Below are 71089 nucleotides of genomic sequence, written 5' to 3' on the forward strand. Positions count from 1 at the left end.
CATCCTCCCGAAATATATAAGTGGCACAGGCCACCCTCTCATTACCAGATACCCTCATAAAATCAAGGATAGTGGTAATCATACTTATCCATTATTCAGCCTTGGCAGGATCTGCACTCCCCTCAAATACTGGAGGTTGTTACTTCCTGAACCTTTCATAAAGAGGCTCCCATTTATTTCCAACCTCAGGCAGCTGCCCAGCTGCTGGCACCGACACAGGAGGTGCCTCTGATACGCTGGCCACTGAAGGCCCTTGCTGTTGCTTCAAGAGACGAAGCTCTTCCCCCTGTTTCAATATTGTAGCCTGTAGATTACTGACTATCTGCTGCTAGTTTACAGGAGCTGGCTGTGGAATCTGTGACTGGTCATTTTCCTGACCCTGGCTATTATTATTATTCTGGCCCTGATCACTCTGGCCAGCTGAAGTGTCTGTCTGCCTTGGATTCATAATTCTGTCACTGATACCTTGCTGAAATAATGATCAATACGGCCAGTCAGGTAGTAATAACTAAACCTCTTGCTGCCTTATGGTCCAAGAACAAGCAGACAATTATCACATTCCACAGTCATACAGATATACAAGCAGATACATGTTTATAGCATTTAGCACTCAGCATGTATCACATAATTGTTCACAATCAATCATACTTATAAGTATGTTCCAGCAATTCCCAATACTAATAAGCACACAGTTGCTGAGGGTATAATATTTCAGGGCACGGGTTTAACATAGTGCTTCATGCATATAGGTAAAGCATATATGCTGTATTTAAGCAGTCATGCATATAAGTAAATAAATAGTTACCAAACCATGAGTCGAGCTTGACTTCAGTGATGTGTGTACATGCCCAGCCAGTCTACAGGAACCCTAACCTTGGCATTGCTCTGATACCAAGTTGTAACGCCCTGGTTACCCCAGAACAGTTACGGTGAACCGGAAATTTGACCCAATACCCGAGTCCTTTGGTTAAAAACGTGCTCTAAGTGTGATTAACAGGTTAAGGTGGAAAAACTAATAAAAAGGAATGGATATTTTCATTACAAATTGCTCTACAGTGCTAATCAAAACATTTACAAGTTGTTCTCAGTACAAAACGGTCATTACTGTCTCAAATTTAAACCCCGCCGACCTAAGCGGCAAAAATAGGGTAACCCCCTAGTTCCTCTGAGAACACCTTGGCCGTGGTGGTCAAGCGACTGCATATGTACACATCACCACCTAAGCTCTCCACTCAAGGCTGGGTGAGCTTTTCTTTTCCTTTACCTGCACCACATAGCACCCATGAGCCAAGGCCCAGCAAGAAAACACAATAAAGCATGATATAATATCAAAAATGATCGTAATAATCATTCAGGACCATCAGTCCAAATAAATAGGTGACAGTCACAACAGTCACAAAAGTGGGTACAGCCCCCCCCCCCTATAGCCATGTGACGATAGGGTCACTTGGGCTTAACTGATTAGTGAACCTTTCATGAGTTTAAACAGGATAGGTGTATGGTTACTGGTCACCAATATAACCTTCCTCATGACTTAAAGTTATAACCCTGGAACAACGTTCCTTAGCCATGTGACAAACAGTCACCGGGGCCATATGCCCTGGCTCTAAATAACTGGTCTTAGACCAGACAAGTGCTTATAAGTTCATCAACCTTAGGGTCGGTCCAGCATTAATACCCCATATGAGTCATTCAACACTAATATCGATTAGATCTAATCTTCATTTGGCTCGACATTCATGACGCTATGCCATTTCTGACTCTTTAGGTCAGTGTTCCTGACTAGTTAGTACATATACAAGTATTCAACATTCGCTAGCATTTAATAGGCAATCCATGTCCACATTTATCAATCAACATGCCTCAATAATAATCATGCATGTCACATATACACAGGGTGCAGTTTTCTTACCTCAGATTCGAGCTAGAAATATTAAAAGAACGACCCGTGAGAACGATCAACCTTTAGTCCTTTAGCGGTCACCTAATCATAACCAAACACGGGACATCATCAACAATAATGGTCAACATAGGTTCCCAAACCAATATCTAGCCTCTGGGAGATCAATCCCAACTAATCCAAGTAGTAGGAACACTCCCGAGGCCTATAGCTAAGTTCCCGGGGTCACAACGAACCAACTAATTCGGGGCATTACACTTTCTACCAGCGAGGATGACTTATATAGTTGACCAGTATGCAGATCTCTATGTAAATGAGATAGTATGTCTTCATGGGGCTCTGAAGTCGATTGTGTCAAATCGGGACCCCACATTTACTTCCACGTTTAGGGGAAGTCTGCCGAAAGTTATGGGTACACGGTTGAAATTTGGTACAACTTATCATCCTTAGACAGATGGTCAATTAGAGAGGATGATTCAGATACTGAAAGACATGCTTCAGGCATGTGTTTTGGACTTTGAAGGGTCCTGGAGTAAATATTTTCCTCTAATAGAGTTTTCCTACAACAATTGCTATCAGGCGACCATTGGAGTGGCTCCTTCTGAAATGTTGTATGGTAGGTGTTTACCGAGATTTTCGGAAACCACACAAATAGATATTAGCCAGGATTCAGACCCTTATAAATACCCCACAGATGCTCGTTTGACATTTTTACACTCTCGAGCCATCTTAAGAATTTATTCGCTTTGTCCAAGCTTTTTGCATGTCCGATATCGCCGGTGACATCCACCATCATCTACTAATTCTGCACCATCATTTATTCCCTATCGCCCCAGCGTCTACTCATCCGCCTGTGAACTCGTCTTGTGCCTGTCCTATTGACGAATTGCTGAGCCGGCTTCACCATTTCAAGAACGAAGTTCTGCCGTTCCTACCGTCGGACAACCACCATCTTCTACGGCCAAGAACTCACAGTAAGTCCTTCTGACCTTCTTGGTGAACATGTGAACTTAGGCTATTCTTTTAATTCGCACGTTTAGGTTGCTAGAATCTGATTACGTTTAGGAGTTGTTAGGAAGGCCACCTGGTTCGGGTTGCTCCATATTCGGATGTTTCCCAAATAGAGGGCGGAGCCTCAGTAGCTCTTCTTCCCTTCCCGACTGGGGTCTCGGGATTCCTCGATGATCCCAGGCCATATCCGAAGGGGCTCCAAGCAGTCTTTAGGAGACCCCCCGTACCTCAACCGACTCTTCTGGGTTCAGGTACTAACTGCTTGGCTTTCTTTCTTTGATCCCAGATCATCGACTATGGCAACAGGCGTCACCCTCCACTCCGAAAAATAAGTCAACAGGGCCACTGTCGCCATCTCTGGGTCCCGGACATCCAAAGGTAACAGGTGGGAAATGGACATGGTGCCCAACCTGTTCCAGAATTACTAGATGATGTACCTCCTGGAGAAGCGTTTGGGCATCGAATCCACTCCCGGACTCTTCCACAACCGCATGGCCAGGATCGAGGAGCGAGCGCACACGTCCCTTGAGGGATTCGGGGCATGGAGCGCCGGCCACATCAGCGCGGGGGCCACGCTCCCGCTCCATGACTACTTCGTGCGATTCCTGACGTATGTGGGGATCGCGCCGTTCCAGCTTCTGTCGTAAGCGTACCGACTACTCACGGGATGGCGAGTGTTCTGTATCGCAAAGGAGATCGAGGATCCGACTCCTGCAGAAATCTTGTACTTCTACAAGCTGGAGCCACAGGTCAATGTCAAGGACAAGACCTTGGATGGCTTCTACAGACTGAAGCCGCGAAGTGGCTACCCCGCTCCCACTAGCTCTTGGAAACATCCCCTGGACGTCCATCATTACTGGTTTATGACGTCCGGGTTCCTCGTGGAGAAGAACCCCACGCTGTTGTTGGACTTCCAACGAGTGGGTAAGTGCTTCCCCGATCCTTTTTCTCTTCGTTTTTATTCTATTTTTCTCCGTCTCTCATCATGTTCTTCCGGGTGGCAGGACCTTTCGCTCAAACTCCTCTCACCAAATTCATCATGGAGAGGAGGAAGTTTTACTCTGGGCTGAGCGCGGAAGACCTGGACGTAGGCGGCTACGTTACGGATGACAACCTCCGACTGGTCGAGATGCTCGCGGCCACCCAAACCATCATCATCCCGAACCTTCAGGGCATCATCTGCGAGAAGATCATCGCCATCCGGGAACAACTGACCTTGGAACACATCGCGGAAGTGGAGAAGGCGGCGCGAGACGACGCGACCCAACAAAAGAAAGACCAGGCCTAGCCGGAGATGGCCTCTTCGGAGGAGCTGGAGGAGCGCTTCGAGGACGCCCTACCGAACACGGGGACTCCTGGGGCTAGCGTATCGGGGCGAGGTAACTCCCCTTTAATCTTGACTTACGCTCCCCAAGTTTGGGACTTAGCTAGGGATAGGCTAGTACTCCAAAGCCTCGCGTTCGGGGCTGACGGGGAAACGAGACCTTCGACTCCCGTTCCCGTAGGCTCGAAGGTCCTTATGTTTTTGTCTGGGTTCCTTCAGTACGGGAATTTCTTGAACTCAGATGACATGGGGGATCGAGTCCATTCCTTTGCTTTAGAGGAGTTGAGTCACGCCCGGGGCATAGATGAGGGTTCGTCCTGGGTCACTATTAGTTATGATTATTTCCCTTTTGTTTTGCCATACTAACTCCCTTTTCTGTGCTTTTACAAGAGACTTCGGTATGTCTACTCCTGCCAGCGAAATGAGGCGGGTCCTCAAGGATAGGGCGGCTAGGAAAGCTGCCAGGAAAGCATGTGGGGTGACGGGCCCAGAACCCAGCCTCAACAAAGAAGTACCCGGGACAGAACTTCTTCCCGGTGGGGGGGGCCCTTATCGCGGTCCCTATTCAAGTCGTGGAGCCGGCTACAGTCTCCGGCCCCACCCAAAACTCTGTGATAGACTTAGAGGCGGTGCAGCGGCTAGCCAAAGTTCCGAAAAAAGGGGCTTGGATGCCGGCTCTGAGGAGGCAAACACCGGGAAGAGGCCCCGGACTAGGCGGGCTGGCTCGGTCGATGAGTCACACGGCGAGAGTCGGCTCACCGCGAAAGAGGTCCCCGTCCTGCCTGTCCTCCCCATACGTCCGACTCTTCTCGAGGAGGGGGAGTCCGCTGCGCGGGATGAGCAGTCCCGGCTGATCAACCGGACCTGGGAACACGGTCGAAGTTGGAGGGACGAAACATACCGGGCCCTGACGATCCGTCGTCAGGTAGAATTCGCAGAGCGTCCGGCAGCGTTCAGCATTCCTCAGCCGATCGTGGATTGTTAGTCGCCGAGACGGGCTTCCGTCCTAAGCTCAAGCAGGACACGGCCCCCCTGGCAGCAAACCTGCTGGACCTGGTGGGGAACACCATGTCCAATCTCCAGCTCAAACGGTACGCCACAATTGCCAACCCGGACGTGCTGTTCATTTCCCAGGCGCTCCACCACCAGGCCACTGTGGTAGGTTCTTCTTTTCTTTCTTCCCCCTTCTTACTTGTTAACAAGAATCTCTAACTTTTCTTTGCTCCAGGTTGATCTACTGTCCCACCGTAGTGCTGATCTGGTGGCCGAACTGGCCATGAAGATGGAGACGGCCAAGCTGGAGCTGGAGGCGGCCGTGAATCAGAGGGAGGCCGCTAAGGAGGCCCTTGCCAGGGGGACAGCCCAGGCCCAGGCGAATCACGAGGAGTTCGACCGCGTCAAGGCCGGACTAGAAAAAGATTTGTCCCGGAAGACAAAGGAGGCCGATGAGCGGGTAACACTCTTGGAGGCGGCCGCGACTCAATCCATCCTGGACAAGGAGGAGATCTAGACCCTGAAGGCCCGGGTCTGCGAACTGGGCGATTCTCTTCTCGAGGAGAAGGCAGTTCACGAAGCATCCCGCCGCGAGAAGGAGGAGGTCGAGGGCATGCTGGAGGTCACCTTTGATGAGGCCATTTACATGGCCTAGCGCAAGGACAAGAGTATGAACCTCCTGGTCTTCCCTAATCCGGAATCAAAGCGGGCCGAATTCGAGGCCAAGGAGAAGGAAGACGCAGAGCTCGTAGCGGACGAAGCATGAGCCCAGATCCTCACCTTGTCTCTCTTGTTTTTGTAATTTTATAACTTTTCCAGACGTGCGCGTGTCCAAAACACTTTATGTTGCTTTCTCCAGTTTTTATATATATATATTATTTTTTGTTATTCCCTGAGTAGAAACTTCATTTTATTGCTGTGCTTGATTGATTATGAGGGTTTGGTTCTGGTTCCAACGGCCTGGACTAAACCAACTGACTAATTTGTCAAGTTTTTAATTTTTGGAACCTTGTCCTCCCTTTGCCAATCGTAGGCCACGGCTTTGCACTGGGGCATACCGGATGCTTCTCACTCCCGGACATCACCCGTCCGGAGTGGGACTAGCCTTGGGCTTGGTCCTCTTAATTTATACCCCCGGACATCGCTCGTCCGGGAGGGACTAGCCTTGGGCTCGGTCCCTTTAATTTGCACCCCCAGACGCCGCTCGTCCGGGGTGGGACCAGCCTTGGGCTCGGTCCTCTTTAATTTATGCCCCTGGACATCGTTCGTCCGAGCAGGACCAGCCTTGGGCTCGGTCCCTTTAATTTATACCCCCGGACATCGTTCGTCCGGGCGGGACCAGCCTTGGGCTCGGTCCCTTTAATTTATACCCCCGGACATCATTCGTCCGGGCAGGACCAACCTTGGGCTCGTTCCCTATAATTTATACCCCCGGACATCGTTCGTCCGGGCGGGACCGCTCGATCCCTTTAATTTATACCCCCGAACATCGTTCGTCTGGGCGGGACCAGCCTTGGGCTCGATCCCTTTAATTTATACCCCTGGACATCGTTCGTCTGGGCGGGACCGGCCTTGGGCTCGGTCTTCTTTAATTTATGCCCCTAGACATCGTTCGTCCGAGCGAGACCAGCCTTGGGCTCGGTCCCTTTAATTTATACCCCCAGACATTGTCCGTCCGGGCGGGACCAGCCTTGGGCTCGGTCCCTTTAATTTATACCCCCGGACATTTTTCGTCCGGGTAGGACCAGCCTTGGGCTCAGTCCCTTTCTTTTGTACCCCCGGACGTCGCTCGTCTGGGGTGGGACCGGCCTTGGGCTCGGTCCTCTTTAATTTATGCCCCCGGACATCGTTCGTCCAGAGGGACCAGCCTTGGGCTCGGTCCCTTTAATTTATACCCCCGAACATCGTTCATTCGGGCGGGACCAGCCTTGGGCTCGATCCCTTTAATTTATACCCCTGGACATCGTTCGTCTAGGCGGGACCTACCTTGGGCTCGGTCCTCTTTAATTTATGCCCCCGGACATCGTTCGTCAGGGCAGGACCAGCCTTGGGCTCGGTCCCTTTAATTTATACCCCCAGACATCGTCCATCCGGGTGGGACCAGCCTTGGGCTCGGTCCCTTTAATTTATACCCCCGGTCATCGTTCGTCCGGGCGGAACCAGCCTTGGGCTCGGTCCCTTTAATTTGTACCCCCGGACATCGTTCGTCCGGGGTGGGACCGGCCTTGGGCTCGGTCCTCTTTAATTTATGCCCCCGGACATCGTTCATCTGGAGGGACCAGCCTTGGGCTCGATCCCTTTAATTTATACCCCCGGACATCATTCGTCCGAGCGAGACCAGCCTTGGGCTCGCGGGGTTCGTGTCACTCGGACCTCATTGGTCCGAACCGGGACTAGCTTGAGCTTGCGCCTCACCGGGTATTTTCTTATACCCGGGATACCCCCCACAAGTGAGCGGAGACTGGTCTGGGGTCACTTGGGAAAGGTTCTCATTGTTTTACAATATTTCTTTATGACGTTTTGTACACGCCATTTTTATTATTAGAAAAGGGGTCGCCCTGAGGCGTACATCGTTTGCAACAAAAATATTAAATTGGGACATGTTTTCCCGACTATTGATAGTATTTACGGAGATGCTCCGCATTCCATGCTCGTGGGACTTCAGAGCCATCGAGTCGCTTCAAGCGGTATGTCCCGGGGCACACTTCGTGTTGGATCTCATACGGCCCCTCCCAATTCAGGCCCAAAACCCCCACTCCCGGATCTTGAGTAGCAGGGAAGACTCTCCGCAAGACTAAGTCGCCGGCTTCGAACTTTCAGCTCTTGACTTTCGAGTTGAAGTGTCGCACGATCTTGCCTTGGTACATCTTCAGCTGTACCTGCGATTCCTCCCGGATTTCCTCGATGAGATCTAGTGGCTCTTGGAGAAAGGCGTGGTTCTGGACGGGATCATATGTGTCTCGTCGGTGAGATGGGACGGTCGTTTCGATGGGGATGACGGCTTCGCATCCATAAACCATGGAGTAAGGAGTGTGGCCGGTTGATGTCCTCTCGGTCGTCCGGTAAGCCCATAGTACGCGGGGCAGTTCCTTGAGCCATTTGCTCTTGCAGGCCTAGAGCTTTTTCTTCAGCGTCCCCTTTAGGATTTTGTTAACGGCTTCTGCCTGCTCGTTTTCTTGGGGCCTAGCGACCGCGGAGAAGCTCTTGACGATATCGTGCCTTTCGCAAAAATCCGTGAAGTGGGCGCTGTCGAACTGCTTCCCATTGTCAGATACAATTTTGTAAGGGAGGCCATAACGACACACTATGTTGTTGATGACAAAATCCAAGGCCTTCTTGGAAGTGATTGTGTTCATGGGCTCCGCCTCAACCCACTTGGTGTAGTATTCCATGGCCACGATGGCATACTTCACCCCTCCCTTCCCGGTTGGGAGCGATCCTACGAGATCGATCCCCCACACTGCGAAGGGCCAGGGGATAGTCATCAAGGTTATTTCTGTCGGGGGGGCCCGCGAAACCTTTGCGTACCTCTGGCACTGTTCGTACCTGTGGACGTATTCAATATAATCTTTCTTCATAGTCGACCAGAAGTATCCTTGGCGCAGGATCTTATTGGAAAGACTGGGCCCGGCTGTGTGATCTCCGCAAAAGCCTTCATGCATGATGGCGCTTAGTTCAGTCCCGGACACACATCTGAGATAGGGCATGGACAACCCCCGGCGATAGAGTTTCCCGTCCATCATGACATATCGGTGGACTTGGTAGTGGAGCTTCTTGGCTGCGACCTTGTCAGCTGGAACCTCCATGGCTGTCAGGTAGCGGATAAGCGGTCCCATCCAAGACGTGGAGTGATCGACGATGTGGACCGAGGGGGCCCTGATGCTTGGGACAGGAAGATGGTTGACGGGGGCCAGCCCGGCCAGCTCCGCCTCGGCGTTGGTGGCCAGCTTCGCTAGTGTGTCCGCGAAGACATTTTGCTCTCGGGGCATCTGGCGGATGGAGTGCTTTGTGAATGCCTATAGCATCTCTCTCGTACGGGTCACATAGTCCGCCATTCGCTCTCCTTTAGTTTGATATTCCCCTGAGATTTTCCTGACAACTAGCTAGGAATCACTGTAGATTTCCAGGTTTGTTGCCCCGACCTCCCGGGCCAAACGCAGCCCGGCTAGGACAACTTCATGCTCTGCTTCGTTATTAGACGCTTTAAACTGGAAATGAAGAGCATTTTGTAACTGGTTCCCCTGCGGTGACACCAAGATGATCCCGGCCCCGTTCTCGTTCGAGGCTCCGTCCATGAAGACTTTCCATACAGGTGCCGCGGGGGCCCCGGGGTCATTGTCTTCCTGAGAAACCCCGGAACACTCAACGATGAAATCAGCCAAGGCTTGCCCCTTGATAGATACTCTAGGGACGTAGGATATGTCGAAATGACTCAGCTCCATGGCCCACTTCAGGAGCCTTCCCGATGACTCGGGCTTCTGTAACACTTGCCGCAGGGGGTGGTTGGTCAACACCTTTATGGCGTGGGCCTGGAAGTATGGCCGGAGCTTCCAGGATGCCATTAGCAGGCAAAAGGTAAGCTTCTCGATCAGTGGATACCGAGACTCGGCGTCCAACAATCGCTTACTTACATAATACACCGGGAGCTGCGTCATCTCCTCTTCCCGCACTAGCACTGCACTGATCGTGTGTTCTGTCACTGCCAGATAGAGGTACAAAGGTTCTCCATCCACCTGTTTAGCCAGAATCGGAGCTTGGGCCAGGTGTTCTTTCAGTTTATGAAAAGCTTCTTTGCACTCAACTGACCATTCGAAACGTTGGCTCCCCCGAAGGACGTTGAAGAACGGGATGCACTTGTCTGTGGCTTTGGAAATGAAATGGCTCAAGGCGGTTATCCGCCCTGTCAGGCTTTGTACGTCCTTATGCTTCCGGGGGGAGGCCATATCAACTAGCGCCTTGATCTTATCTGGATTGGCCTTTATTCCCCGGAAACTCACTATGAAGCCCAGGAACTTCCCGGAGGCCACGCCGAAAGTGCACATTTTGGGATTCAGCTTCATCCCGTACTTTCGAATGACTGCGAAAGCTTCGGCCAGATCGTCTGATTGCTTCCCGGAAGTCTTGGACTTGACCAGCATGTCATCGATGTAGACTTCCATGTTTCGCCCTAGCTGCGCCCAGAACATCCGATTGACAAGCCTTTGGTAGGTTGCCCCGGCGTTTTTCAATCCAAAAGGCATGACTATGTAGCAGTATATCCCCTTCTCGGTCTGGAAACTGGTGTGCTCCTGGTCTGCCACATGCATAGAGATCTGATTGTAGCCGGAGTAAGCATCCATGAAGCTCAAGGTCTCATACCCGGACGTAGCATCCACCATTTGGTCGATCCGGGGAAGCAGGAAACAGTCCTTCAGACAGACTTTGTTGAGATCCATGAAGTCGATGCATGTTCTCCTTGTCCCATTTGGTTTCAGCACCAAGACGGGATTGGCTAGCCACACGGGGTACACAACCTCGCGTATGAAGTTGATAGAAGACAGCTTCTCAACTTCCAGCTTAAAGGCCTCGGCCCTCTCCGTCCCCAAAGGCCTGCGTTTCTGGCGAACCAGGGTCGCGTTTGGGTCAATACTTAACGCATGGCAGATGATGTTGCAGTCGATTCCAGTCATGTCTGAGTGAGACCATGCCAGGATATCCTGGTTTTCCTTAACTTGGGCGATGATGGCGGCCCAAACATCTGCCGGCAGACTCTTTCCGACTTGGATGATCCGGGTTAGATTAGTGTCACTGATGCATACCTCCTTTATCTCGTCCATTGGTTCCAGGATGCGATCTTCCCCTATCCTCGAGTCCAGGTCATCTTCCTCTCAGACGACCCTCCCAGCCAGCGGGGGAGGAATCGGGTCGACAAAGACCCCTACGGGTTCTTCCCGGACCATATATATTGGCCAAGCTGACACGTGGTAGCACTTCCGGGCGCTCTTCTGGTCTCCCTGGACAGTCCCCACCCCTTCGTTGTCGCATGGGAACTTCATGCAAAGATGATGGATGGAGGTGATGGCCCTGAACTCGACTAATGCGGGCCGGCCAAAAATGACGTTGTAAGCGGTGGGGCAGTCCACCACAACAAAGGTGCAGAACTTGAATGAGTGTTGCAATTCACTGCCCAGCGTAACGGGCAGCTGGATCTTTCCCATGGGGAGAAGTGCGTCCTCGTTGAAGCCGTAAATCTAGGTAGGGAATGATGCCAGATCCGCTTCAGTAAAGCCAATGGTGATGAAAGCGGGTTTGAACAAGAGGTTGACGGAGCTCCCGTCGTCCACCAACACGTGGGACACCAACTTGTTGGCGATTTGAGCACTATGACCAGCGGGTCGTGATGCGAAAAATGGACATTGTGGGCGTCGTCCTCCGTGAAGGTTATGGGGAGGATCATCAACTTAGGGCGCTGAGCTGGGGCCTAGACAAGGGCGCATACCTCTTGATCGTGGTCTAGCTCGCTTAGGTAGCGCTTTTGGTCGTTCCTGGATGGTCCTCCCAGGTGAGGTCCGCCTGAGATGGTGGCCACATGTCCGTCAAATCGAGGGGGTGCAGCCCCTGAGGGGTAAGGCATGCCAGGGTCAGGGTCCTTGTGCATACCCTCCCTAAGGCGGGTACGCCCGGGGCGTTCCCGGGACAGTGGGCTGTCCGGGGCCCGCTGACAGGCCCGAGACTCCCACGGGCATCCTAACCCACTGGTGGAGGTGCCCCAGCTTGATGATATTTTCGATCTCATCCTTGAGCTGCCGGCATTCTTTGGTGGTGTGGCCCACATCCTTATGATAGGCGCACCTTTTGCTGGTATCCCTTGGATTCCTTCCCCCTTTGAACATGGGGCTGGGCTTCCGGTAGTGAACTGCTATTTTTGTGGCCAGGTAGATGTTCTCCCTGGTGTCCACCAGATTGGTGTATTCTGAATATTGGGGCTCATAGACCCTCCTTCCCTTCTTGACAGACTCGGGCCGATTCTGGCCTTTGCCAAATCACTTCCCCCGGGAAGGGTTTACGCTCGCTTCAGTCACTCCTGCCTGTGAGTGCTGGGCCCCGACAGGGGCGACGCTGTGCCCTGCCTGTGTGACTCCATATCCGGAGTAATGGGTGGATTGGGCCGGGGCATACCCCGAAGTGGCAGGGCCATACACCGTAGGGGTGTAGCTTATTCCAGGCGCGACGGCTGGTCCCGGAGCGACGGGGGGCACGGTATAGGACTATGCCGGGTACTACGCCCCGTACCCCGAGAACGCCTGGGTGCTGGGTTATGGAGCCGAAGGCCACCCAAAAGCCTGAATCTGAGCTTCTTCCCAGTTGATGAATCTCTGGGCCCTCCGGATGAATTCTTCCAGGGTAGCGGCCTTGCTATGCTGTATGTCATCCCAGAGGGGGGACCCGGCCCGGATCCCGGACTGTAGTGCCACCAAGCGCTGCCCGTCATCCACTTTCTTCTTGGAGGCTTCTTCAGTGAAGCGCTGGATGTAGGCCCTCAAGGTCTCCGTGGGGAGCTGTTTGATATTTGCGAGGGCGCTAATCTTCATGTCCTTCCTCATGGCAGCCACGAACTGCTTGCGAAATGCAGACTGCAGCCCGGACCAGGATTGGATGGTTCCCGGCTTAAGTCTCTTCCACCACTCTTCAGCAAGACCACCCAAAGTGATCGAGAAACAGAGGCACTTGCCGTCGTCACTGACGTGGGCCACTGTCATGAGCCGGTTGTATCGGGACAGATGGTCCCTGGGGTCGGTGTTTCCAATATAGGCGGTGAGGCTTGGCATCTTGAACCCCTTGGGGAGTACAGCGTCCAGGATGTGCCTTGCGCAGGGCTCTTTATCCTCCTCATCGGAGTCGGTGTCCGCGCCTTCTTGCTTGCGGACCAAGCGGTTCGTCACCTTTTTCAAAGCGGCTAGCTGCTCCATGAGCTTCTTGGCAGTGCCGTCTTCCAGGGGGATTCTTTTGTTCCTCCTATCGTTGATGTTGTTTCTGAAGTCGCCACCTCAAGGGAGGATCTTTTCCTTACGGGTCCGCTCTTTCCGAGCGTTCAATCCGTCGCATAAGTCTATCCGGGACGTATCGTCCCCTAAACTAAGGGTGTGACGCTCCTCGCTGCGAGTTCGCTCCCAACAGTTCTTGATAACCGAGGCACTTGGGTGCAAAGATCTATCCCGCCCGTCTCGCCCTGGGGCGTGTCGGGGCTGTGCGTTCCGCGGCCGCGTCCCCTGCGGATTGATCGGGTGGCCTCATCCTGGGACGGGGAGCACCTTCTCTTTCCTAGGGAGCGGCCGGGAACGGGTCCCAGCCTTTGCGACGGGGGTGGTCTTTTCTCGGGTCTTTCCACCGGCCTTATTTTTCTCCCTGTCCGGGTTTCCTGGAGCTGGCTCAGGAAACGGCTCCGGGGGAGGGGCTGGGCTTGCTCCTTCTGGGACCCCAGCTCGTGCTTGTGGAGCTGGTTGCTACGCTCCTGGAAGTGGGCCAGTCGCGGGATTGGTTTTCGGACCTTGCGCGACTATGAATGCTTGTAGGGCTTGGAGAGACTCTTGCATCCGTCGATGCGCCTCCGCTTGCTCAGCGATCCTGACCTCCTGGTTTAGGTTTTGCTGCCTCAGTCTGATCACCTCCAGGTCCTACTGGTTGGGCTCTCCTTCGAGGATCTCGGGATCCGCAGCTTCGTCATGGTATTCCCCCTCATTTTCCTCTTCATAATATTCCTCCTCGTTTTCCTCTTCGTATTCAGTCCCACCCTCGTAGTCTTGTGACTCATCATGGTGAGATGTTTGAGGAGGCGCGTTCTCGGGCAGATCCTGAGGGAGATGTTGTGAAGGCAGCGGGTCTCTATTGCCCTGCTCTGGATTGCTAGGGTCGAAGGTCTTGTGTCATGTGTTCACCATTGTAGTAAAGGCTTGACGTTAGCACTAGCTTCCTTCAGCTCTCAATGAAAGCACCAAAATGTTTACCGAGATTTTCAAAAACCACACTAATAGATATTAGCCAAGAATAAAGATATAGAATGTAGAAGATTAATACAAGGTTTTTACGTGGTTGGGGCGTTAATGAGCCTTAGTCCACGAGTCAGTTGTATTAGAGCTTAGAAAGTCTTTTACAATGGAGTTTCTCTCTATGTTTTGGCAGAGTAATTGTATACTAGTTGAAGAGAGATCCTTCTTCCAGTGTTCTATAGCCTGTATTTATAGACTCATGGGAACACTGGGTCTGGGCCGGGTATAACCTGGGCCCATCAGAGATATGGATACTCTTGGCTTCTCTAGTGGAAGCCCAATATAAAAGATAAAACATATATAAATTCAAGACTAATCAAGGCCCAATAAGGTGGCCCAAGAGCTATACTTCGCCCGAAAAAACGGTGCTTTTGGTCTGGGCACTTCGAGTTACGAGGCAGATTCAGGGGACAAGATCAATCAGAGCACTTGGCAGCGCAGATCAGAAACAGCGGCGTGCAATCCCGAGGTGACCTTTTCTGCAGACGAAAAGTGGGGACAACCCCCACGCGGAGTGGGGCGACTTCAGAGTCACGGACGCTTTCCCTTACCAACCGGAGTCGACCTAATCCGGGTACGTTTACCTTTGTCCCTCTTTGTTTACCACAGGCCCAGACCGAACCAGGCTCTGGGAACGTTCACGAGTACTTCAACGGGGCTTGAGCTCTGTATGTCTCCTGGACAACCATCCTAGATCACCATCAGGGCCCTGAAGAGCACTAGGGCCATGCCCCCCTCGGATATTCCTGTACCAAGCGGTCTTGGGCCGGGCCCACATTCGAGCGCCCAGTCCATGGGCCTGAACCGCCGTCCCGAGCCCACGTCAAGAAATGGGGATAACAGTAGGAAATGTAGATCGCCCATTCACTGGGATAAGATGGGTGAACAGAAATACTTAGGTCCTGAAGCAGTTCAGAGGACTAATGAAGCTATTGAAAAGATTAAAGCTCGGATGCTCGCATCGCAGAGTAGACAGAAATGTTATTCAAATCTGAAGCGCAGGAATGTGGAGTTCCAAGTGGGAGACTATGTGTTCCTTAGAGTTTCACCATTGAAATGGGTGAAAAGATTTGGGAAAAAGGGCAAGTAGAGCCCTAGATTTGTGGGACCTTTTGAGATCCCAAAGAGGATTGGTCAGGTGGCCTATAGATTGGCCTTACCTTCAGCATTGTCAGCCGTGCACAATGTATTTCATATTTCGATGCTGCGGAAGTATGTGTCTAATGAGACTCATGTACTAAGTTATGAAGATCTGGAATATTGACCCTTAATTTGGTCAATGACACATAGTCAAATAAACGACAAAGAACAAAAAGGAAATCCATAAGAGAATCAAATGGGAAGAAATTTACACAAGTGATTTATAGTGGTTCGGCCCCAACTAGATGGTAATGACCTACGTCCTCTTAGTGTTCTTATTGATATTGAATCTCAACACTGTGATCAAAGAACTAGGGTTCTTGAGTTTCACAAGCCTTGAGAGTATTACAATTTTCGATGGATAATCACACTATGATTTTCTCTCTAAATCCAAAGATTAAAAGTTCAAAAGTCCCTTCCTTGAGCCCTCTCATTCTTATTTATAGGCTTGAGGAGGTTACATGGGCCGATGGGCCTTAATTATCCTTAATATCAGCGTATCAAGGCAATAAAAAGAAAATATATTGAATGTAGTTATTACAAGATTGCGTATCTTAAAGGAAGTAAATAGAATCATGCGACCAGATTGATCGCATCTAAACACAAGATTTGATGAATCAATAATCATTTGGTCGATAGGCGAACAGCATCCCTTCACTTCAGAACTGCCACGTGCCAACCACATGTAAGAAATTATTGCCACGTCATTAGGAGCCATTTTTGGGTAAACATTTGACCCCAAGTTTATTTTACTGCGACCAGCATAAAGTAAACTTAGGAGACTGACCCTTCGCATACCCCACTAAATCTGTCAGAGCCGTCCACGCCTTCTCGAAAAAGGCAACTAATCATGTCTTTTCAGTTTCCCAAAAGTTTTCTGATGGCTATCGTGCTTCCTCGTGCCTTGAAAAGTTAATCCCATCATTACCTCTTTTACAGCGCCACGACCAATATAAATAATCCATTCTTTTTACTTTTTACCAATCCTCTTTTCCTCAAGAACTCTGAAGAACAAAGCAAAACAGACTCAGACAAATTCGCTGATCCAAGGTGCGCCTGTCCAATCGTTTGAATCAACGCTCGAATCCTCACACCAATCTTTCATCCAAGTAAGTTTTCTGATCGATTCATTTTTGTTATGTTGTACTGTTACTATTTTCCCTTTATTTTAGGTTCTAAGTTCTTGACCATTTCTGTCTGTTCTTGCAAAATGGTTTTGGGGTAAATGGGTATGTTGATCTGCGCTAAATATGGTAGGAAAATAACACCTTGCTGGGGTTAGGAATTAGTTTGGTAGTCATGATAATCAATTTAGGGCGTAAAATCGAAGTAAAAATTCGATTTTTAAGCTTGTAGAAAAACTAGGTTTTTTCCCCCCCTTCAGAATCGAAAAAGTTTCTCCTGGAAAAACTTTTTACTTCTGCTTTTTGATCCATTTTTCAAATTGTTTGCATAAGATTTAGTGTTTTTGTAAGAATGTTGCTGGTCGTATAAAAGCTTAACTTTTATACATGGGGAGGTGAGAGGCCAATTGATGACGACCTGCTCGCTCAGCTGCTCATGGACGAAGAACAGTCGTCACTACTCATCCCGGAGATTCTTTTTTCTCGTACTCCAACCAACATACCTCCATCCAGTCCATCAAATATGGGTAGAGTAAAATCCACTGCCCAGAAAAAGAAACCAACCAGACCCTCTGTAAATCAGCTTGCTCCTCAGGCTGGAATTCCTTCGACCAGTGGTCGAGCTGAAAACATGCATCCCGAAATCAAAAGACAGGCCCGCCCCCGCGACTTCCTTCGACCAGACATTGAATGGTACCTTGCTCCTCCTAGCCAAATCACTGTTAGGATGGTAAACAATTTCCTCAGGAAGTACGGGATTTCTGGGGTAACTTTATTCCTACCTACCACCGACCAGCGGGCAAACCTACCCGGCGGCACCTTCAGTGCCTGGTCGAGATATCACATTGAGGCAGGAGCAATCCTGCCTCTCCATCCTTTCTTCCAGGGAGTGGCCAATTACTTCGGGGTCGTTCCTTTCCAAATAACCCCAAACGGGTATAAAATGCTTTTCGCACTCTATATCATTTATAGCCATAAAAAGTGGCATGTCCTCACACCGCATGAGGTCAACTACTTGTATGATCTTAAATCTAACCCCAACTAGGAAAACACGGGGTTTTTTCATCTCTGCCACCAGGAATCAACCCGCACCTTCCTGAGCGAGACTACCTACAAGTCCAATGTAGGAAAGTACTACCAAGAGTACTTTTTAACTATTGATCTGGTTGCCAACAACCTAGCCTTCACCCAAGGAGGAAACTTTTTTATTCTCCGGTCATTTATTTCCTTTTATTTTATCTGCATCCTCCTTAAAAAATTAGCACTCTTCAGGTCCATGGCTGTGACCAGCTCCTACTCCAGAAATGGAGATTCGAGCAGCATCACTGGCCAGCATGACTGACATAGAAAAAAGTGTCAAACAACTGGTCACTGAAGCCAAACTAAGGCTGGTCAGGCTTCTGGCACCTCACCAGGACATGAGGGAGTCAACGGCAGAGAGCGCCACTGGTGAAGAAATTCCCGAGCAGCACCCAGACGTGTTACAACCTCCAAGGAGGAGGACAACTGGGGTGACAATCAGGGAACCCTCCAGCACCCCATGAGCAGATGGTCCCCCTTCCCCTTTGGGAAAAGGAAAAAAGAAAGTTTTCGAACCCCCTGCACCCATCGGAGAGTTTTCAGATGAGAACGGTACTGTCTTCTCACTCTTAGACAGTTTTCCCATTCCCTGTCATTTATTTGAAGGGGACGACAACTTTAAGTACACTCCAAATTTAAATTCAGATTTCTTCCAGGCAGTGAGTGAGTGTAGCAGTAGTTCAGTAAGTAATGTAGCGACCAATAGTTATAGTACGAGTACTTTACTTATAATTTCCCTGTTCTCATTTTTAGCTCCATCTATACATATTGTCTAACTGCTCGCAATGTTTCCTCACTTGTAGATATGTCATCTGGAGATATGTTCGATCGCTACACCGCACTTGTTGCTCCTTCGAGCAGGAAGAAAGAGAGCAAGCGGCATTGCGGAGAAAGTAGAAAGGCCCCTTTAACCAAGAAGGCCCGGACTGAGAATCCTCCAGCAGCTGCTCCTTCAAAAGAAACAACGCCACCTCCTTCTCCACTCGACCAGCCGTCTCCACCTGCACCAGCCGACTAGACACCTCTCGATCAATTTGGAGATCCCCTGACCAATACCGTGGCCGGCTCGGCCAGAGAGAGAATATACAAACTCTCAAAGCACAAACGCAGCTGAGAGGCCATCGTCGGCACAAACTCCATGGAGGCTGATCAGATAATAAACCGAGGGCTAAACAAGATAGCAGTGTAAACTGCTTTCTATTGCTAAGTTATTTTACTTTGTCATTTTCTGCCATCATCTTATCTCTTTACCTGATCGCATGGATTACTGACTATAACTGCTGGCTGACACCGCACTGGGGCTTTGGTCACCCAGACCAAAGTCTCCGACACCAAGCACACTGAGGAGAGGAAGGTGCTCGAGGGGAAAAATGCTGAATTGCTTGAGAAAAACACAGAACTGCTCGAGCAAAAATCTAAGTTGGTCGAAGAGCTTCAGCAGTTTCAGACTGCCCTGGCCAAAGCCAATGAAGACAAAGAGAAGTTTAGGGAATGTGCTAAACTTAACTACCAAAAGGCCAAACAACTTGAGGTCAAGCTGATCGTAAGCAGAAAGGAGAATGAGGAGCTGGAGGGGCGCGTCAAGGAGCTCGAGGAGAATAATTCCAGGAACATGGAGAAGTATAGGGGAGCCACACACCATTGCTTTTATGAGTTCTGGAAGCATAACCGCGGGGCCAACTTCAGTTATCTTTCTGAGTGCCTAAGGCAAACTGAAATAGCTCGGTGCACTGCTCGCCTGGAGGAAGAGGAAAGAGCCAACATTCCTGCCTCCCTAGAAATCTCCTTAGCAACGGGGATTAATGGCGCGGAAAATGAAGCCGTAACCACTGTCGACCAGGACACTCCTCAAGACCCTCCTGCCTCATAGTATTTTTATTTTTCTTTCTTTATCTTTTAGATACATGACCTACGGGTCGTGATGTAAAGACAATTTCTATCTTTATTGCTGCATGGGCAGCCTTTTTTCCTTTTAACAAACAATTACATCTGAGTAGTAACTGCTCGCAGTGTAAAGGGATTCCTTTTTTGATATTATAATACTTGCATTTTATTAAAACACCTGTTTGCATGACTGAACTTAGCATAGTACTTTGGTTTGATATAACAAAATGACAAATTTTTGAAAAATATTGTAAGTACCCTAGCATGCTTTCATTTATTTTGCTCATGTGTTTACATACCTTTTGATATGCTTTGCTTACTAGATACCTTATATGCCCCCCAAATGATTGAGGAGCTTTAGGTCCTCGGTCACTTGCCTTGACTAGGACCTGTTCGAACATTTCTGTTCGGAGCAAACATTTTTAAAATGATAATATAGCAAAATAACACACGTAATGAGCAAATACTTGTAATAAATACAATAGTTGGCAAGATTGACTGGCTACGCATAGTCCCTTTTATTTCTCGTAATAAATGGACAATCGTTTCTGTACGAGTGATCAATAAAATGATCTTACACTTATAAGCGATCAGTCACATAAAATGACCAACCCTTTTTCATAAACTTGTAAAAAGTAGAATTAATACAACTCAATTCTTTAAGAAGAATTGTTTATTGATAGTACTTGCGCAGGTGTTCTCCACTCAAATAACGAGGAATGATATCTCCATTTAAGCGAGCAAGTTTGTAAGTGCTTGGATGGAGGGCTTCTTTGATTTGGTACGATCTTTCCCAGTTAGGTCCGAGTACTCCAGTGGCCTGATCGTGGGTGTTGAGGAAAACCCTTCTAAGTACTAGATCTCCTACATTGAATTTCCTTTCACGTATTTTGGAATTGAAATACGGGGCGACCTTTTGCTGATATGCTGCTACTCGGAGTTGGGCTTGCTCGCGCTTTTCGTTGACCAAATCTACGATTCCATCAACAACTAGCTATTAGAGCCTTGATCGTACGTCATCCTCTGATGCGATGGGGGATCTAACTCAAGAGGCAACATAGCCTCATATCCATAAGCCAAGGAAAATGGAGTATGGCCTATTGTTGTGCGATGGGACGTTCTGTACGACCAGAGGACTTCAGACAATTGCTCTAGCCATGCCCCCTTCGCTTCCTCAAGCCTTTTCTTCAGAGTATCCTTCAGTGTTTTATTGACTACCTCGACTTGTCCGTTTTCCTGAGGGTGAGCAACTGAAGAAAATCTCTTGATAATTCCATGTCGCTCGCAAAAATCCGTGAACAAATCACTATCAAACTGTGTGTTGTTGTCTGAGGCAATGTTTCTTGGCAATCCATAGCGACACACGATGTTCTTGACCACGAAATCAAGCACTTTCTTGGTCATTATGGTTGCAAGTGGCTCAGCTTCGGCCCACTTTGTGAAGTAATCAACGGCTACTACGGCGTACTTGACGCCGCCCTTCCCTGTGGGCAAAGATCTGATTACGTCTATACCCCAGACTGCGAATGGCCACGGACTTTGCATCTGTTTTAGCTCATTAGGGGCTGCTCGTGAAATTTTCGAGAATCTCTGGCACTTGTAGCATCTTCGCACAAATTCCATCAAGTCTTCATTCATTGTTGGCCAGAAGTATCCTTGCCTTAGGATCTTTTTTTATAAACTCTGCTCCCCAGCATGGTCCCCACAAAAGCCTTCATGGACCTCTCTCATCAATTCTTTGGCCTTCTCTTTTGAAATACACCTAAGAAGTGGCATTGAGTATCCCCTTCGATATAAGATTCCATCGACTGGGATATACCTAGTAGCCTGTCGCTGAAGGGTCCTGGCTTTGTTTCTGTCCATTGGCAACACACCCTTCGTCAGGTACTCTATGTAAGGTGCCATCCATGTATCTGCCACTTGAATCACCAAAGAGGTTTCTTCTGGTTGGATGCTTGGTGCAGACAGCCATTCAGGGTGTCAGCATCCTTGGCACTTGCTAACTTGGCCAAAGCATCAGCATTTGAATTTTGGTCGCAAGCTACTTGCTGGAGGGTATATTTCTCAAACTAGGCCAACAAATCTCTTGCTTTATTCAAGTAGGAAACCATCTTTAGACCTCAGGCCTGGTATTCTCCAATGATCTAATTGACCACTAACTGAGAGTCACTGTATATTTCAAGTGACTTTATGTTCATGTCTCTAGCTAATCGTAACCCTGCGAGCAATGCCTCGAACTCTGCTTCGTTGTTGGATGCCGTGAAGTCGAATCTACGCGCAGTGAAATCGATGCCCTTCAGGCGTTATCAAAATCACTCCAGCTTCAGCGTGATGCTCATTAGAAGAGTTGTCCGTGAACAAATTCCATGAGGGAGCTTGGTTTTGGGGTTCAGGCTCTTCTATCCCTTCTGGCTGCTAGCTGTCTGGAAGCCCAGAGAATTCTGCAACGAAGTCGGCCAGAGCTTGTCCTTTTATCGCTGCTTGTGGTAAGTAAGAGATATCAAATTGCCCAAGTTCAACCGACCATTTCAATAATCGGCCCGCGGCTTCTGGCTTCTACAGAACTTGCCGTAGAGGTTGGTCGGTCAAAACTGTGATTGGTTGAGCTTGGAAGTATGGCCGTAACTTTCTGGAGGCTAAGATCAAGGAATAGGCTAATTTTTCAATAGGTGGACACCATAGTTCTGCTCCTATTAGCCTCTTGCTTACATAATAAATGACCTTTTGCACGCCCTCCTCCTCTCTTACTAGAACAGCACTAGCAGCGTATTCTGTGATCGCCAAGTAGATGAACAAAGTCTCATTATCAACCGGCTTTGATAGACTCGGTGGCTGAGACATGTGCGTCTTTAAAGCTTGAAAAGCCTGCTCGCACTCCTCCGTCCATTCTAACTCTTTGTTGCCTCTAAGTAGATTAAAAAATGAGACGCATTTGTCTGTTGATTTAGAGATAAATCTACTTAGAGCAGCAATCCTTCCGGTTAAACTTTGAACATCTTTGATTTTTGTTGTCGATTTCATATCGACCAGGGCTTTGATCTTCTCGGGATTGGCCTCAATTCCTCGCGAGTTCACTATAAATCCCAAGAATTTCCCTGATCCAACTCCGAAGGAACACTTGAGGGGATTTAACTTCATATGATATTTATTCAAGATGTTGAAACATTCTTGCAAGTCCCCTATGTGTCCTTCTGCCTTTTTTGACTTAACCAGCATGTCATCAACATATACTTCCATGTTTGTACCGATCAGCTCCTTGAACATGTGATTGACTAGTCGCTGGTAAGTCACACCATCGTTTTTCAAACCGAAGGGAATTACTTTGTAACAGTAAATCCCTGTATCAGTCCGAAAGCTAGTGTGATCCTCATCAGGTGGATGCATACTGATCTAATTATACCTAGAGTATGCGTCCATGAATGACAGGATCTCGTGTCCTGTAGTGGCATCGACCAGATGGTCGATCCTAAGGAATGGGAAACAATCTTTAGGGCAGGCTTTATTGAGGTTTGTGAAATCCACGCACGTTCTCCACTTGCCATTCGGCTTGGGAACTAGCACGAGATTAGAGACCCATGATGGATAAAATGCTACCCTGATGAACCCATTCTCCTTTAGCTTCTCGACTTCTTCTTTCAAAGCTGTTGATCTGTCTTTGTCGAGCAGCCTTCTTTTCTATTGTACCGGTGGAAAAATTTTGTCTATGTTCAAGACATGGCTGATAACTTTCGGGTCTATCCCAACCATGTCTTTATGCGACCAGGAAAAGACCTCCTGGTTCTTTATTAAAAATTCCACCAGATTTTGTTTTGTTGTTGTCTCTAAGTCTTTACCGACTTTCACAACCCTGGTCGGATTTGATTCATCGAGTTGGACCTCTTCAAGGTCCTCGATGGGTCCCACTTCTTCATCAAAATCCCCAAAGCAAGGATCCAAATCTCTATCCTCACTTTGGTCAACACCCTATTCGGTGACACAATCACCTGATTGGGCTTGCCCTTCACTGGCTGTCTGCAACTCTGTCTGGAAGTTTCCCTCAATCCACCTTTCGTTGCCTTAGATATCGAGGCGTTGTAGCACTCCCTCGCTTCTCGTTGGTTTCCCAATACGCATCCTACTCCTGCGTCGGTTGGAAATTTCATGGCAAGGTGCTAGATTGAGGTTACAGCTCGCAGGTCGACCAGAATAGGCCTCCCAATCACAGCATTATACGTAGAAGGACAATCAACTACTATGAAAGTAGTGAGTAATGTTCTGCTTGCAGGCGCAGTTCCTATTGTAACTAGGAGCCTAATCGACCCTGTTAGCACGAGCCCTTCACTAGAAAAAATGTATATGGTTTGGTTGCATGGCTCCAAGTCCTTGATGGACAACTTCATCCTCTCCAGTGAAGACTTGTACAAAATGTTGACTGAGATCCCTGTGTCAACCAGCACCCTCTTAACCATCATGTTGGCGATTTGGACGTCAACGACCAGCGGATCAGAGTGTGGGAATCGGAGGTGCTGAACATCGTCTTCAGAGAAGGTTATCAGCTCCTCCTCTGTTCGAGCTTTCTTCAGTGCTTGATCCTCCACACACATCATCTCGATGTCTTGGTCATGGCGTAAGGTTCGAGCGTATCGCTCCCTTGCCTTCCCACTATCCCCTGCGAGGTGTGGGCCGCCACAAATGGTGAGTAATGTACCTGCCATAGGAGTTGGCTGTAAAGGTGGCGAGCGTTGTCATGCAGGCGCCTGCTCGTTGCCTCCTTGAGCCTCTGGCTGAGACCCTCCTGCGGCTCGTACATACCTCCTTAGGTGTCCTTGTCTGATAAGGAACTCAATTTCGTCCTTCAACTGGTTACACTCATTGGTGTCATGTCTGTAGTCGTTGTGAAAACGACAGAATTTTGTTGTATCTCTCTTGGAGATATCCTTCCTTATAGGTGCTGGTCGTTTATACGGGACATTGGCATTGGTCGCCTGGTAGACCTCTGCTCTACTCTCGACAAGGGCTGTATAGTTGGTGAATCTCGGCTCGTATCTATTGCCTTTGGGGCGTTTATTTTTGGACGCTGATGGCTCATTGCTCGCCCTTTTTCCACTATTTTTTCCATTTCCATTCCCACTGCCTTTGTCATTGCCATTGGGTTTATCTGACCCGTTGGTCGCTTTGGTGGGATCTTCCTTTGGTCCCTTGTCTTTTGTAGGCAATTTCCCCTCGTTGGTGATCGCATCTTCGAGCTTGATGTATCGATCATCTCGATCAAGAAATTCTTGGGTACTTTTTACCCCATTCTTTCTTAGGCTGTTCCAGAGGGGAGAATGGCGCCTAACCCCAGCAGTTAGGGCCATCATCTTTCCCTCATCACCCACTGTTTTGCCTTCAGCCACTGCCCGCATAAAATGTTGGACGTATTCCTTTAAGGGCTCTCCATCCTTATGTCGTATCTCAACCAGCGGGTTGGCCTCAGTGGGATGTACACGACCCACGTAGAATTGTCCGTAGAATTCCTTTACGAACATTTCCCATGATACTATAGTAGCAGAAGCGAACTTAAAGAACCACTCATGAGCAAGGTCAGATAGGGTGGCGGGGAAGATCCTGCAGCGAGCATCATCCGACACCTTCTGAATATCCATTTGTATCTCAAACTTGTTTACATGAGATACTGGCTCCCCGTACCCATCAAAATTTGGCAGTACTGGCATCTTGAACTTGCTGGGGGTTTCTGCCACAGCAATCCTCTGCACAAATGGAGTGCCTCTCCTTCGGTCATACTCTATGTGGGATGTCCGACTCCCGACCAGCTGGTGTACTGCCTGGTTCAGAGCATCAATTTGAGCCTAAACCGCATCTGGGATCGCTGGCGCGACTGGTGCCGGAGGAGCGTACTCATCGTGCCTCTCGCGCCTGTCGTTGAGCACGTCCCTCAAGTCATCTTCTCTGCGCCTTTGTTCGCTAGCGCCCAGTCGATCAAAGATGTTATGCTGCTAGGGTTGCCCCTGGCGTTATGGATCGTAGGCCTATTTTCTCTTGGTGGGGGGTTTATGTCTCCACCTTTTTCCTCATGTCCTTGACCAGCATTCCTCCTGCCAGAATTGGGCTCATTATAGTCATGGTCATCCCTAAAATGCGACCGACTATGGTGCGACTGGCTAGTCATGTTGTTTCCTCCTCTAGCTGGCATCTCTCGAGCGTTGAGGGGAGGCCTGCGTTGGTCGGTGGGTCCTCGTGCATTATAATGCCGTGGGGGGCCCCTGATCGTAGAGCCTGACTTGTTGTGCCTTATGTTAGTAGAAAGGCACTGCCCCCTGCTCAGTGGATTTGGCTCATTGTCCCCTGGGCGTCTAGGGCTGCGGGGAGGCTGCCCGGCCCTATTCTACCTCTGGCGCTGGGGATTGCCGCGACCAGCTTGAGAAAGTGGTTGTTGCTTAGTATCCTAAATTGGGACATCTTCCTGAGCCACAGGCGGCTGCTCCGATCTTTGAGGACTAGCTGGCTAGAGCGGAGGACTCATATTTGGGGCTCGCTACGGTGGTGCATTTGGTGGCTGATTCGGTTGAGAGGCCGGTGCAGCTTGTCCTCGGGCCAACTGAATGGCTGCTTCAAGAGCGGCCATGGCATCCCTCTGCCGACGGTCTATGTCTGCCTACCGCTCATTCAGCTCCTGACGTTGACGCTCAATCTCCCTCTGTTGTTGCGCCAGGGTCTCCGCCGCATTCTCTTGATTGGCCCTCAGATTGGCCAACTCATCCTGCAACACACTCAGTGTTGTCCTCAGCGTCTCAGAATCCATTTCTTCCTCCTCAAAATCTAGGTGTGGCTCATTTTCAGCCACATTTGGAGGAGGAGGTTGAGAGGATGCAGCGCCAGCAACCTGTCTAGCTCTCTTAGATGTCTTCGCCATTTGATCTTTTTAAAGTTTTTGATTGATCTCTCAATGAAAGCACCAAAATGTTGACCCTTGATTTGATCAACGACAGGGAGTCAAATAAACGACAAAGAACAAAAAGGAAATCCAAAAGAGAATCAAATGAGAAGAAATTTACACAAGTGATTAATAGTGGTTCGGCCCCAACTAGATGGTAATGACCTACGTCCACTTAGTGTACTTATTGATATTGAATCCCAACACTGTGATCAAAGAACTAGGGTTCTTGAGTTTCACAAGCCTTGAGAGTATTAAAAATTTTGATGGATAATCACACTATGCTTTTCTCTCTAAATCCAAAGATTAAAAGTTCAAAAGTCCCTTCCTTGAGCCATCTCATTCTTATTTATAGGCTTAAGGAGGTTACATGGGCCGATGGGCCTTAATTATCCTTAATATCAAAGTATCAAAGTAATAAAAGGAAAATATATTGAATGTAGTTATTACAAGATTGTGTATCTTACAGGAAGTAAATAGAAGCATGCGACCAGACTAGTCGCATCTAAACGTAAGATCTGATGAATCAATAATCATATGGTCGATAGGCGAACAACATCCCTTCACTTTAGAACTGCCACGTGCCAACCACGTGTAAGAAATTCTTGCCACATCATCAGGAGCCATTTTTGGGTAAACATGGAGCTACAGGCAGACCTATCCTATGAGGAGCAACCAGTCCATATATTAGACAAGAAGGACAAGGTATTGAGGAATAAAATCATACCTTTGGTTAAGGTATTATGGAGGAACAGCAAGGTCGAGGAGGCGACCTAGAATTGGAGTCAAATATGCGGGATGGGTATCCTGAGCTGTTCAGGTGAAATTTCGAGGAAGAAATTTCTGTAAGGGTGGGATAATTGTAACGTCTCATTTTCCCTAATAAGACTTAGTGCCTTGATTAGGAGGGGTCAGGAGGGCAATAATTGAATATTATGTGCATGTTTGTGATTGTATGAATTATTATGTGAATTGTGTGAATTGTATTATGATATGACTATGCTTGCATGTTTAAGTGTATTAAATATGCATGTGGACCCGTTTCTTATTAGAAGGGTATTTTCGTAATTTTTACTCGTTGAGGTATAAGTGTAAATATATGTGCTTTATGATTGTGACCACATTATTATGTGGATACATATAAGATAATTTGAGGATTTGTAGAACTTGGGGCAAAAGACGATTTTTGCGCTTGAGGGTATTGAAGAGCTTAGGTGAGGGCTAGGGGCGTTTTGGTCATTTCCCTTGCCCATGAGATAACTTAGTCAGTTGAGAAGGAAACCTATAGAGTTTACAAACACCAAATAACAGCCACACACACACACAGTCTCTCTCTCTCTAATTCCTCTTTTTTTCATTTGAAGCTCTTGAAGAGTTTGTGATTTTTGGAGGGGGAAAAGCTTAGAAATTGGAGGATGGAAGTTGGGATTGGAGTAGGAGGCACCTTAGGGTCGTGATTATTTAGAGGTAAGCTGCCATTCCTTTGAGTTTTTCCTTGAGTTTTTAGTGTTGTTGAATGTTCTTGAGTTTAAGGTATGATTTTGGGTTTTAAGAGGATTTTGGTACATTTTTGTGGTGAATTGATGTTACTGATAGTTTATCTAGGTTGTATGGAATATATTGTAGTCTGAATCTTGTGTGAAATACTTGTGTTGGTCGAAACTTTGGGTCTGATGTCGCAGGGAATCGCAGAGGAGCATTTGGGAAAAACACTTATGTTATGGGCTCGATTTGCGTTTCTAGTGACCTAGCGCAGCCGCACAAGGTTGGGCACGATAGCACTAGTGTCTCAGAAGGGCGAAATTGAAATTCGATTTGGCTCTTGAGTTGAGGGGCGCGATCACGCCAATGCCTTGGAAAGCCCAGTTTTTCTATGGGCGCGATCGCGCCAGGTGCCCCGAAAAGTTGTTTTATTGAATTTTAGAGGAAGGCCCGGGGGGCTCAGGAATCCAGTTTGGGAGCCCATTTGGGGGCTCAGGAATCCGGTTTGGGAGCCCATTTGGGGGCTCGGGGGACATTTTTAGTGCCTTGTTAACTGGGAACAGTAGCTTTCATAGTTAGGGCCTTGATTGGAGCTTGGGATTTGGGGTTGATTCTTGATGAACGTATACTTGTATTGTGACTAGGGTTTCTGCAAGGCTCAGGTTAGGGATAGTGCTCGGGGTCATTTCTTCATTCACACGAAGCTCGAGGTAAGAAAACTGCATCCATTACATTGGATACGTGATTAGGGATTGGCTCCATTGTTAAATATAGATATGATTAGGGTACGAGCCCTTGTGAATTAGCATGATTATGATTATGCCTGTGAATATCTGATTAAGCATACTAGAAAGTGTTGTATTTGATTATATGATAATAGATTATCTAGTTGATTATTCTTGATTGGAAAGCTCGACTTATAAGCCGTGGTCAACACTATGCGTGCGAAACGTAGGTCGCTATGGGTAGGCCATCTTGAAGTGCGATATGAACTTGTGTGACTTTGTGATCGCATACTTGTATAATGTGTCTGCTTGGTTACATTCATTACTGCTAAGCATGTTGTTTATATTCTATTGACTATTTGAATCTGTTTAATTAAGTTTTCTTGTTCAGTCTTGGCTCACAGGTGCTATGTGGTGCAGGTAAGGGTAAGGAGAAGCTTGGCCATCCATGAGTTGGAGTGTATTAGGGGCGACGTGTACATATGTAGTCTGCTTGACCGCCACAGCCGAGATATCACATAGGAACTAGGGTTGGACCCTATTTTGCCGCTTAGGTCGGCTTATTTTGTAATCCTTTGGGTTGTAAAGAACTTTCAAACTCTTATTTTGAGATCCCATGTAAAAACTAAATTTTTTTAATGAAAATGTTCCTTTGACCAAAATCTTTAATACATGAGCTATTAGTTACTTAATCACATATTTTAGTCCAAATGGCTCGTTTAGCGAGTCCAACACTATTTTAAATACACGTTGTAACAGTCCCTGATTAGTAGGTCGTTACAGTAAATTATATAGAATTTCCTAAAAAATTTACAAGATATTCTAAATAACTACAATATACATGGCCATAAACAAATTACGCCGAAAATACTTCCCGAGTTAAAAACTAGAGAGGGGGTGCACCAGTGTGACTTTTTTGGGGGTTGCACGCAAGTTTTTCCCAATGTTATTTTAAAACATACAATATATAAAGTTTTTTTTTTTTAAAAAAAAAAAAAAAGATCCCTTGGCAAAATGATATATTTTATAAAGTCATTTTGCACTCTAGTCTAATTTTGATAATTATTTACAAAATGACATCTGACAATTTAGATAGCTAGTTGAAAATTTTAAATAGCCGGTAGAAAATTTTAGACAGCTGGTCGAAAAATTTAAACAACTTATCAAAATTTTAGAATGAGACTATGGTGCAAAAAATTATCAAAATAAGTCTGTCTTTCTCAATAATTTCTTAAAAATAAAAGTTACATATTCCTTTCACTTGAAAAAAATGAAGTTACATATCCCTTTCAGTTGAAATATATTATAATATTTCGGCAAATATAGACAAAAACAGGTCCAATTATTTATTAAGATGCTAAAAAAAGAACTTAAAATGGAATCTCAACGGCTCAATTTATTAAAACAGCAAATTAAAACCATAATCACAACTATAAAAAATTAACATATAACTTGTATTACATGATATTTAAATATATTTCTCATATCACATTTTTAGCACAATTTCATAACAATACCACCACCTAAAATACTAATAAATTTAATAATCACAACTCACATTTGCAAATAAATCAAAAATGAGAATCTTTTATTTAATAACATTATTTTTTTGACAAATTATTTAATAACATTATTAGTACAATAAATGTTTCAATCTAATGGGTACAATACAATAGAAGCTTGCCACGCAACATTATTATAAAAATGTTTTTCGAAAATCATATTAAGAAACTTTATATATATTTTTAAAAAATATTATATATATATATTTTTTAAAAATATTTGACTAGAGGTACCACTAACCTGGGTTTTTCTATTAAAATAACGGACCACGATGGTCCACGGAGGGAAGCGGAGGGTCCGGGCAAGTGGACCATGGGTCAAATAAAACAGCGTCGTTTTGGGGTACTGTAGATGAAACCCGCCTGAAAAAATTGATCCATAGAAGACGAAGCAAGGCACCCACCCAATGTAACTGAGCTGGTTTTTTCATTTGTGTGACGAATTATTAGGTGTAGTGCCATTTTCAGAATCAAAATCAACAACCTTACAAAAACAAATACACAATTCTACCACCCGCCATAGCCAAACCACAGTGACTGCTCAACCAATCAATCTTTGAATATACATATATGTATATTTTGTAGTGCACAAAGTACCCATTATTCTTAACCTTCAGATCTAGCTCTTTCATCCCTATAAGTACAAATCTAAGCTTTACTACTTGTTTAATTTCGAGTCTTCATTTTGGCTTGCCTACGCTGAGTGAGGTGAGTTTCACTTCCTCTCATTTGTATGTATTTAAGTTTTTGTGATGACCCTTTTCTTGATTTGGCTTAGTTTGATTATGGATTGTGGTTGATTGGCATTTTCAGCAGAGAAAAGTTATGGGTGAGGGTGAGAGGTTTCAGCTGGGGACGGTTGGGGCGTTGACTCTCTCAGTGGTTTCATCAGTCTCCATCGTGATTTGCAACAAGGCACTGATTAGCTCACTGGGTTTCAATTTCGGTAGGTTAACCAGAGCCTTGGTAATTTCATTTGCATTATTGTCACATGCTTTTCATTTTCATATTTGCCTTTTAGTTTGTATTGTTATATTCTACTGTTGATTCTCGTGACAATGATATTTAAGAAGAAAAGAAAATAAATTGTTGTAATGGCTTTTAAGCATATATCTTGACAAGTATAAGGATTAAATTAACAAAGCTGGTGATAAGGAAATACAAATGGTAGATTACACAAGCTACTTACTAATCATTGATATTATTATTATAATATTTAGACCTTGTGTATGCTAACCCAACTTCAGTCAATACCTGTGTCCCCCTCCTTAAGGGAGTTTTAAAATATGGATGGTGGTAACAGAAATTTTCCCATCGAAAGGAGAAAACTAATGGAATCAGAGAGTAAATAAAATATAAAAAATAGCCTATTTTCAGGAAGATTATATTTTATGTTGAATGCTATACATGATAATAGAGCTTGAGTATAATGAATGTTCCATAATTAGTTTGAATTTTTATGCGAACTGATGTCATAAATGTCTTCTTATGTTGACTAATTGGAAAAAGAGAATTCACTCGCCTTAATGTGTACAATTTCGGGGATAATTCTTGGGACATAGAGTGCTTAGATAGATTAGTAATGTCAAATATACATTTTCTGGTCCTCTAAAATTCTAACTTCGTTGCTGATTTACACAAGTTGATTCAGAGTTGAAAATCTTATTATTGTAAAGGATGCAATCATGCAGACCTCAAACAAGGATAGAGTCTTGTAATCTGAAATTCACTTTTCAAGTTCTAAGATTACAACCAAATGTTTGGTTATCATCAATACTGTGGTCTTTTCTCCTTTCTGTCAGTATTCAATTTGTTCATTATAGAAACATGGGTGTAGTGTAGTAGTGTGAAAGCTCTAAACCTTAACTAATCTATCTCTGAATATTCATGTAGACATTCCTTTAGTTCTGGATAACTGACTCAGAAATCATGAGGTTGAAAATGAACTATTTTGGGTTCTTTTAGAAGGTGAACCTAGGTCATAATAGTAGTTTTACTTGACTTTAATTTTGCTCACCCCAATCCCCCACCCCCCTTTTCTGAGAATACAACTGTTCACATCACTTTACTTTTCTTAATCAATTTCTACCTACAATGGTGAGCTCCATAGTAACAATGGCTCAATAATGCCTAAGCAATACTTTGACTCCGTATATTGCAGTAAAAAGTGATAAAATACTGCATTGCGTTGGGAATGATTTTGTTTACTGACATTGATAAAATAAATTTGTCTTCTGCAGCTACAACTTTGACAAGCTGGCATCTTCTAGTCACCTTTTGTTCCCTTCATGTGGCTCTTAGAATGAAACTATTTGAACATAAACCATTTGAGCGAAATGCTGTTATGGGCTTTGGCATTCTTAATGGCATATCAATTGGGCTTTTAAATCTTAGTTTGGGGTTCAACTCTGTTGGTTTCTATCAGGTATACTCATTATTTTTTGTTTTGTCCTTTGATATTAGAATTAGTTCTGAAATGCCATGTTGTTTTTGCATTCCAGATGACTAAGTTGGCAATCATCCCTTGTACTGTACTCTTGGAGACTCTATTCCTTGCAAAAAAATTCAGGTTCTCTTAATAAATGCTTACCCTCTTAACTTTGCTACTGAAGTCTGGAATTAGGACTGTTTCTCTGCTCCTTGATTTTTTTTTCATATGAATACTTAGGATGTGCAAGGGTAATTAAAGTTAACCCCTTATGGACTGTACATGTAGCCAATTAGTCTCACATTATTTCAGACACCTTTCGTGCTGTTAGAATCATAATATATATATATATATATATATTTTTTTTAAAATATTTGATGTTCCTTTAGACCAAAAATATATTAGTCATGATTCTTGATTCTAACTCTGTGCAGAGATACAGACTTGAAGGGTCATCACATACATGTATAGCAAAATATTAACTGTTTTTTTTTCTCTTCTTTTTTTTTTTGGTGCCATATACTGATTTTAGCGTATTGCATGAGCTTGCATATAGTTAAAACAAAATTAACTTGTTTATAGGTTAATGTTATGCATGTATTATCATTAAGCATCAAAGTGTTTCCTCTGGTGAATTTTATGTATGCAAATTTCTATTGAAGCCTCTTTTAATTAACCACCTTAGACAAAGTTTATTTTCTTCAATTGAACCTTGTGTTTTTTTTTCTCTTGCACCATAAAACTGTACTGATGCACTTTATTGTCATTGCAGTAGGAGTATTCAGCTATCTCTTCTTATTCTTCTCCTTGGTGTTGGGATTGCAACAATTACTGACGTTCAACTCAATGCACTAGGCTCCATCTTGTCTCTTCTAGCAATTGTCACAACATGCGTTGCTCAAATTGTATCCTTCCAATACTTCCTTTAATATAGAAATGATAATTTTGCATATTTCCATGTTTGATTATTAAACGTTTTAGACATGCGTCTTTTCTAGCACTTGAGCAAAAATCATACCAGATAATCTACATTTTTAATCATATTTTCATATGCATGAATTTAGCATCTGATAATTACTGCTGTAGTAATTAAATGAGAGCACTTAACTTTGCCTAACTTTATTCGATGCCTTAAGCCCAAAATTTGCCTAAATGAGTAGGATACCCCAAAATTTTGTGGGAAAGTGGGCTAGACAAGTATGCGAGACATGTAATCTTGCATTTTACCAGTTGTCTTGTAAAGTACACTGACAGTAACTTGTATCAAATGCTGATTTTAGCCTGAAAGTTTGTTGGTGTCTGTTTACTTTTTCTTTCATACAGAGACTGGCGGATGTGTGACTTATTAGAATATCACAATCCGTCTTTCTTTTGCATAATTGATCTGAAAATGTATCATGTGGTGGGGTCATAATCAATTTTATAGCAGCTACTTTTGGCTTCTCCTGTGTAATCTTGTTTAAGTTCTTAACTATTTCGTTCCAGATGACTAATACCATCCAAAAGAAATTCAAGGTCTCTTCAACCCAGCTTCTATATCAATCATGTCCGTATCAAGCAGGGACATTGTTGATATCTGGTCCTTTTTTGGATCAGTTTCTCACTAATCAAAACGTATTTGCTTTCAATTATACAACTCAAGTGCTGGTGAGCATTGAAAGAATTTTGTCAGCAACTTAATTTCTCTCTCTCTCTCTCTCTCTCTCTCTCTCTCTCTCTTACTATTTAATTCTCTATGTGCTGTCTGCCTACAGGTTTTCATCATTCTCTCCTGCATGATCTCTGTCTCTGTAAATTTTAGTACATTCCTTGTTATTGGAAAGACGTCTCCTGTTACGTATCAGGTACTTGGACATCTGAAGACATGTCTTGTACTGGCATTTGGATATAGTTTGCTTCATGACCCATTCAACTGGAGGAACATCTTAGGCATCATGGTTGCACTTGTTGGAATGATAGTTTACTCCTACTTCTGCACTCGTGAGAGTCAGAAAAAAACTAATGAGGCAATATTGCCATCATCCCAGGTCGGTCATTGTCAATTGTTTTGTTAATTACACTTTCTTTTTCCTCTCTGTTCTACTAAGTTTGCATACATCATGGTTAATATTCTCACTCTTTCTTTCGCCTTTGAATTTTCCCAGGGAAAGGAAGGGGAATCGGATCCTCTAATTACGACGGGAAATGGAAATGATGTTGTAATTGATACCATTGCCCAGAAGGCTCCAGGATGGGACACAAACAAAGATTTGCACGCTTGATGAACTACCTTTTTCAATCTTTTTACCTCACAAGATATAAGAGAAGCATACATACAAAACTGTTGGAAGAAAAATGAGTGTTGTTGGCATGTAAGACCCCTCTTTCACCTCACCACACCTGATATCTCTCTCCAATCTACACTGGTGTTGATAGCTCTCATTTCATATCAGTGTTTTGTTTTTAAAAGTTATGAATTGACATGTTGACAATCATATGAGGAGTGCCCATAATAGTTAATGTTGTACCTAGAGGCCAAGAAAATATAAAGTTCAGTTTTGTAGAACATTATTCTGATGTTTTATTTGTCATTATTTGTGTATGGAAATTTACCCCCCTCTTTTTTTTTGGCATTCTCAATAAACCAGACAAACATGGGAGTTCCGTTTGTTTTCTAGTTTTGACAATTTAGTGATTCTTTGTTTCTTTCAGACTTGTTTACTTTTGAATTGAATAGTGTCAAAGCATTGGCAGTAAAAATTGCAACTCAATGACTATGATGACTTGTTAAAACGCATATTATTAATTTCTGTGCCCAGATCCTGATCTAGAATCTACACATCTCATTGACTAAACTTCTTAATACTAAGTAAAATATTTGCATGATTGTTAAAAGATAGCTTCAAACAAATTTATACTCCATTCAATCAATCTTATTAGTGAAAGTGAAAAGAAAAAGTAAAAATCGAATGAACAGAAGAAAGAAATTCTTTTGGGCTAGTTTGCTTAAAACTAGAATTCCCTAACACAATAAAAGTAAAGAAAAAGAAAACTTACTAGAAATAAATTACTCTTTAATCTTCCTGAACTCTTCAATCGAATAAGAAAATGGAGTAAAGCTGTTCAGAAGGTTCTAGATTTAAAAAGTTCACATTCACTTCAAATTAAAGAATGATTTTTTATTTTATAAAAAAAAATGATCTCGTTTCTGCAGTAGGAGAGGGTCGCATAGCATAAAAATTCCTCCTTATCAGCCAAAATACGGTCACAACAATATTTGAACAGTGTTTGCTTGCTCATATTACAAAGACCGCAAGTCCATCATAATCAAAATTATCTTTGCCATTATATAAACCTCTTAGGCTCCTATGAGATATCTAGATGGTTACTTTTTTTTATTGGTTATGCCTTATATTCTTCCACCTGACCTGTTATATAAATATATATAATGAAATGTACCACCTGTTATAACTTAGTTTGTAATATTTTTTATGTTAATAATTAGGTTCTGAAACTTACTTTTTTTAATAATAAGTAATTTTTGTTAAAGAAAGAAAATTTTCAGTTTGTACACAAAATTTTACTCCAAATTCAACTGGATGGTAACAAAGTTTTTCACTAAAAAAATCCAACTTCTAAAACTATGGGAATCAATTTTCCTTAACATAAGTATTTGTTAGTTTAATTATAAGGTGTTGTAACCAAATTCGTTTGTTATGTGTTTAATTTATGCTTAGAAAGTGGCATCATCATTCACCTTACCACAGTCCACACCAGCTCATTGATTTGAGAAAATGACCAATAGGTCCACCCATGGTTTTACAAGCCCTGTTTTGTTTTCGTTTTGTCCCTAACCAAATATAATATATATATATACAATTTTTCTACTTTAAGCTCTAATTAGTGTGACTTTTAGTGTTTTTTAATTTATCAAAAGTTTTCAGCGCGATTTTTGTTATGACCGTGTATATTATAGTCATTTAGATTATTTTGTAAATTTTCATAAAATTATAAATAATGTACGGTACCAAAAACTAGATTAAAACATGCTCTTTCCACGCGCATAAAAATATTAGTCATACATACAACAATATGTTTGACTTTAGTTTTTGATATTATAAACTATTCAAATTTATAAAATGTTTTAAATAGTTACAATATAAAAAAAATAAAAAATTAATTGGCTGCAAAACTGTTGACGGATAGACAAGACTCATTCTCCCACCCATAGTAGATAAAGTGAAGTGAAGCCTGTACGACAATTCCCTATATATATATTTTTCCTGGCCTGGCTTACTCATTTGTTTGAAGTTTAACTACACTTCTCTTCTTCTCCCCAGCTTCTTTCTTACTACTACTAGTACTACTGCCTCATTTACCTCTTAAGAAATAACCACCTCGCCATTTCCATGGCTCTCCGAGTTATCTTGACCAAAAAATTACTCGGATCAGGGTTTCACGCCCAACCCACATCCCGAATTGCCCTTTCTCGCGGCCTGCAAACCTTCTCCCTCCCCGACCTTCCCTACGACTATGGCGCTCTCGAGCCAGCCATTAGCGGCGAAATCATGCAGCTCCATCACCAGAAGCACCATCAGGCTTATGTCACCAACTATAACAAAGCTCTTGAGCAATTACAGGAGGCCATTTCCAAGGGCGACTCCGCTACCGTCGCTAAATTGCAGAGCGCCATCAAATTCAATGGTGGAGGTTCGTTGACTTCCCTTCTTAATACCCTTTTCAATTTTTATTTATTTATTGGTTTAACTGATTTTCCAGTGAGAGCTGAAAAAACCATAGTGTTAGTCTTAGTCCTGATATTGACATTTTTTTTCCTTTAAATTAATCAAGAGTGCTGAGGCAACATGATATACCCAAAAGGGTCAGGTGTGAAATGGGAATCAATAGACCTTGGAACTCCATGCTTGTCCAATCCTGAAAACAATTTCTTAGGAGTAGGGTGCTAACTAGTATTTTAGGTGATTGCTTAATGTCTATCTAGCAAATGTTATTAGGTAGCTAAGTTAGGAATTGCGTTATTTGTATTAGGCTTAGATGAAAAATGTGCGGGTACAGGCTTTATGGACACCATTTGTTGCTAAGGAAAGGGGGAAAAAAAGTTTTGGGGACCCCTAAATTTTTACTTTCAAATTTGAGCAATTTTCATTAGTTTCTTATTTAGAAGATTTGCGATCTTCTTCTATAATCATGTTGAGAAACAAACTTTTAAAGTTGACCCTTTTATTGTTTTCTGCAGGTCATATCAACCACTCAATTTTCTGGAAGAACCTGACTCCTATTAGTGTACGTTCATATTCTTTAGATAGTTTCATTTTTTTCTTCATGCCCTTGTCTTCACTTCTATTCTATAATAAGGAAATAAAGATTGCTTCTCCTAATAATTTATGCATTGCAGGAAGGAGGTGGTGAGCCCCCAAAAGGATCTCTGGGCTGGGCTATCGACACAGACTTTGGCACTTTAGATGCATTGGTGAAAAAAGTAAGCGCAGAAGGTGCTGCCTTGCAAGGCTCAGGATGGGTGGTATGTTTTACCTCTTATGTTATTAAAATCTACAATCCCTTCCCTTCTTTTCTTCAAAATAATTTATGTACTTTGTCTTGGCAGTGGCTTTCTCTGGACAAAGAATTGAAGAAACTCGTGGTTGAAACTACTCCAAATCAGGTAAATTCTGAAATGAATCTGATATTTTTTTCTTCTTCATAGCACCATTAGCTAGTAAAGATGGCCATGGTTGTGATTTTTGATGTTGTTCACATGACTGTAATCTATCCATATATGCTCAAAAACAATAAGAAATTAGCTTAAGGAGTAAACTGCAAAATTCTTGGTTGCTTCAGAAGACATTATGTTATAACACTTTTCAACTTAACATAATACAGTTTAGACAATGAAATAAAATATGTAAGTGACACATTACACTAAAAGTCCTTTTGCTTAAGTATCAATCATATGTATTCTATCAAGGAAAAGTGCTTGTAGACGAATGCTGTTGAATTGAGGAATATAAAACTAATTTTCTAATGATTTGCTACAGGATCCACTGGTCACTAAAGGAGCAAGTTTAGTTCCATTGCTTGGTATTGATGTTTGGGAGCATGCATATTATTTACAGGTAATATTTAGTCTATGCTCAAAAGTCCTATCTAGTTCGACATTCAGGGTATAGTTCTTTCTCTCCAATTAACAACACGTCAACACACTTGATGCCATTTTGATTGATTTATTCAATTTGTAATGATAGAAATATTTAGTGATTCTCTATTATGAGCATCAATAAATTATTATTATTTTAATTGCTTGCAACAAATATAGGATCTGAATGAACGAGATTCTCTTTTGATTGGTGAATGCCATGTGGAAATGGTAGTTCTCTTATATCTTGGGTTTCAGTCAAGGGAAAGAGGGTCTTCCATGTGTGTTTTGTTCTTATTTTCTTTCCGCTGTACAAACCTTGAAATATAATGAACCTCAAGAATGCTCAATAGTAAAATTAATAGGATAAATCAGTCATCTTTTTTTTTTTTTGCCCCTATCTAGTTTTTGACGATAATATAGGTTGGGAGAATTGTACTACTAGATCGGCACCCGCAGATGATGTCTTCTTTAGCGTAGCTGAGTGAAGTTTTGAAATCTAGCTCTTTCTGATGCATGCTCCTGTCCTCTTAGATTTTTCTGCTTGTTTTCATTCCTATGTTAATGTGTTCCCCAATTTTCTTGTTGCATTGTATTCTTTGGCTCGAGTTGAGAGTGTTTCCTCATTTCATTATGCAGTACAAGAACGTCAGACCAGATTACCTCAAGAACATATGGAAAGTTATCAACTGGAAATACGCCAATGAAGTATATGAAAAAGAATCTTCCTGAGCTAAACTTAGGTGACTTGCGGCCCGGAGGTTGATGATGGAATAAATTGAAACCATGTTGGTGGAGGCCTTGAGTTTCTCCCTTTGTTTTGAGATGTTTGAATACTAATGTATCTCATTTATGAAATTTAGAGTACCAACTCTAATAACATTTTTTTTTAAAATATGCAATCACTGGTTTATTTGGCCCGCCTTCTAATAACTAAATGAACTTTTTTTTTTCTCAAAAATAAAATAAAAAATGAAGTGGGCATAGAGAAAAGGACATATGTAACAGAGGCAGATTGAATATTGTGAGACCAAATTGGAGATGATGGAGATTGAGATCTTCTTCCTAGTTTAACCCCCACACTAGACGTAGTCATTTTTATCTTCCTCAGCCTCAGGTTCTCCCTCAGGTTCTCAACCTTTTTATCATCATCTCCAACTCCCAGTTATGATCTTGTTAGCTTCTTTTTTTGGATGTAGATCATGGGTCTGTTTACAAGAGTCGTGTACGATTCTTTGTTCATGTCCTCCTTGTTTATTTAGCTAATTTGTTTCCAATAAGACGAAAAGTATGGAGGGTCTGCCAGACCAGTTAGTTTGGGATATTTTGAATAGAACTAGAAGAACCACTGATAGAAACTCTGTTTTTTTCTCTTGTAAGCATTTCCACAATTTGGATAACGAACCAAGGCAACCCCTTTGGGTTGGTTGTGGATTAGACCCTATCAATGAATCTTTTAACTTTCACTCTGCAATGGATTTTCTAACTTAACAAACGTTGGAAAACAGTAGAGGATGACCAAGGGCTTTCTATTATATATAATTATTGACTTCCTTTCACTGACCTCACCTTGAGCTACTGCACTATGACAACTGCTGGCCTGGTTACATGTTTGATGGGTCATCTGTATTTCATATATTATTTTTAGTCCAACTATAAAGGTTGTGATGATCACACTATCTTGTCCATTCGTTTTGGTTTCTATTCACTTGAATAAAATGGGAATACAAACAATTTTCTTATGAGAAAAAATGACCATTAAATAATTTACACATATGTGGGAAGAATTGGGATTGGTATGGAGATTATAGAGGAAGAAAAAGAAGATCGATCACCAGAAAACTCAGATAGTTAAGGCGATTGAGTTTTGGTCGCCGCCCAAGGTGGTTGTGGATAAGGATTTTTGCCCAAATTGAGAAAGTGGTGAATCAAAGAGGATTTCAGGTCATGCTGGGAATCTAGATCAAAATCAGAGTCTACTGTCTAGCATTGGATTAAGTGGCATGAATGTTCTGTTAACAAAGTTGAAAGACAGAAGAAGTTATTGAAACAAAAGGGATGTGTGATATGGATCACGGGTCTTAGTGCTTCATGTTTGCATTCATTCTTTATTCGTTGTTTTATTGTTTTTTCATGGAACGATTTATGTTGTACCAAAATAATGCACAATGCATGATGATCTGCAGCCCATGACCATAAGAAACATACAGATCTATTCCAAACATTGATACCGTTTATTATTGTTATTTTTTTTTAGTCTTGTCTACGGCCTTATAATTAATTTTTATTAATTAGAGATCAGTTGCAAGTCCATTGTTTAAATAACGTTAGTTTTTTTTTTTTTTGACAAAATTCATTTCCCTTGGTTTATTACTAGAATTTTAGTATAAATAAATATATATATATATACATTAGGTGCAAAAAAAGTGCATAACTTAGTTTTATTTAGAATATTTATTAATTATTCTTATTAAGTTTTTACGATTGTCATATAAATTTTAAATAAATAAATAAATAATATTATATATAAAAAAATAACATATTAAAAGAAAAATTAGCTAAAAATTGTTTATAATTTAAAAATAAAATAAAAAAAATAATATGATAACCTTTTACATCACAAACTATCATATTTTAAGATAGAAAATATTTATGATATTATTCAAATCACATATTAATAATTAGAGAAGAAGTTTGTTTATTTTTGAAATGTTATTCTAATTTCTTATGTATTTACACAGTCATACTATTTGTATACACACGACACTTATATATAATGTATTTATAGTGCTTGTTGTTGTTTAATATGAATATATATTTATATAAGTTAGATTAAGTAATAAAAAAATAACATGTTTTCTTTTTAAAAATAAATAATAATTTTTTAATAGAAATTAAGATTATGTATTATATATTATTATAATAATGATATTTTATAACATTTGAATTTATATTAATTTTATTGACGTCGTTTTTCGTCAACTTAATTATGAAGAGCACTAAACAAGAATATAGAAAAAAAATATAAGAATTCAGGGGTTTTTTTTACGTGGTTCAACAGTTAAAATCAGTCTAGTCAACGAGTCGTTATTATTACTAATACTCTCTCAAAGCTTTGAATGAAAGCAATTTGACAGAGTTTCTTCAGTACAATTTGTGTGTCTCTACAAATGAATCAGACTAGACTATTTATAGACCTGGTTGTAGGAATATCTTCCCCCAATTTAGGGAAGTTACAATCAAGCATTCAAATTTGAAATAAATACACTAAATGCATTAATTACATAATATCTCATGATAATAGGGATGTAATATATGGTTATAACGATTTCTATGAAATAGGGATTTCCTAACAGCCTTTCCGTGTGACAAACGCGTCATTGAGCTCGATCATTGTGCTGACGCGTGTTGACTGTGTTTTTAGCCAACGACGTGAGAACGTCAATAACGACAAGCCTTCAAGAGAATGTAAACGACAACAGACAGTTTAATAAGAAAAGTAAATAACACAGGAGATTTTTATAGTGGTTCAGCCCCGATTGTCGGTAATAGCCTAATCCACTTAGAGTTGTGATTTATAGATCTATACTCAAGATCAGATGAACTGAGCCAACTAAGTTTCTTCAATATAGATTGCAAAAATACAAGAATTCTCTATCTAGAATATTCAGACCCAATTTTCTCTCTCTAGAAAGAAGAAGCAGAAGAAGAACCCCCCTTTCATCACATAAGCTCTCTATTTATAGGCCTGGGATACTCAACTGATATCCCCTTTTGATAGGGATATTTTATTATTCATCTTATATTTATATTACAAGAAATATTTAAAATACAACTAATTCCTCAATTTGAGTGAGGAATGAGAGATTCCCGGATGCTAAGACCAACTCTTGCTGAAGTCGTTCCGGGGATTTTGACGTAGTCTCACATGCATGTTGGTTACTCCTTCAAGCTTTCCTTGGACCAAGGTGATATATGCATGGCTCTCCTCGGACCAAGGTGGTCCGAAGCAACACCCTTGCTTCTCTCCTCGAACAAGTCCGAGCATACCTCCTCCATTCAAGGTCCCTTCGGACCTCGTGGCCTTCTCCTCGGACCAAGGTGGTCCGAGGCATCCTCCTTGGCACCTCACCTTGGACAAGTCTGAGGCACTCTCCTTTAGCATCTCTCAACTATGTCCGATCGGACATTGTGTAGGCTCTCCTTGTCAAAAACTAAGTCTCCACTCTTGACTTGCATGGGACTCCTCCTCCTTAGCTACTTACCTTGGACACGTTCGAGCCAACACTTAGGAAATCTTGGGAGGCTTACCTCAAACACACCCTTGGGGTCTCCTAGGACCACATCCTCCTTGGGGTCTCCTAGGACCACTTTCTCCTTGGGGTCTCCTAAGACCACTTTCTTGAGTTCTCCTCGGACCTCATCCTTGGGTTTTCCTAGGATCACTCCCTTGGGGTCTCCTAGGACCACATCCTCCTTGGGGTCTCCTAGGACCACTCCCCTTAGCTCTCCTAGAATGCATTCTCCTTAGCCTCCTAGGATGCATTCTCTAATTTGACATATGATATAAGTATGTTTGCATTACCTCATTGAGAAAGCACTGACTTATTAGTCAAAAACGGCAATGGTGTTTAGTACTGGCCATGAAGCTCTGACTTATCAGTCATCATCGGCAATGGTACTGAGCGCTAGTAGTATGGAATTGACTTATGAGTCAAGAGAGGCATTAGCGTATTTAACGCAGGCCGAAATGATTAGATCTAATCAACATGAGCATTAAATGCTTGATCGACCTATTGGTCAAAGAAAACTAAAGAGCTTGGCTAGCCTAAGGCTAGTTACTTAGAGCCAGGGCTAAAAGGCTCAGGTGACCAACATGTCACATGACTTAGGGCGCAGTCCCCAGAGAGACTTATTAGTCATCTATTCAGGGTGCAGTTCCCCAGAGAGACTTATTAGTCATCTATTCAGGGATCAGTTCCCTATAGAGACTTATTAGTCATCTATTTAGGGATCAGTTCCCCATAGATACTTATTAGTCATCTATTTAGGGCGCAGTTCCCCAGAGAGACTTATTAGTCATCTATTCAGGGTGCAATTCCCTAGAGAGACTTATTAGTCATCTATTCAGGGTGCAATTCCCCAGAGAGACTTATTAGTCATCTACTCAGGGCGCAGAACTCCATAAACATTTATTTGTACTTGTCTGCATGCATGAAAAGAGTTATTACTACTAGGCATGCTTATTATGATTTGGTGGCATGTTATTGTCTGCTTATGAGCATGTTTGAGTTTTCTTGTTGAGCCTCGGTTCACGGGTGCTATGTGGTGCATGTAAATGTAAAAGAAAGCTGGACCACCCTTGAGTTGGAAAGCTTAGGTGACGAGTGTACATATGTGGCTGCTCGACCACCACAGCCGAGGATTTAAAGAGGAACTAGGATTGAACCCTATTTTGCCGCTTAGGTCGGCAGGTTATAAATATTTTATTATAATTATCATTTTCAATGTATTTTGGGATCCCAATGTATACAGTAAACGTTTTTAGTGAAACGTTGTATCTTTGACCAAAAAATTTAACCCTAAACTGTTAATCACATTTAGTTATACGATTATGGCCAAATAACTCAATTAGCAAGTTTAGCACTGTTTAAAATAAGAGTAACGGTCTCTGAGTAGTAAGGCGTTACATGGAGCACATGACAAGAATTCCTTACTTAATATTTAAATTACCAAATATTTATCCATAAATAATAACACAATCGTAATCATGCTTCTAAATTTGTTCAAAATAGTTTAAAGTTATTACTAAGTTATTTAAACAGTACACAAACAGAGAGCAACAATTTATAGCATTTATTTCAATTTAAACCCATCTATTTCACATTATCAACAATTAAATTCTAAAAATTCCTTAATGCAACATCTAAGCTTCAAACTCAGTTCTAAATTAGTTTACAATCAATAATTAAATCACAAAAATTCAAAGAGTGACTAAAACATGTGCTAAGTAATTTTCATAATTAATCTAGGCATTAAATCAAATAATTACAAATAAATACACACACAATCAAAAACTCAAACCAACTGTCCAGAACTGTTTCCTAACACATAGTAACCCATCCAAAATCATTTAAAGCATTTTGCAATAGTCTAAGTATTTTTTATAATTATTCTTTGAAAAAACACCAAATAATTCTAGAAAAATTCAAACAATTCTCAAACTTCACCAAACATCCCAAAAAAATAATGTAGAATCTAAAACAAGAATTTTTTTTTTGAGAAAAGACCTTTGGAAATACCCAAATCGGGTTTGCTGGAGCCTCGTCAGAATCTTCTTCTTCTCCATCGCCAGCGAGATTCTAACCCCTCTTTCCGCTTGTTTTTTACACTCCAAACTGGTTGGAAGTTGTTCTCAAATATCCTAGCACCTCAAACAACCCTTGAAGCTCAAGAAAATCAACCCACGATGGCCGGATCGTGATTGTCTTCCCCGTCGCCGGTGCACCACCAAAAAATAGTGGTCAAAATGCAAAATTTTCTTTAATATCTTTTTGATATGTTTCTTCATGTCCAAAACACTTATTGGGGTTCCTTTAAGCTTTCTAAACACTTCAAACAAACCTGGAACTTCTCATGTTCCCTTAGATCTGAAATCATTCAAGAACACTCACTTTAATGGTGAAAAATAGTGATTTTAAAAAACTAACATTATAACCCATTTGGTTACGTCCAATACACTTCTTAGATCATAGGAAATACATTCCAAATATTCAAACCACTCTAAAATTCCCTAGAGCTCTTAAACCTGAAATCTTTATTTATCTCTCTGTAGAAAATTCAAGAACTGATCTTTCTACCACTCGTGCAACTCTCTCTCTCTCTTCCCACGATTTTGAACTGTTTAGAGGCCCTCTAAATCGTGCTTAAACAAAAAGAAACGAAGCCCTTACCACTTGGTTGTTGTTGACTGATTCTAAGGCTATGATTAAAAAATTTCTTTTATTTCTTTTTAAATTAAATAAAAGAAATTGTGATCTTATTATATCTAATTTAAATTTTGAATTTAACTAGTTACTTGAATTTTAAATCATATTCTAATATCCCCTCAACCAAATTCAAACATGAACTTTTGGTCATTTCACAATTACATGAAATTACCATTATTTAATCAATTTAAATAATAACAAAGCAATAAACCATATAATAAATTAAAATAAACTCATACTATATTATTAATAATATTATTATGCTCATAATAATAATAATAATAATAATAATAATAATATTCACAACATAAATAAATAATTAAATTAACCCACATAATTAATTATTTATTAGACATTATGCACATGCCAAGTTTAAATTTCATTCCGAATACTCAAGCATAAGAAATCGAGAATCTTTATTATCATTGGAATCCATACATATCTAAATTCATAAATATATGAAATTACAAAATACTCTCAGTAGCAAAATTATGAAACTACCATTTCGAGAAAACAAAAATTATAAGAGATAATAGAATGAAATTGGATAGAAAAGAATCAATTTTAATTCTATTCCTTTGATTGATTGCAATTTAAAGATTTTGCAGTCATTCTAATGGAATATTTTTTTATATAATTTTGGTGGAATGACTATTCTATTTGAAAATAAGAGTAAAAGACCATTCCAATGCAAAATTAAAAAAAAAAAAAATAATAATAATTTTTTATCAATTTTTTATTAATATTAAATTTTATTCAATTCCATTTCTATTCATTATCACATTCTCATTCCTCTATTTTCATTTACTCCAGCCAAACGTCACCTAAATGTCATCTTGTGGGCAACAACGCTCACCGGCAGCATTGTCCAACAAGTTACAAAATTTCAGTATAGGCACGTGGCTGTAATTCCTTGGCAATTCTTATGCATTCTGCCATGGGACAATTGGTCTTTAGTGCATTAGAGATAATGTGTGATCTACTAACAGCATAACCCTCCTGCAAAAGTTTCGGCCAACAAATTATCAGACTTTGGATCTCTACACAGCCATTATATTTGAGGTTCCAACTTGGATGGTCAAGCTGTGTGGCCAAGCCTTAATAGTCATCTTAACAATGAGACACAGACAAAGAAAGAGTATACATGGGGCATGTGCTTTAAATCTGTAGCTCATGATCCATCCAACACCCAAGATTTTTTTTTCGTGAACTTTTCAGAAAAGCATATGAAGAAAGAAACCTATATTTTATGCAACCACCAAAATGTGACTGAAAAGCTACAAAAGAAAATGAGAATAATACCTTTTGTATGGCGTCCATCATGGTTCTTAGGGGTGGAGAGTTTACTTTTGCACGGCTTGCAACCTGGAAACGAAACGAAAACACTGTCCTTAAGATCTAATATTTGGAAGATATAGCAGAACATAACTATCAATAGAAATAAGACATAGGCAATAGAGAGTATATATTTGCGTAACTACCTCATCCAACTTGATGAAACCAAATGGTAATCGGGGATCACTTTCATCCACCATTTGTTTCAAAAGTTTTTCGAGAGCTGTTTCTGTGTCTCCACCTGCCCATCCCCATTCCTTAGCTAAATTTAACATTTCTGTAAGATAGGAGGAGTCATGAAGAGGTCCTGTCCAAAGTGGCCCCGAGACGATGATGGACTGAGAAACCAGGTAAGAACTATAAGAATTCTGTCAGTTCACTCACTGATAAAACTAGTAACGACTGCTGCATTTCAAACTTTGAATGATAGCTAAACAACAAGGAGGGTCAATATACTTTTCTCTTCTGTTTATACGCCTTATTAGTTCTTTGTAGAAATGATGGTATAAAGAACATAGTCTGTCTTTGAACATTAAAATAGTGAAAAATTGTCTGAAGCAGAACAGAAAAACAGTCCTGTAAGTCTACCACAGTAATAGAAGAAATCACCATCACATTGAATTTTATTTTTTGGAATACAGATTAATAATGATGCTTGAGAGTTACCTGCCTTTGAATTGCCGCAGGAGCAACTAATCTGACTGAGTTCATCAAATGAAAATGTTTGAGAGTTTCCACATTGGTGACAGTAGCTAACGAAACTATAATGACTGGCAGAAATTGGACAAGTGAAAAATAATATGAATATCGAATTGCTTTTATTATGCAGAAAATTCTTGATACCATTTCAAACAAGACATTCTTAATAACTTTTAAGAGAAAGAAACACTTTTTTTTTAATCATGAGTAATGAAACGATTATTATTTTCCCAATAACAATAAGTACCAGTTATCAGAAAGTTTCCCACGATTTACTCGAAGCATGACTCTGAAAACAGGTCCATGGTATGAATAATATGAAAAAAGCGGAACAACACGATGACCCAATACAGATGCCTCCCTAACAGCTCCACCTATAAGCATTCTCAGTCCAATCTCATTCGAATATGGCAGAGGCCGAACATAAGCTCCATATGCAGCTAATGAACTTGACAGAGAAAGTACACATAGTTATGACTGTCCAAAAATGAAAATGCTACTAAGTGCAGAATAGTTATACGACTTACTGATGAGGCCGGTGACCACCTGAAGAGTAACCATCAGTCGAAGTAACGTAAAGCAACCCATCATATCTCAAAGCATTAATGGCTGGCCTCAAGAAAGAAGAGTCACTCCCAAATGAATCAATATCAATCAAATCAAAGAAATCCCTTTGCAGATAAAACTCCATCATGACTCGGTTCGCATCGGTATGCGTCACCGTCCACCTGGGCTCATCGTCGGAGCCTCTGGGCACCTGTGACAAGTTCCTGCAAATGACATCCCTGCAATCATCGTTCGCGTCGTTGGCCAAAACGAAATCAGCCTCGGCTTCGACGAGGTACCGAAGCGACCGAACCCCGCAACCGCATAATCCGTCGAGTATTCGCAGTCTGGCCTTTGATTTCTTATACAACGCCGCCGCGAGCACACCAAGGTCCCGACCCGTGGCGCTTTCGTGTCGGAAAAACGACTCTCCGGTCTCGAAATCCAGACCCCTTTCGGTCTCATACTCGAACTTCACGCTCAAGCTCGAATTGAGCTTAAGCTTTGAGCTCGAGCTATGGCGGTTTGGAAATGGGTTGTAGAGAAATGGAGAAGAAGATAGGGTTTTAGAAGCGAAAACCCACATGGCGGGAAATAACTTGAGATTACTACGGAGTTAGTTTCGGCGGGTTTTAATAGTGACGATCGATTCTATGATGACACGTGTACATGTTTTATACAATATAATGGCTATAATTTTGCCACGTCATAAAGTTGTTTCAAGTATTATTTTCTGTTTTGTTGATATTGTGGGACCAAGGCTGATTTGACAAATTGGACCACCATTGTTGGGTCCTTTTCCTTTGCATATTACTGGATTGGAGAATTGGGATTAGGGTTTTCAATTTTGGAAGCTTTGTTGTTTTCCTCCGCTGAGATGTCGAGCTTCTGTTCAATGGAGTTTACGGGTTTCAGGGGCGAGGTATACTTCTGCAGAAGCAAGAAGACGAGGTGGAAGTGGAAAAAAGTTGCCATTGTAAAGCGTTACATTGGTAAGTTAAAAAAAAAGTATTTCTAATTTTAGATTTGAATCAATGGCTCTCACATGTTGCCCATTCTTTTATATTTAATTTACTTGATTTTGTCATTCAAAAGTGGGATTTTTTCCCCCTATGTCTTCTTGCAGATTCTGTTTTATTGTCTCACCAAAGTAAGATTGTATTTCCTTTTTTGAATTGGCATAAACGAGTTATTACTACAAAGGGAGAGATATTCAATATAGTTTGTTTCGTGGATTATGAAATTATATGGAGCTTTACTACCAAATTTATTTATTAATTTGGCATATGACATATTTTTTATGGATAACCTAGGGCATTACCAGTGGTTATATAACATTTCTTAATGTATAATGTGAAAGATTATTATTAGTTTTTTTTAAAAAAAAAAAAAGAAAAGGTAAAAGAAGAAAAATAAATAGGGAGATGTCTAGCCATGTTTATACAGAAGAATCGTTGGCTTAAAGAAACTTGACATTTTATAATTTCAGGAGATATGAAGTTGTGAATGGTGATGATTCAAAGCAGTTCTACTGATACACTTACACGTATGTTTTTTTTTCCGGTAATTTTATTCGTGTAATTAACTTATATTTATCATGTGTTTTTGTGTGTGATATGTGTTAAAAGTTGTGGCCTTTGTAGAAGTACACGGTTAAAAGTTATGATAAGCTTTTATTGCGTTGACTAAGTTAGATGCATAGTCCAAAATCATGTACAAAGAATTGCAGGAGTTTTCCTCTAAAAGTAAAGGGGGGAAGTGTGATTTCTTCTTTACTTTGTCAAACTTGATTTTATTCCAAAAATAGCTTGATACAAGTGGAATGCACTTTCAAGACCACCTTAAGCTCTCTATACTACGTTTTCATTTCCTTCCTTTTACCTTTTTCTCCCTTTAATGTAACTACATGACTATGACTGGAGCAATATCAACTGTTACTCTCAATGAGTTGGTGGTATGAGAGATTTTCTTTACACATGTACACGTAAGATTGAAGAAAAAAAAGAAAAAAAAATTATGTCAGCATTTTGGAATATGAACTTTGAAGCTGCTCTATCCAAGACCTTTTTGCAGGTAGGTATCAACTTTAGTTACCTGGTTATGTTAATCAACATGATTTTCAAGGCTAAACTCACTAACCTTTAACCTTATGATCTTATTCTTGTCACAACATGCTATGTTTCTTTGTAAGCCTGCTTAGTTACTAAACCAAGCTTGAGATTTAAAGATGTTCTTAAGGACTCAGTTGTAATTTGTCAACCCGTAATATTCTTTTGCTAGACCATTAAGATGGCCAAAATTCAGTAACGCTAATTAATTGGCTTGATTTTTGCATGCTCTTACCCATTTGAACAGTCGTGGCTATGCTTTCAGTACTGCCCTCTTTTTCTTGGAGCTCAACTTATTATATCCAGCCCATATGGTCGATGCATAGGGTTTAGGAACTTGATTTAAGACCTTTTTATATATATGTGTATATATATATATATTTATACACATATATAATTGTTTGTCATTAAGTTCCAATAAATTTAATTAATGATGGGTTTAAACATGATGAGGTTTGTCTGCTTGTAGCACCTTGGTTTGGTCAATGTTCTGTGGTAAATTTTGGCAGGGCATGAGAACTTCCTAAATATCATTTAATGAGTCTTTTTGTATTTGTCTTTGTCATATTTATATAGAAGACAAGTCATTTGAGAAATTTGCAACACATCTAAGCATTAAATGCAATTAATTAAATATGGTATGGAAAGACAATGTGAGATATGAAATTAAATAGGGTCATAATTTGTAATCTGAACACAATAGGAGTGATTTAGGATAAGAATGGAGAAGGGAACATGAGATGGCTAAGGATGATTTGGTTGGTAATACTAGTTGTGCATATGGAAATGTTCAAAATTTTACTTTTAGAACCCTACTACAACTGTTCTTCTATTTTAGTTCATTAGTCAAGAATAATCCAGATTGTGCAGAACCTGCACAAATTGAGTGAGTGTTTTCATCTCTGAATCGGAGGTGAGTTTTGAATAGCATTAGAGTGCTTAATCATTTTTTTATTCTAGTTTTCTCATTTCTACATCACTTATTATCCGCTCTCTTCTTCTAGATCTCTCTTAACAAAGGGGGATAAGAACAATGTTATTATTCTTTTCATTTTTGATTGTATCAACTTTGTCCTTTTCTTTTTTATTCAAAAAAACAAAAAGGAAAAAAAAAACTGACCTTTTCCCTTTTCTGCTAAGCTTTGCAAACACTATTTTTTTTAGTACCTAGTGTTTTAAAATTTTTAAAATGCTCTCACTATTTTAACCCTTCCCTTCATAACCTAATGTCAAAATATCCCCAATCTCTTGTTTAGTTTGTATTATTGTATTTCATTTTTTTCTTCAGATGGGACAGTTGTTCCTATCATATCAGAAGCTTATGAAATCTTTTTCTTCAGGACTGCAAGATGTGGAAGTACTTGGACTACCTGAAGTATCCAAGTAGCTCAATTACTTCTCAGTTTTGTTTCAATATCATGGATTAGGTTCCTTTTGAGTTGTTAGCAATTTTCTTTTCTTTTTGCCAGTTTGCTAGCTTTTCTAGTGCAAACTCTTCTGTTTGAAACACTTCCATTTCACTTAGTTCTTAGGCCTCGTAAATTTTTTCAATGCATCTAATTTATTTTCTATGCCTTTTTTCTTCTCCTAGGTTTCTAATGCCTTTTAATTAGTCAGTTGCTAAAATCTATACTTGCAGTTGTATCTGTGAGGATTACCCTATTTTCAAAAGCTAAAGAGTTCAGTTACTTATGGAAGATTTTCAAGAAAATTTGTCTCCTTCCTCCTCTTTATCCTCTTCCTTCTCTCTACCCACCCCAGACCCATTGTCAATTGATGCTGAGCTCTGGCTGATGGGAGAGCAAAGAACCCAAGAGATATTATGTATCATCCAACCAAACATAGTTTCTGATAAGAAGAGAAAGGAGGTCATTAATTATGTGAGGAGGCTAATTAATGGACATTTTGGAACAGAGGTGAGAAGTTTTCTGCTCCCCTTTCTTTTGATTCTTCTTGATGTATGAATTATTTATATTTTGTTCTGTTTCTTCTCCTATAAGTTAATATTTTGGGGCTAATTAAGGTCACTAACACTGTCAACTCATCATCAATGATAGTTTGAGGGGGATCCATTATTTCAAATTTGTATTGTATGCTTAAGATTGTTCTTTTTCTTTGGAAAAATGGTTTTTGAAATCTGTTTATGGTACTGCAATCTCAGGACAGCAGTAGGGAACTGGCTCTCGTTAATCACTCTTGATTTTTCTTTTGATGTCATAAGAATTATAATTATATTTCCATCTAAAGTCTTTGGATCTATTGTTATTTTGGATGAGGTGTAGGTACATGTTATGCCCCGGTACTTCGGAGTATCATTAAATTGATCGAATATCCTTTAATATATACGTACATTTATATTTCACTTTGTCTCTTATTATACCTTATCCGTTAAATCATATCTTTTCGTTGGGAAACAAAGCCAAGTGTTAGGTTTCAAGGCTTTGATTGGATATCCTGTATTTTCTGGCTGATGACACCATGTGTGAATAGAAAAACTGAAATTTAAATTTGTCATATGAGGAGACTGTTTTTGAGATGGTACTCTTTTCGCTTCAAAAGTTGACCTTATATTTTATTTTATATGTTGTGATAACATTTAATTATTGTTTACTTGCTTTTTTTTTGGTAATTTTTGTTGTCACTTGTGTTAAGCATCTAAGAGCCTTATTTTTTATTTTTTATATTTTGAAACTAGACTCTTCGCCTAACCCTACAATATTTGGGGACCAGGAAACTATAGCACTTGCATCTAAGAGCTTTATGTGCTAGCTGTTGATCTTTTTTCTCTTTATTTTTCTTTTAATATGAAACAAAATTTGTATTAATTAAGATGAAATACAAGTTTTTACATGGACAAATAGTTGACAGAAAAATAAAAAAATTACAAAACAACAAGATCAGAACACTAAACACCCTTGACATCTTTTCCATTAATAGTCAAAGAGCAACTCAACGTTTTTGTTATATCTCTTCTCTTATGCAATCCACATGCGCCAATTGATTTTTTTTATGAGTTTTCTATTGTTGTCAAAATAAGGTAGTCTCTCATGAGGAAATTTATGAACTTCTTGCTAATATTTATATATTGGTGATGCAGTGACCTAAACTATCATGAAAGTTATTCCATTTCTCATATGCTCTTCTGTGCAGGTTTTATCATTTGGGTCAGTCCCTCTGAAGACCTATCTTCCTGATGGGGATATTGATTTGACTACTTTCAGCTATCAAAACTTGGTAGAGGATTTAGCCAAAGAAGTGTGCAATATACTCAAACGTGAAGAAGACTCAGAATTCCAAGTTAAAGATGTTCAATACATTAATGCACAGGTTTGCCTTTCTTAACTTTGATCTTTTTTAAAACCAAGGACACTAATTAATTCTCATTTCCAGTGACAGTTTTATTTATTTATAAAAGATTTTGAGTTTAGAGCTTCATTAATAAACCTTACATACTGATATGCCAGCAAAAATAGACTGCCATGCGCATCATAGTACATAAACCTCGCATGCTTGGTTATATGTAAAATGCTTGTGATGATAATTACATGATTTTTTTTTTAAACTCTAGTATTACAATGTATTATAACTTTTTCCCTTTTTGTTCGTGGCTGTTTATTCATTTTGCTTCTTTCGTTCCTAGTGTTATATATGAAATTAAAATTTCTAAAAATCTGAAGACCTTGATTTTTCCATTTTCTCACTTTTATAGTGCCAAAATGACTGCAGTATCTGCTACTAGTTGTATTCTGAGTGTAGCTGTCTAACTGGCGCTTGATTTTCCACTTGGATTGCTAGTATAAACTGATAATCCATGCATGTCAAATGGAAACCAGGCATGAACATGTGGATACTGTTGAACCCTTGTTTATGGAACATTTTTTGGTATTTACAGACTAAGCGTTTTGAGAACAATCCACACCTTTAATTACTTCCCCCATAAGTGAAAACCGGTTAGATATTACAGTTACAATACATTGGGAGATTGACAAATAGAATAAAACCATAAAGAGAACTGATGGCGTCAGCTAAAGGAAAATATGATATGATGCATTTATTCGCCAATCTTAAGCTTTACCTGGCAATCACTTTTTTTTTTTTCCCCTATATTGATTGACCTCACTCTTCCCTTCTACCCATATTTCAACTTAAATAGCTTTTTTCATAGTGAAATTTAATGACAGTATTCTACATGTCAGTATGAAATTAATATATGTATGGTTGAAACGTTGGAGGTTCAATTATCTTTTACTGGTTGCCTAAACTAAAGAGATAATATGTACAATTGTTGCAAAGCCATTGCTTAATCAAACTGGAATCCTACCCAAGAGGTGTAGCTCAAATGGCCAGACTTATGGTTTGCTCCCACAATGTCTAAGGTTCGAGTTCCTCTTGGGCACCTACATAACAATTGCTATAGTATATAAGTTTTCATTTGTAGGGTTAGGCGGGGTGTCTAGTTTCAAAAAATTTAAACCACAGATCCTTGGATAAAACCTTTTTACCAAAGTATAGAAATATGATTCCACTTCCCTTGATTTTCTCTTAATGAATAACTAAGTAGATATGGGGTTTTACTACATGTTGAGGTTGGGACAACCTAAACAATTGGAAATTTACTTAAGACAGCTGGTGACAATGAATCCAGTAGTATTTTTTTTGGGCACAGAGCCAATAGGTAATAATAGTTTTGTTTAATAAATGCGAAGACAAGAATGACGGGATGGCCAAACAAAAAAATCAATATATTACAATCTTTTAGCATAAAATTCTCACTTTTTTTTTAATGTGAAATCCAAGTTAATTATGAATGCCAAATGTTGAAAGGGAAGGCAATAAAACAAATTCGTCATGTTGGGAAAGAGTTGTATGGAAAATTTTAAAGAGTAATGATATGTGCACACAAATTTATACCAAAACATTACACACACCTATGTGGCAAGCATTTTTAACCTAGTGGGGATCTTAAATAAATGTGATTGGATGAAAAACACAAGTCTGTAATCTTTTGTGCAAATTTTGTGTGCACATATCATTACTCAATTTTAAATGCAAAAAATCTTAGTTTGGAGGACTTTTGTTTTAGAAGTTTTCAGTGATATTGTGTTGATTTTCTACCAACTAAAATTTGATTTTATGTTGGAAATAATTCTGCTGAGACTAGAAATTATGGTTTTGGTTGGTGCAGGGAATTCATTTGTTTGCTGAAGCCTTCTTTTGAAGGCTTTTCTTCTTTGTTTGTAAATCTCTTGCCTGGTTACCAATGCAAGTATGCATGTTTTGCACTAGTGACACTAGTTGTGCCATTTCTCGTATACCATGCAAAAGCATATCTTCCCTGTTTTTGCTTCCATTCTATATCCAAACTTAATTTCTCTCATTTTTTATAGATTTATTTTTCTAATCTATTTCTCGTGTTATAAGTTTTAAGAGACTACTATTTTCTCATTATTTTGGAAAATGGTTGGAGTCCAATTTCATCTTTTATTTTTTTATGATATGGAGATTTTGAATAGCAGGTTAAGGTTGTGAAATGCACTGTGAAAGATATAGCAGTGGATATCTCTTTCAATCAAGTAGCTGGCCTCTGCACTCTCTGCTTCATGGAGCAGGTCTGGAACTGATCCTGAGATATAGAAGCTTTGTCTTTTGTTTTCTTTCTTACGGTCGCTAAATAGCTTAGAGTAATGGCAGGTGATATTTAGGTGGTATAAGAATTCTTATAAGCAATATATGACTGGCCATTGTTTAGATTATTTGCAATTATTTACTTTTTGTTATTGCTACTTTTTATTTTTTATGCGAACATACTTCCTGCTCCACTTGAGTTACTTTATTCTCTATATGGTTTTTACCTTGTTGACATAAATGGAATCAAATTTTACGTCGTGTTAATTCACTTATTGTAATTTGCCAGCATTGCTCGGGCTTACTACAAATTCTTCTCATTCTTAGGCTCAGCATGATGCAACAGAATTTATTTGCTTGGCCCCTCATCATTTTCTCCTTGTATATATATGACATCAATCACATGGGTTCTTTCTTCTTTTCTATACAAATATCTGAATTTTTTGGTACTTTCATTCTCAGGTTGATCAGCTTATGGGGAAGGACCATCTATTTAAACGCAGTATTATCTTGGCCAAAGCATGGCTCTATTATGAGAGCCGAATTCTCGGTGCGCATCATGGTTTGATTTCAACCTATGCACTGGAAACGTTGGTCTTGTATATCGTCAATCTCTTTCATGCATCACTACGTGGTCCTTTAGAGGTATTGGCTTTTTGTACTAATGTTTGCATCTTTTTGATTTGGAGGTGCAAGTACATAAATACTACTATGATATTTGTGTAAACAGGTACTGTATAGATTTTTGGAGTACTATAGCACATTTGATTGGGATAATTACTGTGTCACTATAAACGGTCCTGTTGCATTGTCTTCCCTTGCTGAAATCATGAGTAAGTTATATATCTGCATCCAGATGCTATATAATATGTTAACTGTTTATTATGGATGACTTAATTGCACTTTTGCAGCTGAGAGAACAGAAGGTGATGATGATAAATTACTTAGTAAGGAGTTTCTGAAAAACTGCAGAGATATGTTTTCAATTCCAATAAGGGCAAGTGAGGCTGAAGTGCATGAATTCCCAATTAAGCGACTCAACATTTTAGATCCTCTAAATGACAACAACAATCTAGGTCGTAGTGTTAGTAAAGGTATTTGATTAGTTTTACTTGATGGAAGTTTCTTTTTATGTTTGACCCTATTTAATGGCCTGTGCATGGAACTAGTAATATTTTGCTATTGCTATAACTAGAGAAGTGACAATGCAGGCTCCCTAGATTTTATGAACTGATTCTGATATCTAAAATACTGAAACGAAATACGGCATTTATCAGCAAACCATATTTGAGGTCCTAGATGGGCATCAGCGGCTTGTAACCTTTTAACATGTTTCTATGAAGTGGCTTCTCAAAAACCTTAACGTATTCTTATGTTCTTGTTCATTTCTATTCTTTTCCACCAGTTCACAATTCTGGGGCTCTTACTGTTACAATTGGTAGTTAATCAAAAGAGGTAAAAAGAACATGACATTGCAATATCTAAACTACAGGGAAAACTACAAAATATTGTTTCTTATAGAAGCCTATGTTTTATCAGACATTATTTGTATTGATTTACAAGTTTTGGCTATTAATTTATTAATGATGAGCTACCACTCTCAAATTTTCATTTAGGTAATTTCCATCGGATTATATGTGCTCTTTCACATGGAACTCAAAGGCTTGGAGAGATACTCGTGCTACCAGGAGTAGGCCTGGGTGAAGGACTCGAGGAGTTCTTTAAGAACACTTTGGACAGAAATGGAAGGGGAGAAAGGCCAGATATCCAAGCTCCTGTTCCTGCATTTGGTACTGGAAGATGTGAACTTTATGACCTCAGTGGAGACTATGACAGTTACTATGGTGGTTTACAGTACACACAGTGGTACCATGATTATTTCATAACTATTTCTATGCAGTCGAATCAAACCCTTTCTTATGTGTGGAATGAGAGTACCCTGTCCTGGACAGTGCAGCCCAACCAGAATGGATTTCAAAGAAGGGGTACAGAAGCATTTGTCCCAAGAATGCCGCTTTATCATCCTAATTTGTCACTACTACCTGCTGCAACTTTTAGTACTTCTATAATGGGGAAATCAAGAGGAACAGGAACATACATTCCTGACATGGTAAAATTTTCATACCTCTCTTTTCTTAGTTTGTATTTGGGTCCCTTTGTTCTAGCATGGAATGTCCGAATGAGCAACTTACCATTATTGTTTGGATATGGCAGACTCGTTATCTCTACAAAGATATTTATAAGAAGCCGTGGAAAAGGACTCCAGAACCTGCACGACATAGTCTTCCTCTGAAATCAACCCAAAAGAGTGATGATAACAACAAGCCCTCCGAAAAGGATAAGGGTAAAAGCAGTAGCCCACTTGATCTTTCGCTGGAAGAATTCCCATTCCTTCCAGGCACCTCGAATACCATTCAATCAGAAATCCCTCAGCCTGTTGTGCTCGCCTTGAATTCTTCTCCAGCCAAACATTCATCTCCCACCTTTAGAAACATCGAGTCTGGGTCTTTAAGGCATTCACCATCACCATCAGGACTGCATTCCCAATTAGCATGCGAGCAGACAGATTCAGTTATATCTGTCCTGAGAGTTGAGAAGCAACAAGAGTTATCGGGGAATGAAGTGGTGTAAGTTGTTTGGATGCCATAAAATTGTAGAATGTGTTAGTCATTCAACTCACCCACCTGATTTGTTTTCTTTCTTATTGTGTGTTTTTGTCTGGTTTTCATGGCAGGATTCCTGTAAAACCTTACGAACTGGAAGCTGAAAAAGATTTCCCGCCTTTGGCATGTATCATCTCAAAGAAGGGAAATACAGATAGAACAGAAGAAGCAGGGCTTGAAAAGATAATTGGTTTGACTCAACCTAAAGTTCTATCCCAAAATTAAGGCTGACATGAGAAGAGAAAAATACATTTTGTCAATCTATCTTCTGTTTGGCTCTTTCTTTCTTTTCTTCATTCTAAACCATAGCCCTTTCTCAAAAGACATAAACTACATTGTGGGAGGACAAATAACTCATCTTTGATAAGATGGGTTAAACTGTACCTTTAAAATCCATTACTTTGTTTATTTTTTGACCAAATTTTCATTACTAGAGATTTGATTTAACACAAATTACGCTAGTTTAATAAAAAATTGATGAATTTACAAATTTAAATATGATACATGTTGATTTTTTTTAACTAATAGATCGAGAAGTTGAAAAACATATTCTAAAATTATTTTAGGAAAATTTACAGTTGGTACCCTTTTTGTAATTTAATTACAAAAATATGGTGTCTTATTTAATTTAATTTAGGCTTTAATTTATTACTGTTTTTTTCTTCACATTTTTTGGTATTTTTCAGTTTTATCTCTTTCTTTCTCTCTCCTTAACTTCAAAAAAAATTTCCAACCACATCACTAGTTAGTTGAGTTCAAGAGTGGTACTATCGTGACCTACTCTTCAAGGTGATCATTTTGAAATGTGGGAAGTATATATTTTTTCGACGTTACTGGAGAAGAAGACTAAAATAAAAAAATATTTTAGTTTCTTTATATTTTGTTAACAAAAAATTAATTAAATTTTACACTTAAAAAAAATGAATATACCAAAATTTGTATTCTACATTTAAAAGATATGTATTTTACACAACTTTTTAGGAACATTTTGAGTAACTTTTTTTTAATAGATTATTTAGAATTTTGTTTGATAACTTTTAAATAGAACATAAGAAAACTCTTTTTATTAACTCAATAAGTTTGTTGGTTAGGATACTCAAAAATATAGTCATATATCAAAAGGTAACCAATTTGTATCTTAAATGATTTTAAAAAGCAACGAAAATGCAGTTATACTAAATAATATCATTTCTAATAACCTATTCATGGTAACTTGAAATTATAGAAGTAACTTTTTATACTATATGATAACAAATTAGTTTCTAAAATAGACTTGAATGTAACGCAAAATTATATTAAATAATGAGATATGTAAATTACATGAGTGATTAAATAAGTCTATTAAAAAATTTCATTTAAAAGTTATCGTGTAGTATACCAAATTATTTGTTAATAATAAACTATATGGTAACTTATTATACTATATGACAACTCATTAGTTTCTGAAATAAGATTGAAAATTACCAAAATATATCTTAAATAATAAGATACCATAATATAACCTAAAAATAACTAATTGATATATTAATATGTTTACAAATAAGTTTTGGAGGTAACCAAAAGGTACTGAAATAATATGATCTAAAAAAAGAGTGATCAATTGGTATCTTATCTATATCGTAAGCAACTAAAATGTAACATTTTACAACTTAGAAAAAAATAAAAAATCTTAGGAAGCTGGATTTCCCAATTTTTTTCTTCAAAATCTGGTATGTTATGTTGACGTGGCAACTGTATTTGTGTCAATAACTTGATTGAATGTATTTTTGTAAATACTTTGGATTCTAGGTATATAAATGTAAAATTCTCATTATTTAAACCATATAAGATGATGAAGGACTGTGAAACTCATAAATTTGCTATATTTTTTTTCTTCCAATATGAACTAATCTTCATATTTGTATGGGTTTTTTTTAATACAGTGTTGGATTTGTTAAAACACTATTTTTAAATATATATTTTAAAAAGTACCACTTCTGAATTATAAATTAATTGAGTATTTGTATCATAAATACCTAATATTTTTTATTTTATACACTTATGTATCTAATCTTTTTTTTCGTCGGTAAAAATACCGAACGTTATATTTTCCTTACTCCGTCACTACTAGGTATGTTGAGTATCATTCCAGCTAACTAAGTTGCTAGGTGTCACATTTTCATTGGTCCACATTATATTTTTATAAAAAAAAACTTATTAATTTATTTTAAAATTATAAAAACTAATTCAAATAAATTTTAATTAATAAAAATGTAATTATTAAAAAAAATCAAAATCTAATTTTTCTCTTTCTCCTTCATCGTCTTCTATCTACGATGTCTTTCTCTCTCCTTCCTCTCTTCCTCTCTCACCCACTCTCTCTTTCCTCGATCCCTATCTTCCCTCCTCTTTCTTTTTCTTATTCTTCTTCTCTCTTGCTTCTGTGCCTCGATCGTCCTTCCCTCTCCCTTCTCTTTGTTCTCTTCTTCTTCCTGGTTCACTCAACTTCTCTTGCAGTAGTCATCGTCGGTGACGGGTCTAGGGTTTGGGGCTTTAGCGAGGTCGAAGCTTAGAATGGGCTGAGAAGAACGACGACAATCATAATGAGAAGAAAGATGGCTGCTGGGTTTTGTGTTAAAATAAAAATATGGGTTTTGAGTTTGTGTTAAATGAAAATCTAGGTATTGAGTTTGTTGGAAAAACACATACAAGATCTTGCTTATTATCATGTGATTTCTAATTTAATCAAATGTAAACAGAAATCTTAGAACATGGACATATTGAAATTAAAACTATAAACGCAGAGATAAAGTAAATTACATACTTATTCTGTTGCAGTGGAAATAATGAGACTCCACTCTTTCAGTTCTCTATCCTTTTGTCCTTTTCTAATTGCTAGGAATTGCCGAAAACTGAAATGCTTCTCAAAACACAACCACAATCTTCATCACCAATCTTTGATCAGGCCTAACTAGTGTGGAAAATTTTATCAACACATGAGATAGAGATCTAGAGAAGAAGAAGAGGGAGTGGCTACAAGAGTGTAATCTTTAGGGTTTTCTTTAACTAAGCACTAACCAAAAATTATCTTATGAAAACCCTAGCTATAACATTCTATTTATAGACACAACTTAGGGCTTATTTTATTAATTAAATTAATTAAAAAATAAAATGTAAATAAAGCCCATCATGGCCAGCCACATCATATGGGTTGGGCTCATGATGATGTGTGTCTTAAATTCAAGGCCTAATTGACTCAAATTCAAGACTATTTTATTTATACATTTTATAATTAATTAAATTATTAAATCCTTATTCAAATTAACTATTTATAATTTGAAACTTGATTTAATATTTATTTATTAATATTAAAACCAATTTGTCATTATTAATAAATATACCCAATATTTTACAATAACTCTATTATTTTCTCTAATTCATAATTCATGTAAATATCATAAAATTGATATAGTCAATTGGATATTCTAAATTGATGATTAAATCAATTGTTTGAGGCATTTAGACTTGATTTATTCAAAGAAAATGTGAGGACCATAGATCCATGAATACAAACTACAATAAGTTCTCGTGAGCTTATTTATAGAATAAATTATCTCACAACTTATTAATTCCTCGTGACTCCACTATAGACTCGGAATTGGACTCTTGAATTCATACACTGTATGTCCACTAATGTAGATACATTATCTATTGTTATAACCATTACCGTTACTCAATCCTCTATCGATGACCTACAAATGAGTTGGGTGAATTTTACCGTTTTACCCCTCATTGGTATTTTATCCTTAATTCCTCCTAAGTTTCTTATAAATGATAATTCTGTAAAATTAATTACATAAATGAGTACTCAATCATTTAACCATTCAAATTAAGCTATTAAGGAAATCATATTTTGATAAATACTGTTGGGAATTTATGGCTTATATTTTCTAAATAAATAATAAGAATAATTCAATGTTACAAATCCTAGAAAGTAATTAAGAACCATATTCAAAGTATGAATGCAAATCTTGATAATTAAATATTAAGTGATTAAATGATTATAACATGAATTTAGAAACATTTAATCATCAATACTATCAGTATAAGCACAATTAAAAGTTAGGGTTTAGAGAAATTCAACCTTTGAATTGAGCAATTGAATCTTCAAACTTGGGAAACATCTAAAGGCTTATACACGAGGAGTATCGATGTCCAAAATCTCTATTCTAAGCCTACCCATTGTTGCTTGAAGTTTCACCAAGATAGAATTGTTGCTATTAAATATGAAAATCAAATTTCATAGCAGAATGTGTTCTTTAAAAATTTTATTAATACTAGCCAGTATCATACATATATAGATGTATTAAATAAAACACAAATAGATTAGAAATAACCTTTTGTAGCCTATCAAGAGTCCACAAATATTCCCTCCAGAGGGCGACTATGGAACGACAACGATGGGAGATAGATGAGCAGGTCCAGAGGATGATCCAGAAGGAGCAGGAAGCTGACCGGAGGCACCAAGAGGCTACTATGGCCCTGGAGGCAGCTACTTAGTTAGCCCGAGCTAATGCTGAAGCTACTGCTCAGGCAGTGAGAGAGGCTCAGGCCAAAGCAGCTGGAATGCGAGACAGCAGTAACAGAGAGTCCCAAGGGAGGAGTCGAACCCCACAGACGCTCTCAGAGCCACTTTCCTAGAGATGGGATGAATAGGCACATTCCAAGACTGCCTCCTCCATGACTAAGAAGAATAACACTTCATCTCGGAGTAGGAATGTTACCAACCCGAAGGCCCCCCTCCCAGGGGGACAAACGAAACAATGTAGGAGATGAAGGTCAAACATTTGAGAGGCGTGACAGAAATGGAAATGGCCGCTGAAAATCTTAAAGCCATGTAGGAGGAGAGGCTCAGAGGCAGGGTCGCACCGACAAGGGCAAGGTGGATCTGCCACCCCGACACCCTCAGTCTCGCAAGGGAAAGGAACCAATGAACAACACTAATATAGTGTTCGATACGCTCGAGAAAGATGCACAACCTCAGGATCTGAGGGAAGTCATCAACAGGAGGACCATCACTCAAGAGGGGGTACCAAGGACGTCTACCCTACCTAGAGCAGTGATCCCACCAACAGTGCAGGCTCAAATAGATGCACTCGTCATGGCTGTCCAAGGTCTGATAAAGAAACCTTCCAATATCAAGTTGACACATAGAAGTGGGAGTCCCTTTAGTGCTAATATCCAAGCTGCTCAACCACCACTGAAATACAAGACCCCGAAACTCCCAACATACACTGGGAAGGAGGATCCAGTATGACATATTGGGAAGTTCAAGGATCAGATGGAGTTACTCAGTGTTGAGCATGATTATAGGTGCAGGGTATTCCCTACCACTCTCTCTTACTCGGCTGAGGAATGGTATTGGAAATTCAAACCTGGATCCATCACTTCCTGGGAGCAGTTTAGGAAATAATTTTGCAAGGTCTTTAGTGTCGAGCGGATTCAACCAGCTTATGCCAATCATTTAGTTGACATCAAGCAAGGGAAAGATGAATCCCTGAAAGACTACATTCAAAGATTCATGAGAGAGGCAAACTGAGCATCCATGGTAGGAGATGAAGGGAAGTTCGTTGCAATCTTGGTAGGAATAATTTATCGTAGTCCCTTGTCGAATAGTATACACATGAACCCTATCAACACCTTGCAGGAGTTCTTGAACTGAGCCGACAAATACATGAAGCTAGATGATGCTATCATGAAGGAAGAAAAAAGGCATAAACCATCCAACCACTGTCAAGGCAAATAAGAGCGGCACAAACCCTCAGGGCAGCAGTGGGGGCAACGGTAAGAAGAGGAATATTTGAGGGGTCGAGCAGGGTGGAGAAAAGAAAGCTAAGTCAGCACCCGTCGTCAAACAATCTAAGCATTAACCATACCAGCCCAAGTTCACCAATTATACCATCTTGATCGCATCAAGGGTTGAGATTTACTTGGGAACATACCAATAGGTACCATACCGAAGCCACCACCCTTGTGTTCAGAAGGAAATAATGACAAGAATAAGTTTTGTCGTTTCCATAATGATTATGGGCACGACACAAACAAGTGCAAACAATTGAATGATGAGATAGAGTTTCTTCTCTGATCAGGAAAACTCTCGAGGTACCGAGGCAAGACCGAAACCCCAAGCAGGAATCCAGAATTCCGAAGGCAGATGAGTCCACCACTGGAGCCGGCAACTATAGACTTCACACTGGATACCATATGTGGAGGGCCCCACATAGCAGGCAACAGTAACAATGCTCATGAGCGATATGCAAGGACCCTCAGACATGAGGTAGGGGAGTCTTCCCAGTGTATGGAAGTCAAGGAGCGGTCTCCAAAATATCCAAAGTGTGAAAGTGAAACTCTCACTTTTGCAAAGTGAAACGCGAATGCCCGAGTGAAGAGATGCTTGGTGGAAACGGGAAGCTCAATAGATATCATCTACAAATCATCCCTTAAGAAGATGAAGCTCACGGTCAAGGACCTGACACCATGTTCCCAAGTGATATATGGGTTCACGGGAGAATGCCTAGCACCAGCAGGAGCTATCAGACTACCGATCACGGTGGGGGATGCCCCTAGGCACGAGACTATGATGACAGAGTTCCTGGTGGTAGATTGCTCATTGGCTTACAATGTAGTGCTCGGGAGACCCCTCCTGATGGCGTTACATGCAACAGTATCTATCTGGCATCTATCTTTGAAGTTCCCCACAAGTGCAGGGCAAGGATGCATACAGGGTAACCAAAGGGAGGCACGAGAATGCTATAATGTGTCAGTGGTCAAGGCAAAGAAAGGACCATGCATAAACAACATGATAGTAACCTACTGTGAAGAGAATGAAGGAACCGATGAGGTTGTCAACATGGAAGTTGACGTTGAAAGAAACACTCTGCTGGAGCCGGGGGCTCCTTTTAACGAAGATTTGTTATTGTAGCAAGTTTCCCAAAGCGAGGGAAATGACATCGATCCTCGCTTTGGGGATGATGTCATGGGGGTAGGACTAGTCGAAGATCTTGACGAAGTCCTAATAGATGAGGAGGACCCGACTAGAGTAATCAAAGTCCGGAAGGAATTAAAGGTGGAAATTAAGGCACGGTTGGTGGAATTTTTGATGAAAAACCAGGAAATCTTTGCCTGGTCACATAAGGACATGGTTGGAATTTCTCCATTCGTGATAAGTCATGTCCTCAATGTAGACAAGAACTTCCCACCAGTGCAACAAAAAAGGAGACTGCTTGACAAAGATCGATCTTAAGCCTAGAAGGAGGAGGTCGAGCGGCTCAAGGAAAATGATTTTATAAGGGAGGCCTACTACCCAAATTGGGTATCAAACCCCGTGCTGGTCCCAAAGCCAAATGAGAAGTGGAGAACATGTGTGGACTTCACAGATCTGAACAAGGCCTGGCCCAAAGACTGCTTCCCACCACCCAAAATAGACCAACTAGTCGATGCAACAACATGACATGAAATACTCTCATTCATGGATGCGTATTCTGGTATAATCAAATAAGTATGCACCCTCCCGACGAGGAACATACCAGCTTCCAGACAGACAAGGGATTGTACTGTTATAAGGTGATGCCATTCGGCTTGAAGAATGCAGGAGCCACCCAGTGTTTAGTGAATGGCATGTTCTGAGACTTGATCGACAAAAATATGGAGGTATACGTTGATGACATGTTGGTCAATTCCAAAGAAGCTGGAGGGCATGTTCAAGACTTAGAGGAATGCTTTGCAATACTTAGAAAGTATAACATGAAGTTAAACCCTCTCAAGTGCTCGTTTGGAGTTGGCTCTAGTAAGTTTCTTAGATACATAGTCAATTCACGTGGAATCAAGGCTAACCCTGTGAAGATCAAAGCATTGATCGATATGAAGTCACCTACCACAATCAAAGAAGTGTAAAGCTTAACCGGGAGAGTAGTTGCCCTCAGTAGGTTCATATCAAAGTCTGGACAAATGTGTCCTTTTCTTTAACTTACTGAGGGGCAGCAAAAAGATCCAATGGACCAAGGAATGCGAGGAAGCTTTCCAAGCCCTAAAGGAACACCTCGCACAACCTCCAGTCCTAGCGAAGCCAATATATGGTGAAGTATTATTCATCTATTTGGCAATCACCGAGCATGCAATCAGTGCTGCTTTGGTAAAGGAAGAGAACGGGGTACAACACCCTATATACTATATCAATAAAAGGCTAGTAGGTGTGGAGTCTAGGTATCCCCCTCTTGAAAAACTAGCCTACTGTTTAGTAATCGCCTCTCAAAAGCTACGTCCATATTTCCAAGCTCACTCAATCCGAGTCCTAACCGATCAACCGCTGAGACAGGTTCTTCAGAAACCAGAGGCCTTGGGACGATTACTCAAGTGGGAGTGGAACTAGGACAGTTTGATATCACTTATCATTCGAGGACGACGATAAAAGGACAAGCATTGGCAGACTTCATAGTCGAAGGCACCAACCTTGAAGACCCTTCCTACCAATCGGAAAATGGAGATACTGAGAAGGAAGGAGATACTCCTGTATCAAAACTATATGTTGATGGAGCATCCAATGAACACAACTCAGGTGCAGGAATCAACTGATCACTCCGAAGAATCATCGGATCCATTGCGCTCTCAGATTTGGATTCAACACTTCAAACAACGAGGCTGAATACGAGGCATTATTAGCAAGATTACACTTGTCTCAAGATGTACATGCACAGTCCCTGGAGATATTCAATGATTCCCACCTAGTGGTGTACCAGGTACTGGGGGAATATCAAGTTAAGGGACTTAGGATGGTGCAGTACCTGAACAAGGTGAAGGACTTGTTGGCACAATTCAAGAAATACTCAATTATACAAGTCTCGAGTGAGCAGAATGCCAATGTCGGTGCCTTAGCCAAGCTTGCCAGTGCCAAAGATGCAGACACCCTAAATGTCGTCCCCGTCGAATACTTGGCAGAAAGAAGCATAACCGAGCAAGAGGCACTACTTGTTGAGTTAGGAGATACATGGATGACCTCTATTATTAACTATCTCAACCAAGGAGTAGTACCTAGATCAGAACAAAGCAAGGAAGTTGGTGAGACAAGCTGCACGATATATGATAGTCAAAGGGGTATTGTACCGACGAGGGTACTCCCTACCACTGCTAAGGTGTGTTACACCAGATCAGTCAAAGCTGTTAATGATCGAGGTACAAGAGGGGTTTTGTGGAGATCACGCTGGGGGGAAGAGCCTATCAAATAAAATCCTAAGACAAGGATACTTTTGGCCGACGATGAATGAAGACTTGATGGAGTATGTCAGAAGATATCACAAGTGCTAGATGTTCTCCAGGATACCTCGGGCGGCACGTAACGAATTAACACAGATGCAAAGCCATTGGCCCTTTGCTGTATGGGGGATCGACCTAATTGGAAAGATACCTACGGGAAGGGGAGGAGTCCAATTTCCTGTTGTAATGCCCAAAATTTCCTAATAAGGTTTACGACCTTGATTAGGAGGCTGGGGGGGTCATAATTGATTTATTACGCAATTAAATGATAATACGCATGTTTAGGTGTACTAAACATGCATGTGAACCCATCTCTTTTTTATTAATTTGGTGATTTTCATATTTTGGCCATTTCGGGCATATTTGGCATATATGTGGTATGTGTGTGGTGCTTCATTATTATTTGGTTATGCTAGGGTTACTCAGCATGAGATGATCCTAGGTGGTAAGCTAGTGGAAAAGTCACAACGAGATTTATACTTGACTCGGAGTGAATCAAGGGATATTTATCACATTACCGGGTATATTGGGTAATGGGAATAAATATTTGATGATAAATTGGGAGTTAGTAAGATTAGGGGGAAATTCTTAAAGTTTTGACTATTTTACCCCCCGAGGGCATTTTTGGGACCCCGAGCATTAGGATTTTCTTGAGGCTACTTAAGCTTGAAGTAACCTGTTAAGAAATAAAAAGAACGTTCAGAACGTTCTCTTTCCCTCAAAGTTCCATTTTCGACACTCGATCACATTTTCGAAGGAAACTTGAGTTCTAGGACTCGGATTCAAGCGAGGATCGAGGCATATCGATTCTAGGGAAGATTAGAAGCTGATTAGCCGGAGGATTTAGTTGGGAAACAACTCAATCGGAGGTAATTCAAGTTTGAAGTTCTAAGTTTTTAAGCTTGAATTGGATTTTGTGTTTTGATGAGTTTTTGATTGAATCGGAGCTTGGGTTTTGTTGGTTTTGGATCATGGGGATGTTTGGGAACTTTGATTTTGGAATTTAGAGATGTTTGGGTAGGTTTTGGAAGGTTTTAAAATTGTAAAAACAAGGTTTTTGGGCTGGTTCATGGTTGGGCCGCAACCCAGGCTTAAAGAAGGAGGAGGCTGGCTTTGTCTAGAGGTGGGCCGCGGCATGGTGTCTGGAGGGCCGCAACGCTTAAGGGAAAATTTTGCCAGATTTGGTTTTTGGTCGTGGGAACTTAACTCTAAGGGCCTGGGATCGATCCTACTACCCAGTTGAGTGGGATTCGACGTCCCGGAGGCTTGGGTTGGGTTTGGAAGTATTTATTTACTCATTTTGATGAGGTTTTATATTATGATTGTGACTAGGTTATCGCTAGGGGATTGGAATCAGGATCGTGCTTGTGGCTCATTTATTGGTAACCTGTGCTTGGACCAAAGGTAAGAAAACTGCACCCAGTATGTGACATGCATGACATGTGGAGTGCTCTATATGTGGACATTGATTACATATTAAATGTTTAGCAGTCTTGCTAATCTGTGAATGGTACTGACTTATTATTCAGAATCGGCAATGGTGTTAGTATTGATTGTGAAGCTGTGACTTATTAGTCAAGTTTGGCAGTAGTACTGAGCACTGGTCGTATGGTATTGGTTTATGAGTCAAGAACGGTATTATCGTGTTTAATGCAAGCTTAAAAGATTAGATCTAATCGACATAAGCATTATCAACAGAAGCATGAAATGCTTGACCGACCTTAAGTTCGATGAAAAACAAAAGCGCTTGTCTAGTCTAAAGGCTAGTTATTTAGAGCCAGAGCCAAAAGGCTAAGGTATGAGACCTCAGAGATAGACTTATAAATTATCTAACAAAGATAGACTTATTAGTCATCTACATAAGGATAGACTTATTAGTCATCTATACAGAGAGGTTTATTAGTCATCTACCTTAGAGATAGACTTATCAGTCATTTAACAGAGATAGGCTTATCAGTCATCTACATAAGGATAGACTTATTAGTCATCTACATAAGGATAGACTTATTAGTCATCTATACAGAGATAGACTTATTAGTCATCTACATAAGGATAGACTTATCAGTCATCTACTCGGAGATAGACTTATCAGTCATCTATACAGAGATAGGCTTATCAGTCATCTACACAGAGATAGACTTACTAGTCATCTAAATAGAGAATGACTTATTAGTCAACTATTCAGAGAGACTTATTAGTCATCTACTCAAAGTGCAGGACTCCACAAACATTTATTTGTACCTTCTTGCATGCATGATTAGGGTTATTACTTCTAGGCATGCCTATTATGATTTTGTAACATGTTATTATTGTTCTTGAGCATATTGAGTTTTCTTGCTGAGCTTCGGCTCACGGGTGCTATGTGGTGCAGGTAAAGGCAAAAGAAAGTTGGACCATCCTTGAGTTGGAGAACTTAGGTGACGATGTGTACATATGCAGCTGCTCGACCACCACGGTCGAGAGTTTAAAGAGGAATTAGGCTTAAACCCTATTTTGTAGCTTAGGCCGGCTGGTTGTAAATATTTTGTTGTAATTAACCTTTAAATTATATTTTTGGGATCCCAATGTATAGAGTAAACGTTTTAGTGAAACGTCAAAAATTTTAACCCTAAACTGCTAATCATACTTAGTTACATGATTATGACCAAATGACTCTATTAGTGAATTTAGCACTGTTTAAAATGCACACTATAATGGTCCCTGGAGTTTAGGGCATTACAACTTGGTATTAAAGTGAGCCAAGGTTAAGGGTTTCTGAAGACAAGCTCGGCATGTACACTCCTCACTAAAGATAGCTTCACTCAGGGAATGGTAACTATTTCTGTAGTTATGTGCTTAACTGCTTAAAGAGAATGTAAATGCTTTACCTACACATTGTATTAGGGAGCATGAGATTCTGATAGAGCCTGGCTCTTGACTATATGATTACCTGCTCTATGAATATATAAATGTGATATTTTTAATGCTAGAGTTGGAGGCATGGTGTGAATGTTGGAAGAGAAGGGATTATGATTGATGAACAAATGCCATGGGCATGTGTTTACCGTTGCAGTGGGTTTGTGTAAAATGGTTTATGATTGTAGTGTGGTAAGATTGTTCCCGTGGGGAAAG

At 40.6% G+C, this 71089-nt stretch overlaps 4 protein-coding genes across 10 annotated transcripts; 3 read left to right on the plus strand and 1 right to left on the minus strand.

Moving 5' to 3' along the window:
* The first annotated feature begins 30320 nt into the window (after positions 1-30320).
* On the plus strand, positions 30321-35282 carry LOC133798231 (UDP-xylose transporter 3-like). 2 transcript variants are annotated; one of them, XM_062236451.1, is made up of 8 exons: positions 30321-30872; positions 30978-31110; positions 32405-32589; positions 32666-32733; positions 33365-33497; positions 34078-34239; positions 34347-34619; positions 34737-35282. In XM_062236451.1, exons 2-8 carry the CDS (start codon positions 30990-30992, stop codon positions 34851-34853), a joined length of 1059 nt encoding a protein of 352 aa, XP_062092435.1. In that variant the 5' UTR covers positions 30321-30872; positions 30978-30989; the 3' UTR covers positions 34854-35282. The 2 variants fall into 2 exon arrangements, with proteins under 2 accessions (XP_062092435.1, XP_062092436.1); XM_062236452.1 differs by having other exon boundaries at positions 30981-31110.
* A 1561-nt stretch (positions 35283-36843) lies between these two features.
* On the plus strand, positions 36844-39612 carry LOC133798232 (superoxide dismutase [Mn], mitochondrial-like). Its single transcript, XM_062236453.1, has 6 exons — positions 36844-37281; positions 37829-37875; positions 37988-38113; positions 38198-38254; positions 38628-38705; positions 39365-39612. The coding sequence occupies exons 1-6, from the start codon at positions 36981-36983 to the stop codon at positions 39455-39457; spliced, it is 702 nt and encodes a 233-aa protein (XP_062092437.1). The 5' UTR covers positions 36844-36980; the 3' UTR covers positions 39458-39612.
* A 6813-nt stretch (positions 39613-46425) lies between these two features.
* On the minus strand, positions 46426-48909 carry LOC133798234 (tRNA (guanine(26)-N(2))-dimethyltransferase). Of its 2 annotated transcripts, XM_062236454.1 has the most exons (6): positions 48276-48907; positions 47996-48196; positions 47720-47819; positions 47196-47387; positions 47017-47079; positions 46426-46713 (listed from the first exon to the last, which is right to left on the minus strand). In XM_062236454.1, exons 1-6 carry the CDS (start codon positions 48878-48880, stop codon positions 46591-46593), a joined length of 1284 nt encoding a protein of 427 aa, XP_062092438.1. In that variant the 5' UTR covers positions 48881-48907; the 3' UTR covers positions 46426-46590. The 2 variants fall into 2 exon arrangements, with proteins under 2 accessions (XP_062092438.1, XP_062092439.1); XM_062236455.1 differs by lacking the exons at positions 46426-46713; positions 47017-47079; positions 47196-47387 and adding an exon at positions 47415-47633 and having other exon boundaries at positions 47716-47819; positions 48276-48909.
* Positions 48910-49092: 183 nt separating this feature from the next.
* LOC133798235 (uncharacterized) lies at positions 49093-59103 on the plus strand. 5 transcript variants are annotated; one of them, XM_062236457.1, is made up of 12 exons: positions 49093-49286; positions 49784-49840; positions 51743-51829; positions 52042-52318; positions 53553-53729; positions 55916-56011; positions 56490-56672; positions 56758-56860; positions 56939-57121; positions 57644-58137; positions 58242-58654; positions 58762-59103. In XM_062236457.1, the coding sequence occupies exons 4-12, from the start codon at positions 52094-52096 to the stop codon at positions 58913-58915; spliced, it is 2028 nt and encodes a 675-aa protein (XP_062092441.1). In that variant the 5' UTR covers positions 49093-49286; positions 49784-49840; positions 51743-51829; positions 52042-52093; the 3' UTR covers positions 58916-59103. The 5 variants fall into 5 exon arrangements, with proteins under 5 accessions (XP_062092441.1, XP_062092443.1, XP_062092445.1 ...); XM_062236459.1 differs by lacking the exon at positions 51743-51829; XM_062236461.1 differs by having other exon boundaries at positions 49094-49286; positions 51743-52318; positions 55919-56011.
* Positions 59104-71089: the final 11986 nt, after the last annotated feature.

This window comes from Humulus lupulus, chromosome 8, assembly GCF_963169125.1.
Source record: "Humulus lupulus chromosome 8, drHumLupu1.1, whole genome shotgun sequence".
In the NCBI taxonomy this organism is placed as follows: domain Eukaryota; kingdom Viridiplantae; phylum Streptophyta; class Magnoliopsida; order Rosales; family Cannabaceae; genus Humulus; species Humulus lupulus.

Excerpts from the sequence above, each read along its gene's own strand:
- LOC133798232 (XM_062236453.1), top strand. The coding sequence starts at position 36,981 with ATGGCTCTCCGAGTTATCTTGACCAAAAAATTACTCGGATCAGGGTTT. Across the intron at positions 37,282-37,828 it reads CATCAAATTCAATGGTGGAG|GTCATATCAACCACTCAATT; the intron begins GTTCGTTGACTT and ends TGTTTTCTGCAG. Across the intron at positions 38,114-38,197 it reads TGCAAGGCTCAGGATGGGTG|TGGCTTTCTCTGGACAAAGA; the intron begins GTATGTTTTACC and ends TTGTCTTGGCAG.
- LOC133798234 (XM_062236454.1), bottom strand. The coding sequence starts at position 48,880 with ATGTGGGTTTTCGCTTCTAAAACCCTATCTTCTTCTCCATTTCTCTAC. Across the intron at positions 48,197-48,275 it reads GGTGGTCACCGGCCTCATCA|TTCATTAGCTGCATATGGAG; the intron begins GTAAGTCGTATA and ends TTCTCTGTCAAG. Across the intron at positions 47,080-47,195 it reads GTTTCATCAAGTTGGATGAG|GTTGCAAGCCGTGCAAAAGT; the intron begins GTAGTTACGCAA and ends TTTCGTTTCCAG.
- LOC133798231 (XM_062236451.1), top strand. The coding sequence starts at position 30,990 with ATGGGTGAGGGTGAGAGGTTTCAGCTGGGGACGGTTGGGGCGTTGACT. Across the intron at positions 33,498-34,077 it reads CAACATGCGTTGCTCAAATT|ATGACTAATACCATCCAAAA; the intron begins GTATCCTTCCAA and ends ATTTCGTTCCAG. Across the intron at positions 34,240-34,346 it reads ATTATACAACTCAAGTGCTG|GTTTTCATCATTCTCTCCTG; the intron begins GTGAGCATTGAA and ends GTCTGCCTACAG.
- LOC133798235 (XM_062236457.1), top strand. The coding sequence starts at position 52,094 with ATGGAAGATTTTCAAGAAAATTTGTCTCCTTCCTCCTCTTTATCCTCT. Across the intron at positions 52,319-53,552 it reads ATGGACATTTTGGAACAGAG|GTTTTATCATTTGGGTCAGT; the intron begins GTGAGAAGTTTT and ends TCTTCTGTGCAG. Across the intron at positions 57,122-57,643 it reads AGGTCGTAGTGTTAGTAAAG|GTAATTTCCATCGGATTATA; the intron begins GTATTTGATTAG and ends ATTTTCATTTAG.